The 72,089-nt window shown below is 39.2% G+C and overlaps 2 protein-coding genes and 1 pseudogene across 3 annotated transcripts; 1 reads left to right on the top strand and 2 right to left on the bottom strand.

The window, feature by feature from the left end:
* Window positions 1–11,446: 11,446 nt before the first annotated feature.
* Window positions 11,447–13,020, bottom strand: LOC122049574. The gene has a single exon (XM_042610947.1). It carries the CDS (start codon window positions 12,825–12,827, stop codon window positions 11,937–11,939), a length of 891 nt encoding a protein of 296 aa, XP_042466881.1. The 5' UTR covers window positions 12,828–13,020; the 3' UTR covers window positions 11,447–11,936.
* A 3,730-nt stretch (window positions 13,021–16,750) lies between these two features.
* LOC122048745 lies at window positions 16,751–40,595 on the bottom strand (annotated as a pseudogene).
* A 27,618-nt stretch (window positions 40,596–68,213) lies between these two features.
* On the top strand, window positions 68,214–69,547 carry LOC122047375 (CEN-like protein 2). 2 transcript variants are annotated; one of them, XM_042608620.1, is made up of 4 exons: window positions 68,214–68,529; window positions 68,631–68,692; window positions 68,853–68,926; window positions 68,995–69,547. In XM_042608620.1, exons 1-4 carry the CDS (start codon window positions 68,329–68,331, stop codon window positions 69,213–69,215), a joined length of 558 nt encoding a protein of 185 aa, XP_042464554.1. In that variant the 5' UTR covers window positions 68,214–68,328; the 3' UTR covers window positions 69,216–69,547. The 2 variants fall into 2 exon arrangements, with proteins under 2 accessions (XP_042464554.1, XP_042464555.1); XM_042608621.1 differs by having other exon boundaries at window positions 68,235–68,529; window positions 68,853–68,893.
* Window positions 69,548–72,089: the final 2,542 nt, after the last annotated feature.

Raw genomic sequence — 72,089 nt, 5'->3', positions numbered from 1 at the left:
GGCTGATCGGATGCTTAGGCACGAAGTACAGCTAGGTCGACGGGCTGACTGGATAGCTGGCACGAAGTCCAGACGGGTCGACGGGCTGACCGGACTTCTGGCAGGTAAGTGAGGTAAGTCACTGGAGGGGAGTGACTGCGAGGACGCGTTCCCGGGAAGGGAACATTAGGCGTCGATCCGGCTTAGATCCATTTCAGATATCTAAGTCGAGATCGTGACTAGATTCTAGTCTCAGAAAGACGGAATCTAAGTCATACTTTGTTTTGCTAATTCATACTCAATTTGCTTATCTATAAAACTGTGCTAACAATCTGTGTTGCAGGGTATATTTGCCTCGGACTAACCTTTTCTTGCAGGAGAAGGACTTTCTGGAGAAGAGGGGTCCGGGCGCTCGGAGGGGATCCGGGCGCCCGGAGGTGAATTTTATCCAAGCCGAGTCGTCGCCACGTGGAGTTCGCTGATTAGACTTGCCACGTCGCACCAGGGCGCCCGGAAGGGATCCAGGCGCCCGTAGCAGTATATAAAAGAAGCTCCAGGGGTGGAGCTTCAATATTAACTCAGAACTCTTAGACTGCTTGCTCTGCTGCTCAGCGCTCCAACGATGCTAACGAAGCTCCGACAATGCGCTCTTTTCCTTGTAGCTTTCCTTCTGTCGGTATAGCTTTGTTTTACTGTTTATTAGCATTTCTTGTACTGCCTTTGTAATTATCATTTCGAATTGCTAGTAAATTGCCCAACGAAAGTACTTACGGAGTACGGGCCTTCGAGTAGGAGTCGTCACAGGCTCCGAACGAAGTAAAAACACCGTGTTCATTTGTCTATTGTTTTTAATTCCGCTGCGCTTAACTCTTTACAACCCCCCTCTATCGACGTTTCACGATCCAACAGTTTATCTCTACGGTGAGGGGAACGCCGAGCGGAGGTGCATGGAGCTTGATTTAGTGGACGAGGCATGGGACAAGGCTGTCGTTTGGCTGATGGCATACCGACAGCATATAAAGCAGAGCTACAACTAGAGAGTGATCCCGAGATCCTTCCAAGTCAGTGATCTGGTCTGGAAGAGAATCAAGCCGGTCGGCGACGTCAACAAGCTCAAGGCACCTTTGGTGGGACCTTACAAGGTCTTACAGAAACTTCGCTCGGGGGCATATTACTTGGAGGACGAAGATAAAAGATAGCTTGAGTGGCTATGGAGCGTGAATCATCTCCAACCCTACAGGGTCGGATGAGAGGTGCACGAGTGAACATTGATGTAATTTATATGTGTGTCTTTGTGATGCAGGACAGATATTAATAAAAGCACAAGTATCCTAGACTCTTGAGCCAATCAGCCAAGTTAAAAGTCGAGCGACGACTATAAACTCGTCGACGCATTACAATCGTCGAGAGATGACGTTAAACCTTGGCCTTCGTCAACTGTCGAGCGACGACGTTAAACCCCTATCTTCGTCAACCGTCGAGCGACGATGTTAAACTCTGGTCTTCATCAACCGTTGAGCGGTGACATTAAACCCATGTCTACGCCATTCAGCAGTTGAGTGGCAACCTTAAACCCATGTCTACGCCATTCAGTGGTTGAACGACGACCTTAAACCTATGTCTATGTCATTCGACGGTCGAGCGGCGACCTTAAACCCAAGACTTTGACAAAAAATAGTATCGTCGTAAAAGGCCAACCCGAAAACGCTGCTCAAAAGCAATGGTTTTCACTATAAGCTAGCCGTTTAACAATCCTGTATTGATAGATCGACTATGAAAATAGATAGCTCGTTATCGATCGGAAGGTCATGAAGTCACACTTGTAAGCGTATTATGGTAAGCGGTTCACAAATTGAAAAATATGAAAAGGAAGAGTCAAATGACACAGAACGAAGGATTGACATTAAATAAAAAGGTTCGCTGACCGGGCAACATTTCATTAACAATTGCATAATTTTTACAAGTCTAAAAAGGTAGTACAAAAAGGAGACGGGATACGCGGGAGCAGGCTCATTCAAGATAATCCAAAACATCGTCGGGCAGCGATTCGATCATCTTGTCCCAGATGATGACCTTGTTTGTTAGAGCTGTGGGAATATAGCCGTCGTCCTTTAGTTGGTCAAGCGTACCGTCGATCGTGAAGTTAAAAAGGCAGAGCACCCGATCGGTGACATTGTCATTGAAGGTGTCCAAGCGGAGGTAGGCCCGTTTCACGAGCTCAAATCGCTCAGACTCCTTGCCCTGATAAGTCTCGAGGGCCGCTTGGGATGCCTGTAGCTCTGCCCTCAACTGGGCCAGCTCCTCATCTTTGGTATCATGCTGGGCCTTTGCTGTAGACTAATTGGCCGACTTGCCCTCTCGCTCGACGTTCAGCTCAACGTCCGCCTCCTTCAAGTTTTGAGCCAATATTCGAAACTTCTTATTTTTTTTATCTCCAAGTCTTCAATAGCCCGGAGCTTCCTGGTGTTGGCCAAGTAAATCTTGGACTCAAAAGAGTTGGCCTGTTTATTAAGCCGGGCTAGTTAGGTAGCTTGTCGGTACTTTTGCTCTTCTCCACGTCCAGCAGCTCGGAGCTCTTATTCAGATCAACCTTTAGCAGGGCCATCTCGGCACTCATCTGCTCCATATGCACTTGTAAGGCCGCCTCTTGACCGCTCGGGGAGTGCAGCTACTAGACTTCATGCTCTAAGTAAGCGAGCCTATGGCACATGGCCAGACTCTCTACCCAGTACTGCAATGACGAAAGAATTATATAAGCCGAACGGATGATCAAGAAGAAAAGAAAGGTGTGATATATATACCCCAGTGGACATCTAGGTGTGGCTGTTGGCAAGTTCTCCTAGAGCAATAATCACTGCACGAGCTCGGGCACGACCCAGATCTGTGCGAGCGGTCCTTGAATTCTAATCTAATGCTCGGGGGTGAGGGACACTGGGTCGTCCGAATTGCGGTACTCGCCCGTCGGCAAATGGATGATTGCCGTTATTTGCCTCTGGTTGCTCCGGCCAGAGGGTTCTAAAGTTGCTCGGTCGGAAGACTAGGATGTAGGAACTGGTCGGATGTGAGACACCTGCACCGCTAGAAAGGGGGCATGAATGTGATCGACAACGCGCAGATCGTCCCTTGAGGAAGCCCGGACAATGAGGGTGTCTGGTCGGATGAAATGGAAGTAGGAAGTTCTGTGTTTCCCTGCTTAGGAGGCGGAAGGGAGGTCTCACCTCGCTCGAAGGAGGGTTGGAAAACAACTATTGTTGGGGTCTGCAAGGCAGATGTTGAAAATCGGGAGGACCCCTCAGCTCGGTGCCTCTTGCGTTGTCAAAGGGGCTCATCGGAGGTGGCCGATTTTGAGGCGACCGCGATAGGGACCATCGATAGCTGAGAGGGCGGAAGTTCCGTTGTGGCAGCCGCTACGTCACTCGCGACTGTCTGACTTCTCCCAACTTCGCTACCCATCACATGTGTTCCCTCCTCTTTGCTGAGCGGATCCTCGTTGGAGCCGACCAGCTGCAAACCGCGGCTCTCCAGCTCAGCTACAGCCGCAATGTTGATGTCTGCATCTGCGAGCTTGCACTTGTCGGCCAACCGCACTCACAACATGATTCAAGTTGCACAAAAGGAAGAAAAATCAGTTAGATTCAAAGGTTGAGAGAAAGAAATAGCATACCTAGGCTGGATGGAAGCTTTGTGTGGATCGAGCTCAGGATGAACACATAGAGGACGCCCTCTAGCAGCAACTTGTAGATATGGTACTTCTGACTGGCCAAGCTTGAAGCTGCGTGGAGGTAGTTCTATCGGCTCTGGTATTTCTTGAGCTCCGGAGGGGTTAGTGTTGGTGCAATATCCCTAGGTCAAGGTTGACCTGGTTGATTAAGTTTGAGTTGACTCAAGCTTGAGTCTCGATGTTTAGGTTTCGATGTTTGACAATACGTAGAGATTGTAGGTGCAATCATCCGATTGGGGAGATTGCTGGTGCAATTCCCCTCTGGTCAGGGTTTGACCAGATTGATGTGAAGAAGAGTCAAGTAGGTCAAAGGATTGACCGGATACTTGATTGGGAAAATCCTAGTGAGTGAAGCTAGGTGAATGTAATACTTCGGTTCTGAGATTCTGGTTAAGTATGACTTAAAAGGTTAGATGGTACTATCCATATCACCAATGTGCACCTTCCTTTTCGGAAACCCAAACTTAAGAACTCCGAAGTTAAACGTGTTTGGCTTGGAGAAATATGAGGATGGGTGACCTCCTGGGAAGTTTTTCAGGGTACGTGCGAGTGAGGACAAAGCACGCTGAAAGGACCTCCGGTGGTCTGTGGAGTTAGTCGTCAACCTGATGGGCAATTTTTGGTGGCGTTCCCGGTTCGATCCGGGTGGGGCTCGCCCAGGCCGGGGCGTTACAGTGAAAGTCCTAGTGAGTGAAGCTAGGCAGATGGGAAGTCCTGGTGAGTGAAGCCAGGCAGGTAAAAGTCCCGGTGAGTGAAGTCAGGCAGTGGAAAGACCTGGTGAGTGAAGCCAGACATATGGAAATCCAGGTGGGTCAAGGTTGACCGGACACTTGGTGTGGGAAGTCCAAGTAGGTCAAAAGGTTGATTGGATACTTGAAACAAGGAAAACTAGATGGGTCAAGGATGACCGAACATCTGGTGGAAGGAAGTCCAAATGGGTCAAGGTTGGCCAGACATTTGACACGAGAAGAAAAGTCCAAGTGGGTCAAAGGGATTAACCGGACACTTGGTGAAGAAGTCCTAGCAAGTCAAGGTTGACCGGATGCTAGACAAAATGTTCCAACAGGTCACGGTTGACTAGATGTTGGAATTGGAGGCCTTGGACTTGAGTTTAGGCAAGTCAAAGGTGGGTCAATCAATCAACCGATCGATTGAACCGAAGTCCAATCGTCCAATCGTCCAATCGATCAGTTGATCGATTGGATGTGCGCCACGACAAGAGGATGACCCAATCGATCGATGGATCGATTGGGAGCTAAGAATCCCACGCATCGAACCTCTCCCAATTGATCAGCCGATCGATTGGGCACCTCCAATCGATCGGCCGATCGATTGGGGAAGGGATTTCTGCGCGATCGTGCGAGAAAGCCTGAATCGATTGGGCAATCGATTCAGCCATTTTCCAGAGAGCATAGAGGCGCTCTGAATTGATCGACCGATAGATTCAAAGTCTCCCCAATCGATTGAGAGTCATTCAATCGATTGGGATCCGACCGTTGCGCAAGTTATAATCGTTTGCGAGCGCTTTTCTCTACAGCTCTTCAGTTTTCTTCTCCAGCAATCACAGCTAAACACAGTGATTCTCTCCGAGCTCTCACCGCTAGTTCTTGAAGATTCTTGGAGGCAAGTGCTGGTGCACGTCTAAGTCAAGAGGCGATCTACAACAAAAAGAAGAAGTTAGGGTTAGAGTTTCCAGTGTAAATCTTGTAAGATTTTACTTGTATTTGCTTCCCTTTCTTTCTTCTTGTACTGAGAGTGTTGTAAGGCTTCTTTGCCTTCGGTAGTTACCGTAAAGGAGTGATTTCATTAGTGGAGAGTATGTCACGTGTGGATCCTTGGATTAGTCACCTCTTCTTGAGGTGGATACCAAGTAAATCCTTGTGTTAGTGTTGTAATTTTGTTTCTTGTTCATTCTGCTGCATATTATCACTAAGAAGCAAGCAATGACAAGCGCGATGAGCTATTCACCCCCCCCCCCCTCTAGTACATTTCGACCCTAACATTTGGTACCTCTAACTGCTAGCTGGTTGGAAAGTCCAATCGCTCGGGAAAGTGAACAGAGAAGAAGTAGTCCTTTCAATGCTTGTTAAAGGATGACATCTTATCAAAGAAGACTAGGCCCACTCGGGCTTGGAAGAGAAAAGTCCCTGGCTCGGATAATTTGGGATAATAGAAATAGTGGAAGAGCCGAGGAGTAAGAGGAATGTCGTGTAGGCGGAACAGGACGACGACCCCACACAGCAGCCGAAAGAAGTTTGACACTAATTGATGGAGAGAAATGTGAAAATATTTACAAATGACAGAAAAGAAAGGGTAGATTGGGAACCACAAACCGGTGGTAAATTGGTCCCTAAAGAAGCATAAAAAACCCGGTGGCGATTCGTTTGGACGGTCGAAAGCTGAAGGAAGACCTATTTGATAGTCAGATGGAATTTCATAAGCGGCTCTCAAACTCTCAACGTCGCCGCCGTCGAACCTGGACTCGATGGAAGTGTATCAGAGCCCAGGGACGATGATGAGGGGTAGTGAGGAGCTTGCCATCGAAAAACAAAGAGATTGAAGAAGTGTAACGAAAAGATCCGATTGAAAGGGGGAGGAAGCTTATTGGAAGATCGCCAGACAGATAGAAGAAACGAAACGTCGCCGGAGAACTCGAAGACGAAGGTGCGCGAAGTGAGGAAGAAGGCGACGCACGCAAGGTTTATAAACCTCACGACTGATCGACCTGAGCCGTTCGATCCAAGGTTACGAAAAACTAGGAGAAGATCCAGTGGTTGAATTTGAAACGGTGCATGTCACAACCCTAGCGGATATCCACTTGTCACGTCAAACGTGCGACAGCAGAAAGAAGGACACGTGGCACTCAGCCATCGGATGACATTAATGAGGCTTAATTAAAAAGTATGGTCACATGCTCAGACATAATGATCAGGGATTTGCACGGTCTTCTAGAAATCTAGATGACGTCATGGCGCTCGGTCGAAGAGTGCAAGAAAAAGATTTTTCCCCTAAGTGTTGCCACACATTGCTCGAGTGGCAGGGATAAACAAGCATCATAGCCGAACGACGAAAGCACAGAGTACTTCGAAGAGCTTAATCCGAGCGGCATTTATATACTAGTCTGACAAGCGCGGTCGAACGACAAAGGCATGAGAATCATCAAGGACTACACTAGTCTAGTCAGTTACAGTCTCCTTCGTCTAGACTCAAGGGGGAGGTTTGTGATGCAGCGACGGAAGGAGGTCTACCTGGCACGGGGTCAACTACCATGATGGAGGTCAAAATCAAGATGGTCAACACCCAAGCGTCAAAGAGCCGAACGGAGGATAAACGACCGGTCAGAACAGTCAAGGCTCGATCGGTGGAAGATAGATCCAAGCGGGCAACCCTTTCGACTCTGGAGAATATGATAAGCAGATGCTCAAGTTATATTATCAAGACATTGATGGAGACCAGATAGTTTGTCCGAACGGAAGAAGACAAGCTACTACACAACTACCACATGAAAGAGCAACCTAAGGTCGCCAGAATGGATGGGTCCCTGCCAAGCGGCTACCCTACTCGGCCAAGTAGTGGGACAAGACGACAGACAGAGTAGAGTCCGCTCAGCCCAACAATGAGACCACTGTAGTATATCTCGACATCTTTTTGAAAGATAGTGCCGCTGACACGAGGTATGGTCGACAGATGGATCATACGACAGAAGCTTCTACTATCGCGTCAGGGATATTCATGCCCTATTAAGGTATGATGTCAGGGGTACTTTCCTGATAAGGCCTTTTCATGGGACACCTAGGAGAGCGTGTCCAAGCCTCGAGAAATGTGCACACTACCCACCAGAGCTTTATATAAAGGGAGGTCCATCATCGACGGAGATATGTGTTATTATTGAGTTCTACTATTGATATTGTTGCTTCTCCTTTCTCCACATTCCAGTGACTGACTTGAGAGTCGGATGACCAATACCGTGACCCTTTCCCTGGCCCGGCATTGACGTTGTTTGTTTTGCAGAGCGAAGTGAAGTCCATATATGATCAGGGAAGCCATCACCTCCCAGCTTTCCAGCTTCACGATTTTGGATAGGATCATCCCCAAAGAAAGGGATCATGGTGGCTATGAGAGTAGCGATCGCCATGGCAAGCGAGCGGGAGATAATCCTTGGAATGTTAAGCCTCGGAACAACTTTCCGAGCAGAGTACTGACCCTTTGTTGGATCAGATATCATCATCTCCAGTAGCTCATTTGTTGGCTGCAAATAGACCTTCATGTAAACTCTCGATCAGTAATTGTAGTTCTTATCAATTTCATATGTTAACGTATCGAAATTCCCCTTTCCCTTACCACTGCTACTGTCGCTAGTTGGACGATAGCAAACACGTTGGTCATTGATTCCGTCCGGAAGCTGAGTCAGATGGAAGCTGGCTGGGTTGTCCTTGGTGTTGACAGAAAGTCACGAGGATGCCTGGTTGATTTGGCATCTACTAGAAGGGTTCCCACAGGCGGATGACGGGGGTAATGATTGGGATGATGAGGCGAGGGTTCTGCACACACTCAGACAAGTCGCCTTCACGTTAGAGACCAAAAACCAGGGAAAAAGTCCCTGGATCAGGCCCTTCGACGCTCAAGTTAGGTACTTTTCCCCCAGAAGCACAGTGAAAGGACGAAAAGTAAAAGCCGAGTGCGAAAAGATGAGTAAGTGTACCTGCGTAAGGGAAAACCTCTCTTTTATATGAAAGTGGGTACTTCTGGAATCTGACGAGTGTTAGGGAATGTCGGGTGTCAGGATTTATCTGGCGGTGAATGACATGTGACGTCCTCCCATAGGTCTAGGAGGGGATCAGCGGGCAATGAGCCCCATACCGTTGGCATATTCCCTGACAGGCGATGATTATTCTCTGACAGGTTGTTACGATTCCCTGGCTTGATTGTCGTATAGTGTATGCCTGCCCTGGTCTATTAACCTTGACCTGGGTCCTTGTACCTGCAACTCTTGACCTGTGGGCACAGACCTGCATTCTCTGGTGCATTTCCTGGCTTGTGTTTGTCACTCTGAAAATCCTGATCTGTACATCCAGTTTTACATTTGCCATTTGGTCAATCCTGGTAAATCCATACCTGCGCTTACCGTTCTGCCCAACGAGGCCTTCGCTTGTCGCTCCTTAAGTTTCGCCCGGTATGCAGAGCCCTGCACCATATTTTATTCTGTAAGCCTTAGTCTGTGTAACCTGACCTGTACGTCATGGTCCATGTATCCTGTTTTACAAGTCTTATCCCGTAAGTCCTGACCTGTAAGCCTTAGTCCGCGTAACCTGACCTGTAAGCCTTAATTTGTCTCCTGTTTTGCCGGCTCTATCATGTGAGTCCTGACCCGCAGTGTAATAAATGAAAGTCCAAGTAGGTATTTTTCATAAAGTCCTAGCACATCAAAAACTAGATGGTAGGTAAAGGAAGTCTCAAATGCATGAGAATTCTCTTAACATAATGAAGTCCTAGAGGCACGAGAAATCTCTTGGCATGATGAAATCCCAAAGCACACAGAGTAGGTTAGCAAGATGAAGTCTTGAAGACACAAGGAATATCTTGGGATGATGAAGTCCAAGAGGCGCAAGGGGTCTCTTGGCAAAATAAAGTCCCGAGGCAGTGAGTGTTGGTGCATGGAGTATTAGATAATCGAACCTGATTTTGATGATCGATAAAAGTTTAAAGTTAAAGTTAATTGTTATCTAACAAACTTGCCTAAGTGATCTTACACAAGGTGAAAGTTTTAGTTGAGACTAGGTAAATAAGTCCTAGTGAACACTAGGCAGATGAGAAGCCCTAGTTGTGACTAGGCAATGAAGTCTTGGTCTATGGGACTGGGCAAAGTCTTAGCAGGTTGAGAATGTCAAGTAAAATTCTAGGGTCGAGAACATTAAGTGAAAGTCTTGGGGGGTCGCAGACATCAGACAAAAAATCCTAAAGTCGAGAACACTAGGTGAAAGTCCTGAAGTCTCGGATTCTGAGTAAAAGTCCAAACGGTCTAGAGGACCAGTTTGACAAAAGGTAATATCTCTTAAAAGGAGTAGGTGAGGATGCGTTCCCCGTAGAAAGAACAATAAACGCCGATCAATAATTAAGTTAGAAATAATTAAATTATTTCTATCCGGAATAAAAAGAAAATATACGAACTTCAACTTAAACTTAGAAATAATTAAGTTAGTTGATCAATCAACTAATAGATAATATAAGTAGATTGATCAAACCTTGAACCCCCAAACCGCAAACATACTCAGGTATTTATTTGGAGTATTTTGAGTGTGAGGTATTCATTCCTCTAATAATCATAAGAAGTAGCTCAAACCACAAACAAAGTGAGATATTTTGTTTAGGATATTCAAAACATGGAATATGTAGTTTATTGTAAATCACTAGGCAATTTATTGATGTAAGGAAGTAGACTGTGACCGTTAACTCAAGTAAAAATTAGAACGAACAAGATGATTTTGTTTGTTCCATAAACAAGGAGAGTCGACTATTTGGAATAATCGCAATTCACTAATGCTAGAATCAGAATGAATATAATATTTCTATTCAATCTAGATTTGAGAATAGTATACTCAATTGGATTAGTTGATTACTAAAGTGTCTGATGTGCAATGAAAAATACGAAAAAGAGTCATCGATCTTTTTGCCCCAATTGGATAATCACTGCTACTGTGTAGCTGATTGACTAGATTCTATTGTATCCAACTCTTGTAATTTTCTTTTCTTCTCTCTTGTGTGGTTAACTTCCATCAATTATAAAAAAAAAAATCAGAGATTATAAAAATATTTCTTCACCTTTAATTATTGGACAAAAAATAAGAATAAAAGTGTTTTTGAGGAGTGATCCATTTTAAAGATCAAGACGCATAAAAGTCAAATATCGTGATTTTCTTTTTAATTTTGTTTTATAGTTATTTTTATTTCCGTTCGGTAGTCTTTCATTGTAGAATTAAAAATCTACAAACAAAGGTATTTAATCCCCTCTCTCCTTATCCTCTGCATTATCATCAACATCAAGTACACCTTAAATAAAGAGATAAAATAATATAATGTTGTTTCAGTGGATAAACATTAATAGTTTTGAGTAGAGATATGATTTTGAGGTGCAAAATTGGTTAATCCGTCTGTTTTTGAATGGTTTATCTAGGGGGTTGCATTTACTTATAGGGGTTGGACCATGGACAAAAGGATAGGGACATATGAGTAAGTACTCATCATGCATACACATTATATATGTAATTTAATACATAAATACTTATAAATTAGATAGGATAAGGGTGCATTAAACTCATACAATGTAACATGGACAATACTCAATAAAAAAATTTAAATTATCAATCAAATCTAACTTTCGATAATAAAAAATTTAAATTTACTGATAAAATTTAACTTTGGTCAATAAAATTTTAAAATTATCAGAATTATCAGCCAAACATAATTTTGACCTTAAAAAAATTAAAATTACTAGCCAAATATAACCTTAGCCATCTTAGCTAAAAAGTTAAAAAAGATATATTTTCTAATATCAACCCAAATATTTATAAAACTTTACTGACATAAAGTATTTATAAAAGTTTACTAATAAGCACATTACATAATTTTATTTTGAATTTTATTGAAATAGTAAGATATGGCAGACCATTTTAAAAAATTTAGATGCTTTTTTTTTTGTCAATGAGAACAAAACATATTCATTTCAAAGGAGGTATTGCTGTCAGCAAAAGAATAAGAATGTTCCCATTCATTTCAGACACACGCAATTCATGAAGCATCTCCTGGAGAATCTCTTTGTGTAGTTTTACAACTCACAGGACAACAAGATGCATCCAAAACCAGCACATGCAGCACACAAAAATGTGCCGACTACAAACACACCATTCCGCGGTGCGCATTAGCCCAACCAATGTCCTTCAATGTAAATCATGCTGCTCTTCAGCGCCAAAAAGATCATCGACACAGCAATACCTAAACTACGTAACTTGCTAAACACCAAAACTTAGATCATCGATCGATCCATGGCAGTGTCCAAAACAGAGAATTATATATGCAAAAACAGGGAGGAATTGGTTCAAGTTATTGACGAATGCCCCATTATTTGTTTCACCATTTACCAACGTTTAAGAAGGCGAAAGAGCATGGACAATGTAGAAGATTGCCAAGCAATCATGCACGTACCTGCTTAAAAGCTTACGACTTTGGACATTGATTCGTTTCATTGGTTTTTGAAGACATGGATCAAGAGGGAGAAAGCAGAGAACCCCTGCTCCAAGTCGCCGTCCAGCCACAGTCGGCTCTCCATCGCGCTCCGCCGCCGGAACGTGAACATGGCGCAGCGGGAGGAGTCGCAGAACCACCATCCGTGCACGTCCCACATCACGTCCACCGTCGAACCGTCGACGAAGATGGCCTGATTCCCCCTGAAATTCCACCTCAATCTCCGCACGCTGACCACCTCCTTCTTGTCGACCTCTACATACAGCTCCGACTCCTTGGCGTTGAGCTCATCCCCTTTGCACCGGATCATAATCTCGTGCTCCTTCCCGCCGTCGACTAGCGCCGCTTTGGTGGAGTAGAGAGTTTCGCCGGGCACCTGCTCCCGCCGGCTCACCTGCTCTCGCCGGCTCACCATCGAAAACGCCGCGATCGGGTGCGTGGCCCCGAAATGCTCGATGAATCGCCCGCACATGTCGCCCAGCAGCAGCGCGAACTCAGCGTCGGCGACCATGGCGAGGTAGAAGGCCTTGCTCGGCTCGGGCCCCGACTCGTAGGCGGCGGCAGAGGTATCCCAGTGGAGGCTGATGGCGGAGTCGCCAGCAGCGAAGGACCTCCTGCCCTTCTTTTTCCTCACCAAATAGGCGTGGGGTTTCGAGGGTGAAATTCCATACTGTACGGTGACGGAGAGGAAAGCGCCACCGACTTGGTTGGCGGACCAAACGACTTGGGTGAACAGCTCCTTGCCGGAGGAAAGGACGGTGCGGTAGAAGCAAGTGATGGCGTCCTGGACGGTGGGCTCCGCCATGGCCGACGCGCTCGTGTTCACCGAGCACGTGGCCTCTGCGACCATCGCCGCTTGGTTCGCGAGGCAGCCAACAAAATCCCTCATCGAGAGGAAGACCAAGAGCTCCACTCTGTTAAACTTGTTTCACTGGCAGCGCTCGAGATCGGTTTAAAGGCGCAGCAGCAAAAGTCCAAAAAAGGAGCACAATCCAATTTTGTTCGAAGAAGAAAAAAAAAGAAACTACGAATTTGTTTCCCTTTCTCTGCTCACATTCCAATCTCGAAGAGATCTCGATATACCAAACCGTACCATTTAGGGTGCGTTATTGCAGGAAAGATAATAAATTAGGATATTATGGCCTTAAAAAATTCCTCCCATCACTTATTAACTATTAGAATGGACGGTAAAGAATGTCATAATTTGAAAATGGACTGTGAAGAATGAATGAACATACCCTTTGCTCCAATAGGACAATATGGCCTTAAATTGCAGACTCGCTCATAACAATCTTGTGAGTTTCATGAATAATTACTGCGGAATTAAAAGGCCAAACATAATTTATCATAAACCGACCAAAATTTAATCAATACATGGTTGGCAGTAGCAGCGAGTTGAGATTCCTTGTTCATGTGACATGTTTTTCGGTTATAATATGGTCCTGTCTTTGACCTCGGTTATTATATCCAGTCCAGTTGCAGAATTCTCATACGAATTTCTTTAAGGGAAAAAAAAAATGGTGGTTGGTGCACAAAACGCCATGGCAATGGGACGCTGTCAGTTATTTTAAATATTGATGTAATCATCAGCTGTAGCATTCGAGAACAGGGATTTGGTTGGCTGACAAAACAATCTAACTGCTGCTACTGGGTGGAGACTGGAAAAGTTAATATCTCTAATAATCAAAGGTTGGGAGTTTCAAAGATGGGTGATGGGTGATGGGTTTTAAATTGTGAACATAATGAAGACACTAACTAGATCAGTTAGTTTTGGGATCAATCAATTCGAATCCACCTGTCGGATCTGATTCTGAAACAATGATAAGGAGACAGAAATCAGTTTTATTGGGGTTCCTGTCTGCGCTCGATTTAATAAACCATTGATGGTTTTGCAAATCAAAATAACAAAATTCAGAGTAAGCGAAACCTTCTTAGCTTTTTCCAGCAAGTGGTCGGGGTTGTTGTCATTGACTTATAATAAACAAGAGCCGAGTGGTTGAGGGAATAGCAGTCGCAGATTGTAGTTGGAATTCGTATGAGAATTCTTATGACAGCAGAGGCGAGTGGTTAGTGGTTCGTGGTGGAGCTACTCGATTTACCCAGTCAATGAATGTGTTTCAATTTGAAAACTACATACATCTTGACACCTTAGGCATGATTGTCTAAAAAAACAACACAATAATAAGCAAATAATGCATTTTTGTTTTAGAGCCATAGACACTTTTTTTTTAAAAAAAAATTTGACACTAAAAACACCTTTTATATTATTATTTGAAAGAATAACATAAAAGTGGACAAACAATGCATTCCCACAATCAATTCAAGTTTTAGTACTCGTAACCAGGGAAATCCCCTTCCCACACACGCACACACACCCATGCTAGTAAACCTAAGGCATAAGTTGATCTCCAAACTTTAATCTTGTTATTATTTTTGTGAGTACTTTACAACTTCAACACACTCGTAGAGGATGAATGTGCTTCAATTTTAGAACCATAGATAGGCACCTTTTAATTTTGACACCATAAACACCTTTTACATTATAATTTAAAATGATAACAAATAGTAAGTAGACAATGGCATTCACATAATCAGTTCAAATTTTAGTACTGATACCCGGGGAAATGACCCTCCTTGCCATGCCAACAAACCTAAGTTTGTATGGCCCTTAGCTACATCAGCAAGTAAGCAAGGTGCCCGACAACCCGAGCACCTTGAATAAGTGATTTTGGTATTCGGTGTCCCAAATACCTTGACTCGATAAGTTAGGCCCACGACGGCCTAAGCACTTCAATTCGAAAATTCAAGTGACTCAGTTGGAATTCCTACGTGTGATTCAACATTGAGAGGTTCCCACATGATGCTCAAGATGGTTCCTCCATATCTTGGCAATGGCTGGGTAATCTACATCATGATCGAATGATAATTACATCGGAGTGGATCGCTATAATGGACAGACAATTCTAGATTTTGAGGATCGTCATATGATCTTTTACAATTATCTCTTTGGTAAATATGGAGGTATAGGAACCTTTCCGATATCTTTAAACTCATTTCTTTATTATGCACTCTTCTTTCATCTCAATGCACTTTTGGTAGCATTGGAAGAGTCATGCTAGACAACTCCGGGTGTCCTTTGACATATGTTGATCTACACATGAGTAGTGTGGATTAGATTGTGTGTCTCTAATAAGGCAAAAGGCCTAAAGACAAGCATCTCTTTTCGGCACCATCATCTCCTAAGTTATTTGAAAGACCTTCCTTTTTTCTATATCTTCTTTTACAAGGATCAAGCCAATGACACTAAATACAAGGACACACCACTCAAGAATGCAAAACTTCTTTTATTTGCTATTTATCTCCCACAACATACATATGCATTCAAGAAATTATAAAATAATATATAACGGAATCTTCAACATCAATTCTAATCATGCAAGGATTTCTCATTGCTCATCCATATTATTAGGTTGACCCCTATCCTAATGAATTCGCCATACAAGCAAGAAGGATTCTCTCTCAATGTTGGAGATTTTAAATACCAAAACACAACTACTTTCCTAATTAAATAAAAATAAGGTTTTTAGAGAATTGTAATGATAGGTAGGTTAGAAATCTAAACAAAAAGCTCTCTCATCCATGCACTTACTGTTACACGGTTCGATTGAGGAAAGTCATCTCACACACAATTGAAGGTTCCCTTCTATTGTTGTTGTCCTATTTTGAGAGAGTAAAAGGGTTAGGATAATATGCAACAAGAAAGAGATAAGGAAGAATGTCGCAAGTCTTACCATAATATCTAGTTATCTACTAAGGTGAAGTTACTATTTAAATTGGTACCAAGCAAGGATGGTCAACTACCATCCAGAGGGGAGATTAAATGACAAAAAAAGAGAATGTCCATGGTTGTCAACGGAGACAACACTTAATTACATGGAGCGAGGATGATCAACATCGAGAGAAAAATAGAGTTTGGGGGATTGCACTTGAGAGGTTTAATTTATATTGACTCGAGGGAGAAATTGAATCACTGGTAGTTGTTTTGCACGATGATGAGGTCCATAAGTGATGCTTGATTGAGCTGGTGTCATGGGGATGAGGAAGAAGCCGCAATGACTAGGTTCTATTGTGACAAAAGACGAATACGCTCGTCCCCAGCGTCCCAATAACTAGTTCATATGCTCATAGAGATAGGAGTGGTCAAGTCTCATATACATGTGCTATTGCAAACAAAGTCAATTTTCCATGAATGATATAACCTTGGCTCTAGTTCAAATTCAAAGTAAACCCAACTCAATTCTCTTTGATTCCAATTTAACAACTCAAGCCATACTGCTCAAAAGACCTAAACAACATGAGTTATAATAATGATTATAATTATAATAAGATGATTAATTTAATTGCAAACAAGGGATAGGTATTTAAGAAGAAATATTAAAAAATTAGATCAAAACTGTCATAACTTCAGCACAAACAAAGATTGACTTAAAAATTCCACCACAAATAAAATATATTGACTTAAAAATACAAGTATCCTACAATTCCATGACTGATATAGCTTGAGTCACACTTAAAAGATAAAAGTATACTGACAATTAGATATTTATTGAAAACAGTCTACTAAAAACCAAAATTATAAAATCTCGGTGAAATATAACATAAGAGTAGTACTTATCAACAAAACTAAGAAGAGAGGATGCTTCAGCTGAAAAAACCCAGGCTTTCATTTGATACCAAGGAAAGCTGTGACTTCCCCGGTCACTCTTTATTCCCCTTCTTCTTTTATTGCAAGTATCAAGACGAAGAGTTTGCCTATCGCCTTTGGAAGTTGAGGAACTTAATAGAATATGCAAAGACAAAGACGAACATGATGACAAAACCCAAGTTAGTTAATGCCGCCCACTGAACAAAGCTATATTCATAACCCAAGTTATCTTTCAAGTATTCTGTTAGTGATCTGTCGTGTTCTCCAGGAATCTGAACAGTGCCCTCTTTTTTCCCCATCTGCGACGCGATGACACCATAAATTGTCCAAGATAGTTGATTTCCCCAGTAGTACCACCTCCACCATATGGGAATATCCTGCAAATTTTGCCATCAGGAGTCCAATACAAATATCAGCATTATAAATGAGCAGTTTCTCAAGGAACCAAGCATCCAAGATATGTAATTGCATACCGGTCGTGCAATCAGGAAGCCTGAGAACTAGCTCCAGAAGTTATAGAAGAAAGTAGAAACGATACCGGCAACTTGGTGGTTGGGAGTGAGTGCCACAGCCATTATGCCATACAGAGCAAAGTAAGTAAAGGACATTACAATGAAGTAGAAGAACCAGAAGAAGTTGTCACCACGCCAAGTAAAACCAATCATTGAGAAAAGGAGAATTGTGTAGACGAATCCCTGAACAAGTATGTATGACACTTCAATGCTCACCTGCAAAAGCAATAAAATGTAAGTATTTCTCAGTGTTTGGAGGAAATGCAATTGCTCAAGAATAATTAATAAAATTACTGAGATACAATTTCCTCAAGTTAAATATATACTCTAGAACAACATACGCTCTTTGAAGAAACAATTTAGCTACTATGACTACTGATCGATAATTTTTGCTGTTTTTGATAGTATAACTGCAAAAGCAATAAAAAAGGAACTAGTTGGCTTGCAATTTATACATACTTTATCACCAGATAGATGGTGTCTATGTTTGTTTTTTGTTCCCTTTCATTTTACGAAGCACATTCAGTCATATCCATGCTGAATCCATAGTTGGTACTTTAGCACCTTTCAGCAATGGCTCTACTTCTTAAATAATTATTAGAACTTAAAAGAATTGGAAACTTTAAGCAAACTAGGAATACGATGAGAAGTTTTAGTTTAAATATTATTTTATAATATCTGTCTGTCATCTCTGAAATCTGGTCATTTCTTTTCCCGATAATGAGTTTCACGACATACATGAATACTCGTAAAAATGAACATTGGTAATGAACTGTGATATATAAATACTAACTATTAATTATTTAAGTAGCTTAAATCATTGTATATATTTGACTCCAACAATTATTTGTTTACTGGCAAATCCTTCCATAAATAAATTTTCAAGATGCCCCATTTTATATTTTAAATTTTAATATTATACCACCATTCCTACTAGTTCCCTTCTTTTATACCTTTAAATGAAAACATCTTAGAATGAGCAAGCATAACCTTACTCTTTACTCTTTAGTGACAAGTAGATAAAACAAACCTGTTTAAATCTCTTTGGTAAAGGTGTGAAAGTTGACTTGCTTGAGCAAATGCATAGGCCATGGCTGAGTACATCCCTGCGGCTCTTTCGCGGTAGAAGACTGTTCTCTCAACGGCCACAACAGGCTGCACATTGATAGCATTGCTAGAACCAAGGAAAAAGACTGCAGCATAGAAAGCTCCAACTAGATTCAAAACATCTTGTTGTGTCGAACTGTTCATGCCCAATGATAGTGATAAGATGAGGAAATATAGATCATGATTGTGAAGATTAAAGAGAACTTAAGATGTAAACATTCTTTACAGGTTCATGGACAAAAATCCTTCCACATTAAAATCTACCAGTTAAATCATAGGGAAAAGGGAAAGAATCACAATAAAGACAACATTAATAAGTTTGTAAATGTTTCTCTGAAAACCTGAATATTGAAGCTAGGGAGCTTTGATATTTCACATACCATGAAAAGTAGAATAATATTGTCATTTTTGGTTGATCTATAAAAACAATTTCTTCTTATGGAATTGGTACCTTCTCTTGGGATAATACACTGTAGCTCGTACTTGTAGCTTGTACAGTGATATCAAGAAAGAGAAAAGCAAAAAAAACACATCTTACAAGTTATAAATCTAAAATCTTCCCACCCTTCTGCCAAAACATTGTGCCAAATATCATGCCTATGATGACTGCCAAGAAGAACCGAACAACATTGTATTGTGGACTTCTCCAGTATGACCAATATTGTTTCCAGAAACAAGCCTGACATTGAGTAGTAAAATTCTGGTAATACTTTGTAGGAAAATATAAATCCTTTGAATCTAGTGGTGGAATACTCAATTCCTTGATAAGTTGCTGATTTTTTCTAAACAACAAAGTGAACCCATTAGGAAGGCTGATTTTGATGTATGATATATTGTGGAAACATATATCTACTACTTACTGATAAAGAGTGGAATTCGCATAAATGTCAGCAGAATCTATATTCAAGTTAGCCTCATCTTGAGAAGTGCTTATTTCCAACATCCATATTGCAGGGTTAAAACCTTCTGCAATCTTTGGGACTCCTGGAATTGCCTACAAGATAATTTATTTAATGAATTAAAAGTGTATGTAGAATCTTGGGGTTAATTCATTCTATCGATACTTTCTATGTGATAATACATTATTGAGAATAATTTATTAGAGATTTTTATAAATTAAAAAACACAAAATTTTGAAGAAGTTTTAAGAATCTAGTTGATTAATTAAATTGACAAATTTAACCATGATTAAGTGATCCAAAACTCACTTCGAAATATTGAATAAGCTTGAGGGAGTGGCGACCAAGAGGACCTGTATATATAACTTGACCTCCCATTTTCATCAAAAGTAGCTGGAAATACAAAGCTACACCAACTCATTCAGGAAAAAATGTTGCATCAACACTAAAATTGCATAATATCAAATTATATAATTTAAAAAAATTAAAATCCATGAAGTGGAACCTCATCGAAAGCTTCAAAAATATCTATGCTTGGCTGGTGGATTGTACAAACAACAGTTCGTCCTGTATCCACTGTATTTCTAACTGTCCTCGTAACAATGGCTGCAGCTCTTGCATCAAGTCCTGACGTTGGCTCATCCATGAATATGATGGAAGGATTTGCAACAAGTTCAACAGCAATTGTTAGTCTTTTTCGCTGCTCAGTTGATAAACCATCAGCTCCCGAAAGTCCAACTAGAGCATCTCTCAAACTGTCAAGTTCAACCAATTCCATAACCTCCTCCACAAACATCTGCAGTTAAATAGCTGTAATTACAGGAGAACATCTAGAATGATGAATCTAGATATCTATAGAGCGTGAGTAACTCAAAGAAAAGAACAAGGCAGTATTCAAATGTGCAAATGGAAAGTGGAAAGGTTACAGGACATGAAGCAACAAAAGAACAAATTGCAACATACCATTCATGTTTGCTTGTCGATTTCAGGTGCTAAATGCAGCCATGCAGAGTAAACAACTGATTCATAAATGGTCATATATGGAAAGTGAATGTCATTTTGTTCACAGTAACCACTTATCCTAGCAAAAGTCTCTTGATTTTTAGGAAAAACCAGAAATGTTGATGCTCCCTTCAATATAACCACCCGATTTTCTTCCAGCTAGAGCGTCCATCAATGTCGTCTTTCCTGCTCCACTCACTCCAACCAATGTGGTTAGAACTCCTGGCCTAAATGCACTGCTAACATCACATAGTAACTGAAGACGATCTTCCTCAACTCCTTGGTTCTTCATTTCCTGATGAGAAACAGTAAGGTTTGTTATGATTTTTAGTTCTCTTTTTCTCTCCTATAAATCATAGAAATATCCTGCATAATAAAGTGCACTTGCTGAAAACAGAACAAATTTAGCGAGGATATCTTTCTATCTTAATAAAAAACGAGAGCTATCAAAGAATCTCATGCTAAAAAATTAATCATATTTGAATAAGAAAGGAATTTTGGAGATGTCGAATGAATATGGAGAATTTATAATTTGTCTCATATAGATCAGATGAAACATAAAATGTCGAAAACAAGATATATAGAAATGCAATCAAATTCTTTTTATTTTGTAAACACTAGGAGTTTAGGCAACTTTCATTCAAACGTAACCTGAAGCTATTGATCATCAAGTTTATTCCTATTTTCCAGGCCTCTATTATGATGTGAATGCAAGGGAAAATATTGTATTTATGAAAATTAGACAAAGAATAAGAAATGACAAGTTGTTAAAATAGGAGATGATGAATTGTCTGGATTGAGAGCTTTAAATATTTAAGATCATTTTTCTAAAATGATGGAAGAATTGAGAGAGATGATTTACATAGAATACAAATAGGATGGTTAAAATGAAGGAGAGTGTGAGGTGTTTTACGTGATCTTAAAGCACCTCTAAAACTTAAAGTAAGGTTCTACAAAATAATTGTTAGATCCGCTATATTATATAACACTGAATGCTGGATTATGACTGAAGTATATGAGTAAAAAATGAGACTTGCATAGATGAGGATATTAAGGTGGATATGTGGACATATGAGGATGGACAGAATAAGAAATAAAAGTATTTTTTTAAACATCTAGTGCTCGTATAACTGTTAGTGTGTGTACTTATATGCCAAAACACTCCTTATATATTTTATGGATAATTATTTAATAAAGACAAGAATTTATCGTTAATTATTTACTTTTCTGTAAGTATATGATTAATGATAAAGTCCCACAGATTAATGGGTATATTAATCTGAAAATCGTCCTTGATTGGATAGATATGTAGAGGGGACATGGATATCTAGATCAACGCTGAGTATGACTAGGTCGAGATAGACCGAGGGATGAATATCCAAGTTGTACTTGGGGGTGCCTTGAGTTTAGAGGTACACTGGATACGACCCGCTCAAGAGGAGATCACATATTAAGTATCATTGGTTATGCCTCTTATGAACGAGTGTAATTGATCTTTTGACTTGAGACCTTCATTTATTCTATGCATGGAGTAATATGCTTTGACGCCGTTAAAAGCAGTCTTTAATCGGATTGTGATTAATACGGTAGTTGGGTGTATGGTAAAACGTAGAGAGAATAGTGTTGAGTCAATAGATGATTCATCGCTCTCTTGGATTAGGAGTTAACATCCTGGCCACTTGATAGAGATATTAGTGACTCGAAATTCATGGCCATGGGAGAAATGATTTATCATTCAAGAGGAGTCTATTATATCTTGGAAATCAAGTAAAACAATTAATTTGGTAATGATGCATAATGTATTGAATTAATTGGGATGTAGGCTTAGATGAAGAGATTGATTACATAGTAATCGGTTCATAGTGGTTTATAGTTTATGACTGATATTAATTTTATCACGTTGGGTGGCTAAAAACTGTTGCTAGACGGTTACCATAGTTTATGTATGGATTTATATTGTCTTCGTGTATAAAACCTAGAGGGTCGCATGCATAGCACGTAGACATGAACAATGGTATCGGAAGCTAGTCGAGATCAAGATCAAATATTAATTTATTTGATACAAAGAAGAGAGAATTTGAATAGTCATAATCATGATGATTAATGGAGAATTTGAAGAGTCATGATAATGATAATTAATGGAGAAATTGAAGAGTCATCATAATGAAGCTCATAAATGAAGAATTTATGGAGGCTATAACTCTTCATCTTCCTAATTAATGAAGATCATAAATGATGAATTAATTGAGACCTTAACTCTTCGTATTCCTTGGAGGCTATAAGTAGCTATCCTCAAAAAGATGCTAGAGCAGAATTCATTCTCTTCGAGTTTCCCTCATCAACTTCTTCTTCGTTCGGAAGAGATCGTAGTGCTTCCTAGACTTTATCGATCCAAGAGGCTAGCACCTAACGGATCGTATCAAGTTCGTGATCTAGTGTGCGTAGATATCGCTAGAGGAGTCACATGTGGAGCTCTTATTAGTCGAGTGATATCATTCAAGTCTATCGAGGACTCAAGGCATGTTTTTATGTTATTATGTGTAAAACTATATGTATCACGAAAAGATCCATGATTCATTATATGTCTTCTGCTGCGCTCCGATCCCAGCAATAACATCTTTAGTTCATGAGAGCATTAGATAGTAAATCAGAGTAAGGAAAAACTCTAAGATACATGTTTACCAAGACTTCTTTCTCCAGAGGTACTGTGAAATTTGAGTTGTTCTATCAAAATGGAAAAACAACATATGTGAGATTTACTTATAGCAGGCATATCAACATAATAGTTCACATGGTTGAAAGCAAGAGAAAGAGGTTGGAAAGGCAAAACCATTCCTCTCTTTGTTGAACGGACTGAAACACTGAAACTTTTAAGCTGTTTCTCCTTGCTGCATCTGGATAAATAAAAATGGAAAAACACACTTTAAGATAATATAATAAAATTTACAGGAATTAAAAATATTTTGAGATATGACAAAGATTGAAAAAAATAGATGGTACAACTCGTATAATTGCCTAATTAGAGATAAACCAATGTGAGTGGTTATGTTAGATGATGATGATTGAAGCATTTGTTAGGAGATGATAACACCTAAAACCAAACTAGGAATTGCACCATGTAGGACAAGACCACTATTCTGGCCAAATACCGTGGACAATCAAGCTACTGATTAATGAATGGGTTGACGTGCATTCTCTCCAGAGATCATTAGTGAGGATGAAAGGACTTGAAAAGAACTCTAAAAGAGTGTTAGAATGGCACCAGGGAAGGGTCCTGACAGGCCACTCCGACGCTCAAGTTAGGGTTTGTTTAGGTATGAAACTAGGGAGGGACGGAAGAAGAAGCAAAAGAAGAAGAAGAAGAAGAAGAAGAAGAAGAAGAGAGTTAAGTGAAGCTGAAGAGAGTCTAAGAGTCCCTTTCGCTTACCTTCTCTAGTGTTTATATAACTATTAGAAGAGAATCTCTATGTCGGATGCTACATTCTCCTCCATTATCCTCATTTGAGCCAGTGAAGGAACCAAATCCGACAGCCTTTAGTTACCTCTCTATTTACCAAGCGTCATGTGTCTGAAGGAGGGCAACTAGGAGATCAAATCTAACAACCACTTAACCTCTTCTCCATTCATCCTATGCTATATGTTCCGGAATATTCACAGTGGTTGTCCTCATTGTTGGGACAATTTTCCTAGGTCAAGTTTAACCAGTTTGACTAAGCTTGAGTTGAGTCAAGCTTGAGTCGAGATTTGAGTTTTGATGTTTGACAATATATGGAGATTGCTAGGGCAATCGTCCGGTTGTGGAGATGGTCAAAGGGTTGACCAGGTTGAGAAGAAGACAAGTCAAGTAGGTCAGGGATGACAGGAGACTTGACTGGGTAAGTCCTAACTCGAGGTTAGGTGTCTGGAAGTCCTAACTGGAGGTTAGGCAGTGGAGAAGTCCTAACTGGAGATTAGGCAGTGGTGAAGTCCTAACTGGAGATTAGGCAATGGTGAAGTCCTAACTGGAGGTTAGGCAGTGGTGAAATCCTAACTGGAGGTTAGGCAGTGGTGAGGTCCTAACTGGAGGTTCGGCAGTGGAGAAGTCCTTGTTGGTGCAACCTTAGGTCAAGGTTGACCTGGTTGACCTGACTCGAGTTGTGTTTTGATGTTTGACGATGTTTGACGAGAAGAGAGTTGTATTCTTGATGTTTGACAAGAATAGGTGTTTGGGAGATTGTAGGTGCAACCTTAGGTCAAGATTGACCTGGTTGACCTGATTCGGGAAAAGTCCAAGCAGGTAGCTTGGCACGCGGAAAGTCCAAGTATGGAGACTTGGCATGGGGAAAGTCCAAACAAGGAGTTTGGCACAGGGAAAAGTCCTGGTGAGTGAAGCCAGGCAGTCGGGAAATCCTGGTGAGTGAAGCCAGGTGAAAATCCTAGTGAGTGAAGCTAGGTGAAGGTGAAAGTCCTGGTGAGTGAAGCCAGGCATTCGAGAAAGTCCTGGTGAGTGAAGTCAGGCAAGGGAAAGTCCTGGTGAGTGAAGCCAGGCAGTTTGGAAGTCCTGGTGAGTGAAGTCAGGCAGTTTGGAAGTCCTGGTGAGTGAAGCCAGGCAGATTGGAAATCCTGGTGAGTGAAGCCAGGTGAAAACCCTAGTGAGTGAAGCTAGGTGAAAGTCCTGGTGAGTTAAACCGGGCAAGGGAAAATCCAGATGGATCAAGGGTGATCGGACATCTGGTGTTGGGAAGTCCAAGTAGATCAAGGGAGTGATCGGATACTTGGAACGAAGAGGAAAGCCCAAGTGGGTCAAAGGGATTGACCGAACACTTGGTGGAGAATTCTAGCAGGTCAAGGGAGTGACCAGATGCTAGGAATGATGAACCAACAGGTCAAGGTTGACCAGATGTTGGTGTAGAAGCCTGAGGTTTAGGGCTGGGGAGTTTGGATCGGTCTGGGGACCGATCCAGTGATACACTGGATAGCCTGATCGGTCACCAGACCGATCAGTAACCATCCAGTAGCCTACTGTAGGTTATCTGATCGGTCTGGAGACCGATCAGACAACGATCAGGAGGCGCAAAGAAGTTCGGGAGAAGAGAAGCTTGATCGGTCTACGGACCGATCGGGAGGTTCCCTGATCGGTCTGTGGACCGATCAGAGACGGAACAGAAGCGAAGGCTAGGGAATGGATCGGTCTGTGGACCGATCCACATGGAGCCTGATCAGTCCACAGACCGATCCAGGCACTAGCCGTTGCGACGCAACGGCTAGATTTCTTCTGTGTTTCTTCATTTTCTTCGCAGGTTATAAAAGGAGGGCTGCTGCTGCGAGCCTCCGATTACTTCTTCTTCTTCTTCTTCTTCCTTGGATTGAAGCTTCTGCTTCTGTGCTCTGAGGTTCTGAGCTTTGTTGAGCTCGCTTCCGAAGCTTCGCGTGAGCTTCCAGTCGTCGATCAGCTGCTACAGTTGGGTTGTGAAATTGCTGCTTCATCGCCTCCTGTCGACAGAGAAGGCAAGTGAGTGTTGCATTCATATTGTTGTTTGTATTTGCTTCTTGCTTTCCTTGTACTCCTTTCTTGTTGTTACAAGTATTGTGGCGAGGTTTCTCCACCCACAAGGAGCATTTATTAGCCGGTTCTCCGGGGACTCATCCACCGACGGATTGATAGGCTTCGTTCACCTTACGGACACGCCGAGGAGTAGGAGTTTATCTCCGAACCTCGTTACATCGGTTTGTTTGAGGTTTGTCTTCTTTCCCTTTCGTTTCTGTGTTTATTTTCCGCTGCGCTAACACGTTTTGTAGAAAGAAACGAAGATTTGGGGTCGGCTATTCACACCCCCCTCTCTAGCCTCCGTACGAAGGATCCTAACAAGTGGTATCAGAGCGAGGTTGCTCTTCGTCGGATTAACACCAGGGGGAGCACAAGCTAGAGAATGGATCGACTCGGAGAAGACATCACGTTTCCACCCTTCTACGAGTGCTGCGACTTCGCGTATTGGAAGGTAAGAATGAGGTATTTTCTTATGACTAACCTTGAAAATTGGAGTTGTGTTCAATTAGGTTTCAAGCCTCCGATGGACAAGAAAGGAGAAACCCTAGAGAACAAGGAGTGGACCAAGGAGCAAATCCACCAATCAACCATCAATGATGAGGTAACAAAAATCATTGAATTTTCTTTACCTAATGATATTTTGTGTAAGATAGGAGGATACAATAATGCTAAGGAGTTGTGGAACAACTTGGCCAAACTCCATGAGGAGAGCCCCACTTCAAGCCATGAAGAGGAGCCTAGTGAGCCAAGTAGCTCACATCGTGGAGGTGAGGAATTAGAAGTTGAGGGCTACTCAACATCTAAAGAAGAAGAGGAGGTGAGTTCTTCTTCAAGATCGGAGCACGAAGAAGAAGCTTCTACCTCCGGGAGGGATGAAGAAGAGTGCGTCCATCCATCCTCAACCCTAGGTAACTCAAACACTTTAAGTTCAAGTAAATTGCATATAATGTGTTTTGAGTGTAGGGAATTTGGACATTACAAGAGTAAATGTCCAAAGAAGATTAAGAAGACTCCACCGACGCCAAAAATCAAGGAAGTCGGAGTCCCAAAACGCAAGGGCAAGGAGCACGTGGTGTGCTTCCAATGCAAGCAACGGGGACACTATAGGAGTCAATGTCCAAGGAGGAGGCAACCTCACAAGGACAAGGGATGCACATCGATAGGGGGAGCTAAGGCAAACCCTAAGGTACCTTTTAAGGCACACTATTGCAATTCTAATAAGACACATGCTAGTAGTTTTATTGCAATTGCTAATAATGATAAGCATGTTAATTATAGGAATCAATATATGTGCTTAGGTGCTAAACATGTTAGCTTGAATAAGGACAATTCTAGAAATGCTAACCCTAGAATTAACCCATCTAAGGCTAAGGAAAATCTAGATAGAAATCCCAAATCATCTAGACATATGCCTAGGAATACCTCAAAGAAAAATGATAAATTAAAGCTTGAGGTATTAGAGAAAGAAAATCAAGTCTTGAGGTCAAGACTTGACTCTCTAGAAAAGGCTCTTGAGGATTTGACTCTAGGGTCTAGGGGTAAAAAACCCAAGTCCAAGGACAAGAAAGGTTTGGGTCACAAACCTAAGTCCCAAGGGGTCAAGCCCACTTATCACAATGTTCCATTCGATTATGGAACAAAATCTAGGGCTAGGAAGACCATCACCAAGGTCACAAGGGGAGTCACCCCTAAAGTTGATCTTGATGAGTCCCAAATGACCAAGGTTTCAAAGCCTAGGAGGGTCATTAGGAGGGTTGCTAGGGAAGTCATACCTAGTGAATACTTAGTGAACCCAATGAGATCAAATAGGTATTGGGTTCCTAGGAGCGTGATTTCATCACGCTAGATGAGTTAGGGTGTGTCAACCTTACTTGAATAGGTAGTTAACCTAATCATGGCAAAAGGTGGCACTTTAGGATTTTTCAAGGTGTAATCAAGCCTTGAAAATGAAATTGAGAATTATTCCTAAGGTAATTAGGATGTGCCAATCACATTTGAGGAGTTCTCTTAGAGTCAATCTAATTGGCACATAGTGATCTAAAAATCTTTGGTATATGATTTTAGGTCTATTACACTTAGGAATATATAACCTATGGCAAAATGATCAAAATTATCAAAAATGGCAACTAAGGCTAAAATTAGGTATTTCCTATACCTTTATGTGCTATTTGCCATATGTTGGTTGTCATATGCCATGTCATGACATCATATTTATTTTATGATAATTTAAAATGTCATGATAATGCTTAGGTTATTTATATGTCATGCTTTATTTAAGTTTCATACTTTATACCATGACATCATGACATTGGCACATGTTATTATGTATGATATCATTTTATGCCATGTCATCATTTCTTGCATTTATAATCAATGAAATTGATTTAAGGTTAAAAACACAATTTGATAAGGAGATCAAATTGATGTTTAGAAAATGCATGAGACCCTAGTCTAAGATAACCTAAACTCATATCTCACATCAAAATTGACTTTAATGTGTTTGATACACCTTAGATGTGTGTGAGATATTAGGATTATGAGTTAGGATCAAGGTACATAGTTCTTATACCTAGATGAGCCTAATTCAAGAGATTGGGGATCATAGGGAAAGCTTTTGTACAAGTCATGTACATTTAGCCCTAAGATTATGGTCCTAAATTAAAAGGTTTAAAATCATTTTGAAATTGATTTGAAAAACCTTGATGAAGCCATTTTAGTGATAGCATTCATCATTGAGCAAATTGATACAAAGTTGACTTAACTTTGAACTATTTCAAAGTTTTTGAACTTTGTATCAAGATTTGAAAATGGAAGTTATTTTCATAGAAAACTATTTTTCCTTGATATTATATGGTATGAGGAATGTATCCTCAAAATTTCACAATTTTTCAAATTTTCTGGAATTTGTTGTGAGTTTCTGAATTTCGGGAGAGAAGAAATCAGAAACCGCTTGATCTGAACTTGGATCGGTCACTGGACCGATCCAGGGAAGGCTGGATCGGTCTGGGGACCGATCCAGAGGGGTCCTGATCGGTCCGGTGACCGATCAGGCGCGCTGAATTTGCTGAATTTCGAATGTGGTCTGAAATTTCAGCTGTGGGAGTTGAGTTTCGGGTTTCTAAAGGTTTGAAACTCTCCAAGACATTGTTGGTGCAATGGTCAAGGGGGAGTTGACCTTTAGGGGGAGTCTTAACTAATTGTCAAGGGGGAGTTGACTTTTAGGGGGAGTTTTTACTCCTTAAGACTTTTGAGGATTAGTGATATGGGATTGTCACTAAGTTGAGTGTTGAGTTTAGTATCAAGGGGGAAATTAAGGGTTTCAATGAAAGGTATGGGACTTTCATTAGGAAGAAACTCTTGACCTTGATTCCCTCTTTTTGATGTGTGTCAAAAAGGGGGAGAGATGTCCAAAGGGGGAGAGTGTAGGTTTTGGAAGAATGTTCAAGAAAGAACATTGGAAAACCTAAGTTAGGTTATCGGGTTAACCTAACTTGATTTTGGATTTTATCAAACATCAAAAAGGGGGAGATTGTTGGTGCAACCTTAGGTCAAGGTTGACCTGGTTGACCTGACTCGAGTTGTGTTTTGATGTTTGACGATGTTTGACGAGAAGAGAGTTGTATTCTTGATGTTTGACAAGAATAGGTGTTTGGGAGATTGTAGGTGCAACCTTAGGTCAAGATTGACCTGGTTGACCTGATTCGGGAAAAGTCCAAGCAGGTAGCTTGGCACGCGGAAAGTCCAAGTATGGAGACTTGGCACGGGGAAAGTCCAAATAGGGAGTTTGGCACGGGGAAAAGTCCTGGTGAGTGAAGCCAGGCAGTCGGAGAAGTCCTGGTGAGTGAAGCCAGGCAGTCGGGAAATCCTGGTGAGTGAAGCCAGGTGAAAATCCTAGTGAGTGAAGCTAGGTGAAGGTGAAAGTCCTGGTGAGTGAAGCCAGGCATTCGAGAAAGTCCTGGTGAGTGAAGCTAGGCAAGGGAAAGTCCTGGTGAGTGAAGCCAGGCAGTTTGGAAGTCCTGGTGAGTGAAGCCAGGCAGATTGGAAATCCTGGTGAGTGAAGCCAGGTGAAAACCCTAGTGAGTGAAGCTAGGTGAAAGTCCTGGTGAGTTAAGCCGGGCAAGGGAAAATCCAGATGGATCAAGGGTGATCGGACATCTGGTTTTGGGAAGTCCAAGTAGATCAAGGGAGTGATCGGATACTTGGCACGAAGAGGAAAGCCCAAGTGGGTCAAAGGGATTGACCGAACACTTGGTGGAGAATTCTAGCAGGTCAAGGGAGTGACCAGATGCTAGGAATGATGAACCAACAGGTCAAGGTTGACCGGATGTTCGTGTAGAAGCCTGAGGTTTAGGGCTGGGGAGTTTGGATCGGTCTGGGGACCGATCCAGTGATACACTGGATAGCCTGATCGGTCACCAGACCGATCAGTAACCATCCAGTAGCCTACTGTAGGTTATCTGATCGGTCTGGAGACCGATCAGACAACGATCAGGAGGCAGCAAGAGGCCTGATCGGTCCCCACGACCGATCAGGAGGTTCCCTGATCGGTCTCCTGGACCGATCAGAGACGGAACAGAAGCGAAGGCTAGGGAATGGATCGGTCTGTGGACCGATCCACATGGAGCATGATCGGTCCACAGACCGATCCAGGCACTAGCCGTTGCGATGCAACGGCTAGATTTCTTCTGTGTTTCTTCATTTTCTTCGCAGGTTATAAAAAGAGGGCTGCTACTGCGAGCCTCCGATTACTTCTTCTTCTTCTTCTTCCTTGGATTGAAGCTTCTGCTTCTGTGCTCTGAGGTTCTGAGCTTTGTTGAGCTCGCTTCCGAAGTTTCGCGTGAGCTTCCAGTCGTCGATCAGCTGCTACAGTTGGGTTGTGAAATTGCTGCTTCATCGCCTCCGGTCGACAGAGAAGGCAAGCGAGTGTTGCATTCATATTGTTGTTTGTATTTGCTTCTTGCTTTCCTTGTACTCCTTTCTTGTTGTTACAAGTATTGTGGCGAGGTTTCTCCACCCACAAGGAGCATTTATTAGCCGGTTCTCCGGGGACTCATCCACCGACGGATTGATAGGCTTCGTCCACCTTACGGACACGCCGAGGAGTAGGAGTTTATCTCCGAACCTCGTTACATCGGTTTGTTTGAGGTTTGTCTTCTTTCCCTTTCGTTTCTATGTTTATTTTCCGCTGCGCTAACACGTTTTGTAGAAAGAAACGAAGATTTGGGGTCGGCTATTCACACCCCCCTCTCTAGCCTCCGTACGAAGGATCCTAACAGTCCTAACTGGAGTTTAGGCAATGGGAAAGTCCTAACTGGAGTTTAGGCATCTGGGAAAGTCCTAACTGAAGGGTAGACAAGAGAGAAGTCATGTAGGTCAAGGTTAATAGGAGACTTGACTGGAAAATTCCTAATTGGAGATTAGGCAAAGATAAGTCCAACAGGAAGGTTGGGAAGAGTGAAAATCCAAGTAGGTCAGTGTTGACTAGACTTGGTCGTGAAAGTCCTGATAAGTGAGATCAGGCAATTGAAAAGTCCAAGTGTGATCTTGGCAAAGGGAGAAAGTCCTGGTGAGGAGCCAGGCAATTGGGAAAGTCTAAGTGTGATCTTGGCAAAGGTTGAAAGTTCAAGCATGTGGTCTTGGCAAGGTAAGTCCTAGTGTGACTTGGCACTGAGAACTCGATAACTAGGATGAGGCCGAAGAAAGCTCCTGAAGGCAAGGCGTGAAGGATAGGAGATATCTGAGGGACGCAAGGCTGATGGAGGAGGCTAGAAGGCTAGTTCGAGGTTGATCGAGTGTGGTGTATAATCTGACAACTAGGATGAGGCTGAAAGAAGCTCCTGAAGGCAAGGCGTGAAGGATGGGAGATATCCGAGGGACGTAAGGCTGATGGAGGAGGCTAGAAGGCTAGTTCGAGGTCAGTCGGGTGTTGGGCAAATGCTAGGCATGGATACCCAACAGGTCATGGTTGACTGGGAGTTAGGTTTGGGACCTTGAACTTGAGTTTGAGGTAAGTTCAGGGTGTTCAATTGATCGGTCGATCAATTGAACCAGTGTCCAATCGATCGGTCGATCGATTGAACCAGTGTCCAATCGATCGGTCGATCGATTGGAGTGTGTTGCGAGTGTGGGATGACTCTAATCGATCGGTCGATCGATTGAGAGCATTACTCGCAAGCACAGAAGCTTTCCCAATCGATCGGGCGATCGATTGGGATCTACCAATCGATCGGTCGATCGATTAGGGAGGAGAAGCTCTCGCGCGGACGCGAGAGCACATAATGGGTTTGAATCGATCGGCCGATCGATTCAGATGGTCCCAATCAATCGGTCGATCGATTGGAAAGTGATCGTTGAGCAGGAAACGAGAAATGGACGGCTGGGTTTGTGCAGATGTAATGTGGCAATCGATTGGGACTAATTTGGATCGATTGGGAGCACTGTATAAAGCCTGGGCGGAGCGTTTTCTTCGCCAGAACTTTGCGTTCTTTCCTGCGATTCTTTTGCGACTCTCACAGCGACTTCTCCATAACTCTCTCCGCCAGTCTTGAAGGTTCTTGGAGGCACGTCCAAGTCAAGAGGCGAGTTGTAACAAGAAGAAGAAGCTAGGGTTAGAGTTTATTGTACAAATCTTGTAAGATTTCCCTTGTATTTGCTTCTCTTTATATTCTTGTTGTATTGTGAGCTTGTAAGGCTTCTCTACCTTCGGTAGTTACCGCAAAGGAGTGGTTTCATAGTGTAGGTGTGTGCTCGATGTGTGGATCCTTCGATTAGTCACCTCTTCTTGAGGTGGATACCAAGTAAATCCTTGAGTTAGCGTTGGTTGTGTTTGTATTAGTATTCCGCTGCATATTATCAAGACAAAGCAACTGGCGAAGTGATGAAACGTTATTCACCCCGCCTCTAGCGTGCATATCGGTCCCAACAATTGGTATCAGAGCAAGGCCGCTCTTCTACGGACTAACCGCCAAGAGAGCAAGAAGCTAGAGGAAGAAGATGGACTTGGGAGGTCCACTTGGATGGGACATCCGGATTCCTCCTCCATACGATAAGGAAGACTTCGCCTTTTGGAGGAATCGGCTGGAGACATGGTTCCAAATGGATTGGAACCAATGGGTTATTTTGAGTGACCCATTTGAAGCTCCTACGGGCAAGAAGGGTAAACGCCTCCGACCTTGACATTGGACCGAGGAACAAAAGGAGCTAGCGGAGGCGGATAAGGAGGTAACGAAAATTTTGCATAATTTGCTACCTTCTAATATTTTGTTGAGTGTGGGTGAAACCACAAATGCAAGTGATCTTTGGAAAAGGATCATTGCCTATCATGAAGACCCTATACAAGTCCAAGGAGTGGAAGAGCCCAAGGAGAAGGGCTCATTGGTCCAAGAAGAGAAGGACCAATCCGATGTTGACACAATGTCAACATTCGAGGAGAAGAAGGAAGGGGAGGAGAAGGAAGAAGATGAGAGATCCTCTACATCTTCAAGAGAGAGGAAGAGGTGAAAGCATCCGCATCCTCAAGAGCTGAAGAGGTGGAAGCACCCACACCCTCTAGAGAAGAAGAAGAGGAAGATGATGCAACCTCCACAATGCAAGCAACATCAAATGGAGAATCAAGCATCATCCCTACAAGCAAAGGTATAGAAAATTCAATTGAAAATAACAAAAATCATATCATTTGCTTTGAGTGTAGGGAGCATGAGCATTACAAGAGTAAGTGTCCCAAATTGGCCAAGAAGAAGGGCCAAGTAGTACACAAGGGAGAGGAGAAGCCCAAGGAGATTGGTCCCACATAATGCAAGAGCAAGGAGCACATTGTGTGCTTCTCATGAATCAAAATGGGCATTACCGGAGTCAACGTCCTAAAGGGAAGAAGTCAATCAAAGTTAGAGGAGGAAGCACAAGTCTAGGGGGAGCTTTTAAGAGCAAACCCAAGGTAAACTTTAATAGTGCAATTCCTCTTAGTCATGATAAAATGCATATTAGAAATAATTCCTATCTTTTTTATGCTAATTATCATGAAAGTAGGAAGCATGATGACACTAAGGGAAAATACATTCCTCCTCATACTAGAACTATCACACCTAAGGTTAGGAAGGTAGACAACAATTTAAGTAATAACTCTAAGGATTATAGATATATGCCTAGATATAGAAATGCTTATAGGGGTCAAGAAAAATCCAAATCTATGGATTTAATGATCGAAAACCAAGTCTTGAGATCAAGACTTGATAACTTAGAAAGAACCATAGCAAGAATGAAAAATATTCTTAAGGGTCAAAATGAGTAAAACCTAAGAAAAGCTAGACAAGAGTCATCCAATGGCTATAGAGATTTGGGATACAAACCTAAAGCCAAGAAGGAGGTGACTACCTTTCAGAGGGTTCCATATAGCTATGAGACCAACCCTAGGTGTAGAGGTCAAGCTAAAGATACGAGGGAAGGAATTCCTAAAAGTACTTTTAGCAAGACCAATGTGACCAAGACTTCTAAGAAGTCTAACAAAGTCACAAAGAAGGTCACAAAGGAGGCTATCCCTAAAGTTGATCTAGTAAAGGTGATTAAGGCTCCAAAAAGGCCTAATAAAGTCACAAAGAATGTTACAAGGGAAGCAATCCCTAGAGTTGACCTAGTAGAAGTGACCAAGGCTTCTAAGAAGCCTAGAAAAGTCCTTAGAAAGGTATCTAGGGAAGTCATACCTAGTGAGTACCTAGAGCATCCAAGGAGCACCAATAGGTTTTGGGTTCTAATCTAAATTCTAATCTAAGGATGCTTAATTTAATCTTCAATTTAAACTAATCTAAGGATTGATCAATATTTGAGTTAAACTAAGAGTTAACAGTTAGTTAATTAAATATTTATTTCAATAATTGGCTTCCAAGCTGTGATGAGGCACTAGGCCTTCTTGGGTATTAGATCATCAACCACTTCTAGACAAAATATTTTAAAGAAATTGAATATTTAATTTCCTTTTTGAAAATTCTAGGTCTAACTAGTCAAGTGTGAATCAAGTCTAAGTCCTTATCTATCCTAATTTAAGCATGTATAATGGAAAAACAGTAAAATAGACATCAACCAAATTTATTTAATAACTATGGTTTTTCTATTGGCGCCCCCCTGGATCATAGCCTCGATAGGATCTATCAAGGTAATGAATTTAATCCTTGGGGATCCAATATTAACCAAGTCTAACTTTATTAATCAAGTTAGACTTGGGAACCTAAGCTTGGACTGTTCTTCTATTTGTTATATTGACAAGAGATAAGTATGATTTGAATTTGTATTTAGTCTTGTATCCAAGTCCAGATCAATTATATACGACCCTTTTTTTTCCAAGAATCAGATCAAAATTCTTGGAATCCAAAGTGAACTGTTCCAATGTTCCCTTTAGTTCTTTGACTTGATCTTTCAGATTAGAATTTTCTTTCTCAAGTTGTTGAACTTGAGTTGAAGTTCTATTTTGAATATGTCGGTCAAAGAGCTTAGGCTAGTTGGAATTTTCTTTCTCAACTTCAGATTCACTTTCAGTTTCAGAGTCGTCAAGTTGTTCTCGGGTCGGAAGTGCAAGCTTGAGATCCTCGTCGGAGTCTTCTTATGAGGATTTGTCCCATGTTGCTTGAAGCGCCTTCTTCTTCCATTGCTTCTTTGTTTCTTTCTGGTTTGGGCAGTTTGCTTTGATGTGTCCCTTCTTGTTGCAGCTATAGCAGGTTACTTCTGACTTGATTTTAGGGCTTGGATGTGTTGCTTTTGATTGGATCACCTTTTTTTTATCTCTTTTTTGGTGAATCCTTCTTTTTCTTGTATAGTCTCCGGACTAGATTTACGAGTTCAGCGGCAATCTCATTGTCATCTTTTGAGTCTGGTTCATCTTCGGACTCAGGTTCAGTATGGAACTTGAGCTTTGGTTCCCATGTTCTACTTGCACCTGCAATCAAAGTAATACCTTTCTCACCTGGTAATGCATTAGTCTGTTCATGAAGTTCAAATTCTGAAAAGAGTTCATCTAGTCTAATTGACAAAAGATCCTTAGATACTTTGTAGGCGTCTACCATTGATGCCCACAATGTATTCCTCGAAAAAGCGTTTAGTGCATACCTTATTACATCGCTGTTCTCCACTTTTTGTCTGATTGCGTGGAGTCCATTTAGAAGATCTTGTATGTGAGCATGAAGCTAGCTCGCTGACTCACCTTCTTGCATTTTTATAATATATAATTTATTTAATATTAAGTCTCTTTTACTTACCTTCATGTCGGAAGTGCCCTCGTACAGCTCGATTAATTTTTTCCACAACTCCTTTGCATTGTTGAAGGGACCAACCTAGTTCAGCTCTTCTTTGGTTAGGCCGCATTGAAGAATTTGTATTGCTTTTGCATTGACTTCAATCTTTTTGCAGGTTGATACATCCCATTTGTCGCAGGGGACAAGGATGTCATCTTTAGTGGGAAATGTGAATCTTGTTTGGATTATTATCCACATTTCCACCTGCGTCTTGAGGTGGTACTCCATTCGACCCTCCCAGTAGCCAAAATCTTCACCGGAGAAAAAAGCCAGGCAAGCTGTGTTGTAGGCTTCTTGGTGGGCCATTAAAAAAAAATCTCGCACAAAAAAAAATAATAACAAATGTTTCAAGACTTAGCCTTGGATTAGTAGTGCGGGAGAAAAATAAAAATAGTAATTCACTAATTTTGAAAAAATTAAAAAAATATTAATAAAAAAATATTATTATAAATTTTGGTAACTACGATATTTTACTAATACTAACCAATGGTGAAAAGAAGAAAAAGAATTTTTCAAAGATAATTTTGGAGGGAAAAAACGAAAGATGTAAAAATATTTTAAAAATAAAAATGATATATAATTTTCTTTTAAAAAGAACTCCCTCTGCTCGATTGGTGGTTTCATCAATTTAGAGTGGACTTAGCTCTGATACCAATTGTAGGATCGATGACGTGCTAGAGGGGGAGGGTGAATAACACTCATGGCTAATTTGTTCGTTTCGGAAAACTCAGAATAATGCAGCGGAATAAAGAAAAGAACAAACACAATCTCTAACAGATTTCTTTTACTTGGTTCAAAGCCTATGACGACTCCTACTCCAAGGCCCGCAATTGTTGATCGATTACGTTGGGCAATCACTATAAATCCAAAATTCTTAACAGATATATAAGTACAAGTACTAAAATTTAAAACATATTATACCAATAATAAATGATTAGGAATTAGTTCGTCGATTGTCGGAACAGCAGCTGAGCGTTGTTGATCCGTTTTGGCGTAGCGCGCAACTTAGAAGATCGCTATGAATGATGATGGTCTAAGTAGCTAGTTGAGACCCCATTTTATAGCCTCTCCAGACATGATCCAGATCTTCTGATCTTGGGATTAAGTTTTGACTCGACCTGGATCGGTCGACCGATTCCCAGGTTCGATCGGCCAAACCTGTTGAATCCTCCTAACCTTCCATCCAGATGCAACCTCTCCGGATAGCGCCTTCGTTCGGTCGACCGATCCAGCCGTTCGGTCGACCGATCAACTGATGATCTTCACCTCATCCGATCCGATCAAACCAGCTTGACCGAGTCTCTCTCTATCCACGGTTCGGTCGACTAATCCCGAGGTTAGGTCGACTAAACCTCCGGTCAACACTTCACCAAGAGCTGGAATTCTGATCCTTTTGTATTGAGGCTCGGTTGACCGATCCAGACATTCGGTCGACCGATCAAGGCTAAGCCCAACCCAGGAAAATTGTTAGTTTCTTATAAAATAGAGTTAGATAAAATAACAAATAATATATAAATCAATAACTTGACAGCTTTCGGACTATTCGATTTTGATTTCGGATTTCGTTCAGAAACCCTAGGTCGAACTGACACATACTATTCCCTCATCGGGGAACACGTCCTCACCTACTCCTCTCAGGAGAAGTTACCTGTTGGCAGACCGATCCTCCAAACTGACTAGACTTTTACTCAGTGTTTGAGACTTCAGGTCTTCATGTTAGACGTTCGCTCCACGACCCATTCAGACTTCCACCTAGTCCGCGACCACCAGAGTTTTCACCTAGAGTCCCCAACTCTAGGATTTTGCCTAAAGCACTGACCTGCCAAAACTTTCCGCGTAGGGTTACCACCTCCTAGGACCTAGTGTTATCACCCCCTAGGATTTTCCACCTGCCTAACCACAGCTAGCACTTCCCATCACCTAGGATTAGCGCCCCTTAGCTAGGACCTAGGGTTACCACCCCCTAGGGGTTTTCACCTGCTTAAAATCTACTAGGAATTTTGTCTAAAACAACTTAGGACTTTCTTGCAAGCTCAATCAACATTGTTAGATCACAAGACAACTTACCTTTGGAATCTTTGATATAATCAAAACTCAGGTTCGATCATCACCCAGATTTGATCATCTGATGTTTCCTGCACCAACAGAAATATGATAATTTGGAGTTACTTTGCCTAATATTTCATTAAAAATACATCATCATATTCGATTTGTTAAAGACGTAAAAGATCCAAATCAAAATTTACATTTATTTTCAAATAACTAAATACATCAACGGCAGAGGATATATCTCGATTAATATAATGTTGTATATAATTCATAAACATTTTATTATTATATATCTCAATTAATATTGTATATAATTTATAAATATTTTAATATTGTATATCTCCATTAATGATGCATGTAATATAAAAATTATTCTATTATCTTTTTCTATTTTTTTCAAAACAATTTAGACCTTGAGGATCATATCAAATGATATGATGAAACGTGGGAATAGATGGGATGCAAACGAACGCTCTTTTTCCAGTTGGCAATTGGCATAGTGGACAGTGTGTGAGCTGCACAAACTAATGGGGGACTCCATCAGTCCATGTACACCATTTGAAGTTGGAACTCCATACATGAACTTGTCTGAAGCAAATCTCCGCTGCAATCGATGTATATATGAACTTGTCTGAAGCAAATCTCCGCTGCAATCGATGTGTACTTGCTTCTCGCCCAACACGATAGCCATCATTCTGCTCTTCCACTTCATCCTTGTACTTCCAGTATACTTTCTTTTGTTTCTTGAATCCATCATTAGATAGCTTTAACCTTCAACAACGACAACAACAACAAAGTGCAACTTGGGCAACAGTTCTTGATGAAGGCGCTGAAGCGTTAGCTAGACATTAATGCATGTCTTTAGGGAATTGTCGCTCAGCTTCATGCCACTTGCTTGACAGTACTTGAAGAAGAATCATCCCTGTGCAACCCATAGCCAAGCTTTGCATAGCCACATTGAAAAATCAAGTGTGAGGATTTTTTAAATCCTAGCTTCCTGACCGATAAATAATACGTCCCTGGTGTTCAGCATATGCTATAGCAAAAGACGACAAAAGAACCAATTTTCACTTTGTTGGGTCCAAATAATGGAGAACAAGTTAGTGGATCATATATACTTATAATGTCTAGCCTTCATCAATAGCAAAGCAATAAGAATTCTCTTAATTAACTGCAATTTTCTCTCGACTAGGAATAAATATAAAAGTGTTGGAATTGGTGTGCCAACATTTAACCACCGACAGCGCCAGGATAATGATCACAAGTCGTTGAAAACCGTATCATGTTGATGGGGCAAGTCTCTGGTCCAACATATGTCTTTGCACATAGTCGAACACGCTGGCTCTACTTGATTCCAGCACATTCAGAAAGGTAATGGCGAGGAACCACAAATGCACAAAGAGAATCGATTTATGAACGAAGCCCCACCACTACATTCAAAAAGTGATATATGAAACATTATGAACACTCTGATTTACCAACTAGAAAATCACCATATATAGATCATACGAATGTAAAATATGTCCCTTGTTTATATATATATTACAATAAAAGGTGATCTAATCAATACTCAAGTTTCCAGCCGATTATTATTTGAATAGAACTTATATTTTCAGTTAAACCTCATATTCAATCGATTCTCTAGTTGGTTGAATTGCTCTACTCAATCAATATACACATCCAGTCAGTCAATTGAATTTTGTCACTAAACTCTCCTTCACTAAAGTTACACTCCTATAAACCTAAGCCACATCTTGAGATTGAGATGATTTACAAACTATGAGTCAAGACATATTATATATCCCTGAAGGCATTAATCAGCAACTAGGTTGTCAACCCCTAAATACTCAATTCCTATTGGATCTGTCAAATATATAGCCAATTTTATGTAAGACTGATGAAAATACACGGCACTTTATTTTTTTACTTGGTTTATAGCCTTTGGTTGATACTCGAAAGTCTACAATCCCTTAGATTGCTTACGAATGCCCAATCACTAACTTTCTCCTTTCTGACTGATTCTTCGGAGGTGAAGAAACCTCTTAAAATGTGTAAAGGTAAGGTAACAAGTTTATTGACCTTTGAAGAATGAAAGTGCTAAAATTAAAAAGAAATTAATTAAATCTTTACCGACAACATGAGAGTTATTGAAATGGAACTTCATTGTCGGAGTAGCATAGCGTGGACAACTTGATTTGAGCACGAGAGAGGGCTTAGAGGCTTGTAAGTTGATGACCAGAGCTTTCTGGTGAAGCTTCTTTTATACACTCGTTTGGTCGACTAATAAGTCATCTGATCCGGGGGTCGACTTAATTCAAATCTATTTATTAGTCGCCCGATGTCTAGGTTCGATCGATCGAACCCTCTATCCTGTCAATTGCCTTCCTCCACATCGCCATTTGGATGTCGATTCTCGGCCACATCAGTCTCATCGAGCTTATCTTTGACTGTGAATCTTGCCACCTTAGTGAGATGAAGGTTATCTTGATCAATTAGCCTCTTGACATGTCAGCAAGTTGAACTCTATCCAATGCCATGTCAGTCATTCAAGTCTTATCCTTGTCTACCTCGAAAGCCATGTCAATATATCAGACACTTCGACTACCATATCAAAGTCCTATACCACCTCAGCTTCCAGTCGATTGAACCTTATTATTCAATCTTCAGAACCGTTGGGTCAACCGGTGACTCCGATTCAATCATTTGAACTCTGTAAAACCAAGTTAGCACAAAAGACTGATATATAAAATGTAAATTCTAATTAGGACAATTAATCAACTATCCGATATTGATTTTGAAATCTGAATAAGACCCTTAGTCAGATGGTTGCCTAAGTTTGTCCACATAATGAGGATTCATCCTTGTCCTTTTCAAAAGGAGCTCACTACTCCAGGAACTTACATTTACTCATCTTCTACCAAACATCAGATCTAGCTGACCTATTTGGTTTTCTTTTGCTTGACGTCAAATCACTCAACCCACCAGGACTTCCCTTGACTTGATGTTTGGTCCTTGTTAACCCAATGAGTCCGTCCTGCCAATTGCCTTCCTCCACATCGCCATTTGGATGTCGATTCTCGGCCACATCAGTCTCATCGAGCTTATCTTTGACTGTGAATCTTGCCACCTTAGTGAGATGAAGGTTATCTTGATCAATTAGCCTCTTGACATGTCAGCAAGTTGAACTCTATCCAATGCCATGTCAGTCATTCAAGTCTTATCCTTGTCTACCTCGAAAGCCATGTCAATATATCAGACACTTCGACTACCATATCAAAGTCCTATACCACCTCAGCTTCCAGTCGATTGAACCTTATTATTCAATCTTCAAAACCGTTGGGTCAACCGGTGACTCCGATTCAATCATTTGAACTCTGTAAAACCAAGTTAGCACAAAAGACTGATATATAAAATGTAAATTCTAATTAGGACAATTAATCAACTATCCGATATTGATTTTGAAATCTGAATAAGACCCTTAGTCAGATGGTTGCCTAAGTTTGTCCACATAATGAGGATTCATCCTTGTCCTTTTCAAAAGGAGCTCACTACTCCAGGAACTTACATTTACTCATCTTCTACCAAACATCAGATCTAGCTGACCTATTTGGTTTTCTTTTGCTTGACGTCAAATCACTCAACCCACCAGGACTTCCCTTGACTTGATGTTTGGTCCTTGTTAACCCAATGAGTCCGTCCTGCCATATGTCAAGTCCAGTTGACCACCCATCTAGGCTTTTTGTTAAGTCTTGCATGCTTAACACAACTTATCAGATAGCGTAACTTTAATTTTTTTTATCAACATAAAAACTCAGGTTCGATTATGGTGCGCTCTACACTGATAATCTCTTTCTTTTGTATGTGTGACAATTTAGTTTAAAGTTAAAAAAATAGGATGCAATGTAAAGGGACACTTCAAGGCAGAATGTGTAACACCCGTAAATTTCCTTTCCTCCAAAAAGAACATAAAGAAATAGAAGAAGAGAAAAGAAATAAAAATATATTCATGAATGGCCCGGGCTAGGATTTGAACCCAAGACCTCTTAGTTAAGATTAGTTTAAGTAGCCATTAGGTGGTGGTAAAACATCACATGAGCAATATGAAACAATTCATTATATGTAGATTATATGTGAAGAGATGCTTCAACTTCCACTTAGTATAAAAGGGGATGGATTAGATCAAAACTTAATTTTCATTTCCTCTTCTCCTCTAGCCGAAATTTCTCCTTCCTCCTTTCAAGTTTCGACCAAGAACCCTAGGGCTCCAAGTCTTAAGGCTTTTCAAGGAGAGAATCTAAGGAGAGGGTCTCTCCCAAGGAGGTAGTTCGCGCGATGAAGGGTGTCTTGGAGATTAAACCATGCAAGAGAGAATTGTCTTCCCTACACCTTATAATAGTAAGATCTAGCGAAAGATGTAAGTACTACTCACATGTAGTATAAGTTGTTTCGATAATGCATGTTGGGTTATCATATTTTGATGCATGTAAAGAAGATATGATATTTTTATGCATGTAAGGAAGATGTTATGTTTTATGCATGTTAAAGGCGATGCATGATATGATATGTAAGATGTCCTCTAAAATTTTGGGACTAAGAGCATGTTTAGAGTATCTTGAACTGCTTCCCATTTAGTTTGGGGCTAAGAAACGCATTCAAGTACTTTAAAGTGCTTCCCTATAGGGGGTGAGTGGATTAAGCACAAATAAAGTGTTTGTTTAAATGACAAACAAGTGCAAGTACAAGAAAACTATATTTAAAAGAAAGTATTTTACTTTAAAATGGCATGTACTGGACACAAGGTTCATGGGTGGACTCCTAGATTGCCCCTAGGCCCCTAGATCGCCTAGTAGTACCTAATATGTTCAGGATTAACTACCTCGGATCTTATTAAGGATGCGCGCAAAGTGGTACAATGCCGGGCACAAACAAGTTATTATTATTTTCACTAGTTATGTAATATAAAGATTTCAAAATTCATTGGTTGTCTTAGTAGAAGCCTTCCTAAGTTTGAGAACTTGAGTTATAAAATGCAGCATTGATAAAATCTATAATATGCCAAGATTCCTGTTTTTATTATATTACTAGCATGGTTTGAGTTGATATTTTGCATGATCAACCTATTTAAAAATGCATGCCATGTATATAACTCTGATTTATGCGTTTTGGCATGAATTACGGTCAAGCGTAAGTTTTGTACTTTCCGCAAGTAGTTTTAAAAGCATGTTCTCTTTAAATGCATCGTTTTGTGAGTAGATGGTACTTACTAAGCATTCGCTTATATATTTACATTTCCTTGTACTGCAAATAAAGGTAAAGGACAGCTCGAGTAGGAGGAGGCAACAGGAGCGGTGCATTGTGTGTGTGTGATGGAACAATGGAAGAAGATTTAGGAACTTGTAAACATCTGAATATGTTAGAACTGATGATAAAGTATCTTTCTCCTTTCCGCTTTACATGAAATGCTGTCATTAGTTGCTTAGGATAAATTTATCGGTTTGGTAATAATTGGAGTGACAATGATAAGTACAAGGGGGAGGACAAACTTTTTTTTTAGAGTGGGGTGTGATCTCCGCACGACCCGTGTCACGGCTGTGCGGATTCACACGACCCCCTACCTCTTCCTCTCGACCAAGGTGACACAGCCATGTGGATTCACACGGTCGTGCACCTCTTCCTCTCGGCTAAGGGGACACGGTCGCGCGGATTCACACGACCCTACGCCCCTTCCTCTCTGCCAAGGTGACACGGCCGTGTGGATTCACACGGCCGTGCACTTCTTCCCCTCGGCCAGGGGGACACGGTCGTGTGGATTCACACGACCGTGTACTTCTTCCCCTAGGCCAAGGGGGCACGACCGTGTGGATTCACATGGCCGTGCAACTTCACTTGGCTCCAAGTTATGCCCTATCAGTCGAACAAGTTAGAGTAGACCTATGGGCTGAGCAGTACATAATGTGTAAGAATGACAAAATTTAAGATGTACAGCTAAGGGTAACGTCTATACCATATGAGGTAAGGATAGAAGGTCGGGCGTTATAGAATGCCCAAACCTGAAGAAAGACAAGAAGCAACGAAGAAAGAAAGCGTTGAAAGCTATGTGGGGCGAGTCGTTACCAACGCAAGAATTGTTGGAGTGTATACTAAAAGCTTAGCTTTTATAAACATTTATTTTTGAAATAAAAGAATCACATTGGTCAATATCTACATTTATTTGTTAAATATAATTGTTCAATTAATTTATATAGTAGACAACATGGTGTGTGGTGTCACACAGAAGATCATGTTGACGGTTCTTTATAAATTATAAACAGTTGCTCACGACTAAGATGGAAAGGAACAAACCATCGGAATAGTCATAGTGTAATTAAGTATTAGTTTATCTTGATTAATAAATTACACTGGTACACTCTAAGTGTATTGAGTAGGACCATTTAGGTAAGTTCTTTTTGTACTGACTTAATAAAAGAACTAGACCTTAGTTATTATGGAAGTGTGTGCTCTTAATCCTAATATAATAACAAGCACATATATTTAATATTTATTTCTTTGACTTATCAAAGGGTGAGGTTTAGCTCGATATATCAATATGGCCGATAAGTTGGGAAATGATATTACTTATAGTGTGTGTTGTTGATTATAGAAGGAATCTATGTCCTAGTTATCTAGGTTGAGAATGCCCCCAAGAGGAGCTCATAAGGATTGTCATGTTAAACTCTACAGGTGGACTTAGTCCGACATGACAATGAAGTTGAGTGGTACTACTCTTGGAGCTAGATATTAATTAAGTGAGTTGTCAGTAACTTAATTAGTGGACATTCATTATCTTAAACACAGGGAGACTAACACACTCATGATAAGAAGGAGCCCATAATGTAATTTGGGATTGGTGCAGTAGTACGATAATAACTCTCTAGTGGAATGAATTATTATCGATGAACTTGAGTTGTGTGTTCGGGGCGAGCACGGGATACTTAAGCTCATCGGAAGGCCAAAACGAATTTCTCCTCTAGGTCCCTGTCATAGCCTCATTATAGCTTCAAGTCCATCCAAATATAAGCTCATCTTGGTGTCCAAGAAGGGGGCCGGTCCAATGCTTGGTGACCAAGCAAGGGCCGGCCACATCCTCTTCCAAGGGGCCGACCCTATTGCTTGGTGATCAAGCTAGTAGGGGTCGGACATAATAATTCAAACAAGGAGGGTTGTTTTGAATTTTTAAAATCTTCTCTCTATAAAAAACTATAAGTTTTAAAAGAGAGATTTTAATTTTTAAAACTTTCCTTATTTGAATTAGGCCACATGTTTTAATAGAGAGTTTTAAAACTTTTCTTTTTTAACCATCCTCATAGTTTAAGAAAAAAGGAAGATAAGTTTTAAAATTTAAATTTTCTGTCATCATGTTAAAAAATGAAATTTTATAAGAGAAGTTTTAAATTTTAAAACATGGTTTTAATTTTTAGAACTTTCCTTTTTTAACTCCTACTTTAGAAAATAGAGCTTGTAAAATTTTATAAGAGTTTTTCTTCTTGTAAAATTTTATAAAAATAAATAAATATTTCTTTCCTCTTATGGGGGCCAACCACCCTTGCTTGGTGCCCAAGCAAGGTGGCCGACAATGTTTAAAAAAATAAAATCATCAAATTTATTTTTGATGATTGATTCAATCAAGAGGAAAGAAAAGGAAAAATTAAAATGGAAAAGAAAAAAACTCTTGGAAGATTTTAACTTTTGTAAAAATTCTTCTCTTATTTGCCTTGGGCAAGTATTATAAAAGAAGGGGTGAGGAGGCTTCATGAGATACAACAATTCTTATTCTCTTGATTGGAGATCTTGGTGTGGCCGACCCCTTCTCCTTCTCCTTTCCCTTTGCTCTCTTCTCCTTGGTGGTGGTGGTGGCCGGATTTTAGAGGAAGAGGAAGGAAGATTTTGGGTGATGTTCATCTTGGAGGATCGTTGCCCACACGACGTCCAAGGAGAGACGAGGAATACGACAAAAGATCTCGAGGTCTTTAGCATACAAAGAGAAGGTATAATTAGTAATTATTTTCCGCATCATGCTAGTTATTTTTTCTTCGTAAGAATTCCAAACACAAGAGGCATTAGATCTAGTTTTTCAAATTAGTTTTTCAAGTTTGTGTTTTCTTCTTTTTCGAATTTGTGATTCGATTGTTCTTTTTGGTTAACCTAGAGTTATTTAAGGAAATTAAATATTAGCTTTCCTTAAAAGGCTTTGTCTAGGCGGTGGTGGTTGCTCTCATATCCAAGAAGGCCATGTGCCTCGCCATGCAGTCTTGGAAGTCAATTTTGGAAATTAATATTTAATGAAATTAATAACATAGGTGGATTTGAATCAATAGTGTTAAGTTCCGCTTGCGATTCAAATCTAAACCATTAAGAACAGATAAGTTAAATTTGGAATCAATGATGTTAAGTTCCGTCTGTGATTCCTAATTTAACTTCTAAAGAACACAATAAGTTATTTAAGGAAAAGTTCGACACTTGTACAAAAATTTTTGTACAGTGGAAACGGTACGTTTTCCTAGGACTAACCAATAAGAACAAGTAGACGAGACCAAGTCCGAGCCCGAGTTCGGATTCGAATCCGAAGCTGAGTCTGAGAGAAACCACAGATCCATATCTATTTCAGACGTACCCAATAATGAGGCAGACTCTCCCCTAGTCAATAAATTGTATTCTATGATTGACGATCTGACTCGAGAACTAGCCAAATCTAATATCTATGTCAAGTCACTCCAAAAGAAAGTTAAAGATCTCAAGGAGAAAACTAACCTATGTATTTAAACTGAACAAGTTCAAATTGGAACTTCAATTCAAATCCAACAACTTGAGAAAGAAAATTCTAATTTGAAAGCTCAAGTTGAAAACATTAAAGGATCAGTGGAACGATTCACTTCGGGTTCTAAGTATTTTGATATGATACTTGGAACTCAAAGGGATGTATATAATTGATCCGGACTCTGATACAAGGCTAAGGCTCGATTCAAGTCGTATATTTCATTAGTGAATCAAATGATGGAACGAGTTCAAGTATGAGTCCCTAAATCAAGCTTGGTTAATTAAGTTAGACCAAATCAATATTGGATCCTTAAGAATCAAATTCACTACTTAGATAGACCATATCGATATTATAATTCAAGAAGAGTCGATAGGAAATTAATTTTTTCTTGTTAATTGCATGTTTGCTTGATTTTATTGCTTTTTCTACATGTTTTATTTATTTCCTACTTAACTTAGAATGGTTAGCTAAGGACATATCCTTGATTGACACTTGCCTAATCTAGTACCAAAGTGAGGCAAGATGATAATACATTAGGGAAGCTTAGTTTAGATAGTTAAGTAATTATATAAGACATATTTTACTTGGTCTGCTTAGCTAAGTAGAATTAACTGAAGCTACCTCGTCACATTCTAAACTAGTTAGTATAAGATTTTTCAGTAGGTTAGCTAAGTGTTCAATTTCATGAATCAGTTTTGTCTTAAAAAGTAGTGGTTGCTCCAATACTCAAGAAGGTCTCTGTGCCTCAACACAACCTGCAAGATGAAACTGGAAATATACACTTAGTAAATCAAGGTTAAACTTGAATTTAATACAAGGTCAAACTTTCCTAAGAATTCAAACTAAATTAATAAAGATAAAACTAACAACCATTTCATAAAATTTATAAGACTCCCTTGTTTAAAAATCTAGAAATGGGTGAGATATATCTAAGATGCAATCTAGTCTATTTAAATCTAATCCAAAACCAACTCAATTAATTAAACCATAACTAAGTACTTTAATTAATTAATTAATTAATCTGAAATGTATTTAATCAATACAATTTAATTAATTAAAACTTAACCAATTAATCTTAATTAATCCAAAAATAATTAATTTACTTAATTAAACAATTAAATCGAAAATTAAAATCTTAAACAACTCTATTAAATTATAAATAATTAAACTTAATTAAAAACTCTAAAATAATTAATTCAACCTTATCTTAAATAAATTTAACTAACTCTTAAATTTTAATTAATCCAAACTAAATCAATTTAATCGAAATTAAATTAATAAATATAATTATTTAACTTAAATAAATTTAATCTTAAAGGAAATTATTAATTTAACTTTAATCAAATAGACTCAAACTTACAACTTAACTTTAATTTAACTCAACTTTAATTTAACCATGTTAAACTGAATTGATAATTAATCCAAACTTAATTCAAACTCAAACTAAATTAATACAAAACAAATTTAATTAATCTAATTCACTTAATTAATCAATTTAACCTTTACTAATTAATATAACTTAAATAATTGATTCAAAACTAATTATTCTAATTAATCCTAAACTAATTAACTCCATCTTAATCATTAATTTAACTAAAAAAAATCATCTCATAAAGTACCCATAGGACTAATTGATTGACAATCTAAAATAGATGATATGGAAGATAAGGAGTAAAAGTCAGTCAACCCATTTTAAATTCTAATTATAAGTTGGATACAAATCAAATATCTTATGTGTAGGAACATAAAGATTTAGATTAATGGATGTTAGACATTAAGTACTGTAGACACATGATCGTAGACAAACTAAAATTTATCAAATTGAAACTCAAGAATCTAGGATCAGTCGCATTTAGAAATAACAAAAAACTTAAGGTAATCAGAATATGTAATATTGAATTAATTTCTAATTCATTATTTGTAAAGTCCTACTAATTGATAAATTTGAGTTCAACCTGCTTAGCATTAGTCAATTGTGTAACTTTGGTTATTTAATAAGCTTTTTAAATTTTGAATGTTTAATTAAAAATATTGAAAATCTTGAAATAACATTTACGGGAATTAAGAGAAATAATATCTACACAATTAATCTAACAAGCTCCTCACTTAAGTATCTAATAACACAACAAGAGAAAACTAAGCTATGACACAGGAGACTATGTCATACTCACCTAAGACTCATTTAAAAAATAAGTCTAATATGTGAACTTAATTTCTTTTTAAGCTTATAAATAAAACAAATCAAAGAAGATAACTATGTTTTTCAAAATAAATATACTAAGGAATTAATTAAAAAAATTGAAATGAAAAATTCTAAAGAAATTAATACATTAATGATAACAACTATAAGAATTGATAATGATCTAGAAAGAAAATCAGTTGACTTGAAGTATTATAGGAATACAATAGGTAGCCTATTACACTTAACTGTGAGTCAACCTAATATTTTATTTGCAATTGGAATGTGTGCTAGGTATTAATCATGTGCAAAAGAATCAGACTTAACACTAGTAAAAAGAATACATATGTATATTAAAGGTACAATAAATATAGGAATTTGATACCCAAAAATAAATATTTTTGACTTGGTGGGATACTCTGACTCATACTATGTTGGGTGTAAATTAGATAAAACAAAAAAAAAGCATAGTGGTAGTTGCCAACTTTAGGTTAATGTCTAGTTAGTTGATATAGTTGAAAATAATATTATGTTGCCTTATCCACTACTAAAGTAGAGTACATAGCAATAAGAGAATGTGTAGTTCAACTATAATGGATAATGCATGCACTAAAAGAATTAAATTACCCAAACACTAAAGTACTAATTGATAACATATGTTCAATCCATTTAACAGAAAATACGTACTCTATTTTAGAACTAAAAACATAGAAGTAAAACATCACTTTGTTAGAGACCATGTAGCTAGGAGTGATTGTACTTAACTATGTTAAATCCAAGTCAAACCTAGCAGATATCTTTACTAAATCCTTATCTGACGTTGAGTTTAGCACCCTTAGAAGGCAACTAGGAATGTGTTCAGTAGAATAATTTTTTTAAAAAAAATATATTTTCTTCCTTTTCTTCTTATCTAAAAAATTTATATTTTTCAAAACTTTATATATTTTTTAAAACTTTATGTTTTTCAAACCAATATTTTTTCAAATCATATGCCTTTACAAAACCGTCATACTAGAAGAGTAGCTGAAAACTACACTTAACTTGATTAACTTAGTCAAATTTATTATTTTATGATAGTCAGCTAGCACAAAAGTTAGACATTTTAATAAGAATAATTTAATAGATGATCTATTTTTAAATATTATATTTTCCAAAGTTAATCATTTTTAAGTTCCAAATCATGTTGGCTTGGACTCTAGGACCTTTTGATTACTGATTAAATGCATATTAATTCAATTACAAGAATTAAAGTTCTTAATTGTCAATATTTTTTTAAAAATTTATTTACCCTTTTGGGTTTTGTCAATAAAAAACTTTATTTTAATCCTTCTAAAATCTCTTCTTCAAAAACTCCTTGTAAATTTTACTATTTTGTTTAAAAATTTCCTTTTAAATTCTTCACTCTTTTTCAAGATCTTTGTCAAAATTTCCTTTTTCAAACTTTCTAACGAAATTTTTTATAAAATTTTTTTCTCTATTTTAAAATTGTTCTTTTCAAAAATTTCCATTCAAAAATTTCTCTTTAAATTTTTTTTTTATTTCTATAAAATCTCTTTTGAAGTTTTTCTGTCTAGAATTTTTTCTTTTCTTAAAAATTCCATTTCAAAAATTCCTTTTAACCTTAAATAATCGTTTTCAAAATTTTATTTTTTATTAAACTTAGTTTTTTATGTTTGTCAAAGGGGAGAGCATAGTAGTCAAAAGTTAAGTGCTTTTCTAAAAATTCTAAAAATGCCTTAAACATTAATTATAGGGGAAGAGATTAAGTTAGGGGGATTGTTTTTGCAAACTTACTTTTGAAAAGTTATTAAAATGCTTTTTAAATGTTTTCCTTATGATTTATTTTACTTAACTTTGAATTAGGTTATTATAATAATAATAAAAAAAAAGAGATCGTTGATGTAGGAAAGATTAGATAATCGAACCTAGTTTTGATAATGATAAAGGTTCAAAGTTAAGAAGTGTTGCGATCTAACAAGGTTAACTAAGTGTGCATCTAGTTCAACTAAGAAATTCTTAGTAGGTCAAGTTGACTGGACACTAGACAAGTGGAAGCCCTAGTAGGTCGGTTAAACCAGATACTAGGCAAAAGTCTTGGTAGATCGAGGACACTAGGCGGGAAGTCTAGACGGATCAATGGACTGGATTTCTAGCAGGTCGATGGGTTAGCTAGGACTAAACATCAAAAGGAAGCCCTAGGGGGTCAGAGGATCAGATGCTGAACATGAAATCTAAACAAGTATATAGAACCATATGTTTGGTAAGTCAGGTAAACTCTTCTAAGAGCAATGGATAAGAATGCATTCACATAAAGGGAATAGTAGACATCAATCTGACCAAGGATATCACCAGAAATTCAAAAGTCAAGACTGGACAATTGTACGACTATCACACTAGTAGAATTTTAATGATAGACTTTGCCACTAGTTACTTCGACGATTACTAATTATGAAGTAATATATGGTAATCAACTTCAATTAAAAAAATGATGAAGTAAAATACCATTTTAGACTTCATCAATTTTAAAAAGATGGGATTCACTTTTAATTTTAAGTGACATTTGACTTCATAATATTTATTCGATGAAGTAATAAGTTACAAAAAAAAAAAATTAACCCATCTAAATTGAGTTTCTAACTAATTCCATTTGGACTTATTTGTCAAGCTTTCAGCTTCCAACTGACTCCACTTGGACTTTCCTGTCAATCCTTCAGCTCTTAGTTGACTCCACTTGGATTTGTTTGTCAAGCCTTCAGCTCCCAGCTGACTCCACTTAGACTTGATACTCCTTATTCCCAACTAAAAATTTCTTACATAGTTCCCAACTAAGACTTAACTCCCTCTTAATTCACAATTAGGACTTTAGTTACCTAGATCTACTAGGACTTATTCATTGTATAGTTTTCAACCAGGACTATGTCATTGCCAAGTAACATATTGCTACACACTTGACACTAACTTGTTAGATGTCAAAAAATCATATTTAACCTTAATCATACATCAAAATTTTGGGTTCAATGTTGTGCTGCCAGCACCAACACCATATTTAACTCATTTTCTAGCATGCCAATTAACTAAGGACATACATGATCTATATATTTGTGTAGTTAGCACCAATAATCGAAATTATATTTTGATGTCTAAAGAAGGGTTTAAAGTTAGACATTATGTGTTTCATATGTTAGTTAAGTGTGCATATCAATTAACATTGAAAGTTCTAATGAATCAGGAGGACTGTGTAGGATCGAAAAGAATTTAGATATCTCCACAATGGTATGATATTGTCCACTTTGGGCCTAAGCCCTCATGATTTTGCTCTTAGGCTCTCCCCAAAAGGCCTCATACCAATGGAGATATCTTTCTCTTATAAACCCATGATCTTTCCCATGTGTTTTCAATGTGGGACTCTGTTTGCAACCGTGCAACCCCAACAGACTGGACATTGGGCATCAAAAAGGCCTAGTGGATTAGGATGATGAGACACTAGGAAAGGGAATCTTAGTGGATCAAAAGGATCAGACACTAGGTAGAAGACTAGATGAGTTAATCTGGTAGAGAACTTAATGGGTCAGTTGGACCAACCATCAAGTAAGGAAAGTCTCAGTGGGTTGATCGGACACTAAGCTAAAGAAAAAGTACAAACAGGTCAGTTAAACCAAATGTTTGATGGGTAAGTAAGGTAAGTCCTAAAGAGGCCTTTCATTCTCAAAGGTAGTGAGGACATGTCCCAGTTAAGACAACCTTAGATGTTGATCTGACTAAAAAAACCAACAGATGTTTCTAAGTCGAGATCAAATAGTCTTAACTATCAAGATTAACTCATACATAATCATATTATTTCTAACTATATTTTATAGGATTACTATTATTATTCTTGTTCTGTTAACTTCGTTTTGTATAACATAAATAACTGAGTTGATCGAAAGGTTTGATCAACCAAATAGAGTGGTTCAATCGACTAATTTGGGTGGATAAGCACAAACAGATTTGTATCTATACAAAGAAATAAATAGAGGTCCAATCGACTAATCAGGATGATAGTCGATCATACAAGTTTGGAAAGAATAGAATGGATATAATTGGATAGAAATAGTAAAGGAAATTCTAGATCAGTCAATCGAAAGTGGATTTCATAGGATCGATGAGATTGAATCCAAGCAAGCATGGAAAGAAGCGGGAACAATCGCTTGATAAGAGGTTGAATTGACTAGAAGGTTTTAGTTGACTAATTGGTTTCCAATTGACCAAATGAAGCCTATAAAAGAAACCTTGGGATATGAAGCTCAACATTTCAATCCAATTCTCAAAACACTCTCCATTTCTCTGTCATGATGTTTATGCAAGTACTACTACTACTACAACACCAAGAGGCTCTCTCCAATCTATGATGAAGCTCCATATTTAAGTCGTCAATTTATTTTTAGTTATGTACTTGCATTTACTTTAAAAGGAATAGTAGTTTAGTACTATCTCCTTCATCTTTTGTATGTTTTTCTCTTTCTCCAAAAGTTTTTTAGAGAAGAGAATATTAGCGATTTGCTTGAAGAACTGTGAACCAATAAACCGCCCGAATCTTCTTTGTTTTAGTTTTTCCACTACTTATTTTTGTTTACTTTTCAAAAGAAAGATTTCCCCTCTTGCTAAATCTGGTCCTACAATTGGTATTAGAGCAAAATTGTTTTGAATAAGTGTAACTACTTTTTTAAGTTGTTGAAAAACTTTCTTTTTGTCATAAAATGAATTTTAAAAATCTTCTTCTGTAATACCCCGGTTCTTTGATTCTGGTTAAGCATGACTTAAAAGGTTAGATAGTACTATCAATATCACCAAGGTGCACCTTCCTTTTCGGAAGCCCAAACTTAAGAACTCCAAAGTTAAGTGTGCTTGGCTTGGAGAAATCTGAGGATGGGTGACCTCCTGGGAAGTTTTCCCAGGTGCGTGCGAGTGAGGACAAAGCACGCTAAAAGGACCTCCGGTGGTCTGTGGAACTAGTTGTCAACTCGATGGGAAATTCTGGTGGCGCTCCGGGTTCAGTCCGGGTGGGGCCTGCCCGGGTCGGGACGTTACAGATGATATCAGAGCGACCTTGCAACCGTGAGTGCGCCTGTGGCAGGAGCACCAAGGGTACCACATAGCGAGGGAGATTATGGGATTTGTCTGTGGTGTGATTCGTGATTACACAATGAGGGTGTTGTGTCTTTAAGTGGGGGTGATTGTGTAATACCCCGGTTCTTTGATTCTGGTTAAGCATGGCTTAAAAGGTTAGATGGTACTATCAATATCACCAAGGTGCACCTTCCTTTTCGGAAGCTCAAACTTAAGAACTCCAAAGTTAAGCGTGCTTGGTTTGGAGAAATCTGAGGATGAGTGACCTTCTGGGAAAGTTTTCCCAGGTACATGCGAGTGAGGACAAAGCACGCTGAAAGGACCTCCTGTGGTCTGTGGAACTAGTCGTCAACTCGATGGGCAATTCTGATGGCGTTCCCGGTTCAATCCGGGAGGGGCCTGCCCGGGTCGGGGTGTTACATCTTCTCTTCTTTAAACAAATTTTTGAAATCATTTTTATCTTACTTATTGGAATATATTTTTTTTAATTCTATTGTACAACTTACCCAAGACCATAAAAAGTCTTGGAATTATTTTAAGTTTTTCTTTGCAAAAATAAAAAATGTATGAATAAGAAGGATTCAGTACCTCTCGTCCACCACTCTTTAATGGTAAAAGTTTCCACTCTTGGAAGAGGTATTGGTCAATTTATTGCCAAACAATATTTTGAGCCAAATTCGGGAATATTAAGATGTCAAGGAGCTTTGGAGCAAATTGGCAAAGATCCATAAAAAATCCTCCACTACACCAAATCAAGAAGAATCCAAAGAGGGCAACTCATTGGATCAAGAAGAAAAGGGCTCCGAAGTTAAGAGGTGAAGAAGAAGAAGAAGAAGAAGAAGAAGAAGAAGAAGGTCCATCCTCAAGAGAGCACAAAGATAAAGGAAAAGGAGTGTACTCCTTATTTCATGTGCATAAGGATTTGGACGTTAAGAGATGCTCAATGTCTGAGGATAAAGAGGAAGAGACATCCACCTCAAGGATTGAGGGGGAGCGTGGATCATCATTGTCGGATTAAGAAGAAGCTTCTACATCTAGATCAAAAGAAGAAAATGTCATCCCTAAATTGGAAGGTATAAATAATTCAATTTGTAAAAATAAAGAGAATATTATTTGTTTTGAGTGTAGGGAGAAAGTGCACTATAAGAGAAAGTGTCCATAATTGACCAGGAAGAAGGGTCAAATGAAACCCAAGGTTAAAGAGAAGCCTAAGGAGGTCAGGCCCATGGTATGAAAAGGCAAGGAACACATTGTGTGTTTCTCTTGCAATCAAAATAGATATTATTGGATCCAATGTCCAAAGGGGAAGGATCTGACCAAAGTCAAAGGATGAAACTCAAGTCGGTGAGGGGGCAAACCATGAGAGTCATGGTGGTACTTCGTTTGAGGGGAAGATCAATGGGATTCAATCAAAGTCCCACATCGGAAAGATTTGGAAAAGATCATAGATTTAAAAGGATGTAAGATATCTTCATTAGCTTAAGATGTAAAATACGGCAACAAAAACTAATTAAATAATAAGGTTAAATAGAGGAATAACCTTAACGGAATTTTTTGAAATTTTTAAAAAATTTCTGAAAATTTTTCTGAGCTCATATGACGAGTTCAAGGGGATCAATTATTGGACCACGGGAAAACCTGTTTAGTCTACCCATTTAAACGAGTAAATGTTTGATTTTTCTTAATTTTTCTTTTTCTTTTTCTTTTTCTATTTCTTTTTCTTTCTTTTCTCTCTCGAGCCCAAACCCTTTTCTCCTCCTTGACGACACTGTTTCTCCTCCCCCCCCCCCCCCGCCACCAAATGCCTTTTATCTCCTCACGATCCACAACCATCGTCGATTCCTCTTCTTCCCCAACCAAAGCCGAACCTCTCCTCTTCCGTCTCTGCCCAGGCACCGTCGACCTCGATGTCGAGGTCCACGATCGGCCAACCTCTTCTCTTCACCTTCTCCCTCTCGCGCCGAAAACCCTCCTCCCGATCCCTTCCCTCTGCCCTAGAGCTGACCTAGTTCGTCGGCTACCACTCGATCCACTGTTTCCTGCTGACAATCGGCGCTGCCATCTGTTCTTCGCAGCGGCGTCGTCCCACTGCCACATCCGCCTTATCCACTCGCGCTATCTACGGCTCAGAGCAAGGGATCACTGAGGCCGGGCTCTAGACTCGGATCATAGCTCGAATCGTGGATTTCCTCTTCGAATCATCGGAGTCTGACTCTCGCGTCGTCTCCGAGCCGTGCCCTACTCACTGTTTGTTGATCACTAGGTTCTGCCGAGCCACCTACAAGCCCTATTCTCATCTGTGCGCCTTCTCTTGTTTCCGACAGATCTGGGTAATAATCAAGACTTAATTTTAGTTTAGGTCTGGTACTGATTTTGGGTATTTGGTTCAGATAACAATAGATCTTCCTAGTGTTGCTCACCCTTTTAGGCAACAAGGTCTTCGATTGTGGGATAACAGGGAGCAACCATATTAAGGTAAGCCAGAGTATGCAGTTTGTGATGGTTTTGAATGGAATCATTAACTGGTTATGATTATCATGAGGAAATTGGAATTTAAATGTAATGTGTTGAGTTAGGGAACATTTGATGTGGAGGGCAGCACCCTTTTACCTTGCTTCGGTCGGCACTGTGCGTGGACAATCCATAGCTCCAACCACAGATTTTCTAGCAGCAAGATCTCTGGTAAATTAAGGTAAGTTGACCTTGGATATCAGATTTACATAGCATGGGTTTCATGTCTACGTTGGATGAATTAGGTGGATCCAATTTGGAATTTCTTAATTGGATTAGGATTTAGTTTAGCTAATTGATGCATAATAGAGTTTGCTAAAGTGGACATTTTGATACAGGTTTTTGGTTGAGACGAACAACTTGACATGGGATTTGTTTCGATACGAACTATTGATTAAGGCGGGTACCTTGACTTATCTCTTTTGATATGTCATGTTGATATGCATAGTAGGTTATAGTCTTTAGTAATAATTATGTTTATCTTTGCTTTGCTATGTCACTACATAATACCTATTGCATGCTTTTATCTGTTCTGTATTTATGTTTTATACCATCTTGTTTATTGCCATGACTATTTATGCTCATAGTGGTAGTGACATACCATGCCTTACGATACACCGAACTAGACATTTACCATATCTGACCCGTGTACATATTTATGGAGGTAGATATGGTCAGGATTTGCATGCTTAGTGTCATGCACCATCTTGCATGATTGCATGATGTGCGATTGGTAGTCCCATTATTGTTGAGCTCATCACTAGTTACATGGATCTGCACACACAATCACTCATGGGTTAGTGGTATATCAGGCAGGGTGTGTGGCAGTTTGCTCTATCAGTGCTCCGTTAGTCCATTCATTAGTAGCGTGACACAGCGTGGTAGCACGTCAGGGATCCCTCCTCTGGACTGGCTCAGGGAGATGAGAGCATTGAGCTCCCCCACTTATGATTTGGGATAGAAGGATAGGTGTACTCCAACAGTATCCTGTCCACTCGGTCACTTATCAGGAGCAGTGATGGAAGAGTGCATAGTTATCATAACACTACCCACTCGATCTCATCATCGTGTGTGAGATGGCTGACTGGCGTCAGGGGTGACCAAAACATGTCATTGGCATCATATGCATGATTGCATTTATTGCTTGTGTTTGCTGCATTTTATTTGTTGCATATTGGATGGATGCATATATTTGACATGCATACAGGGACATGTTACCTTTGGTCTGACGACCTTATTATTCTGGTAGGAGGTCCTGGTGAGTACAGTTTCTCCTTTTCTTATAGTTTTATATTTCCACTACTTCAGGAGACTGTACACATATTTATTACTACTAGTTATTTCTTATTATGTATGCCAACTTGGTATCCGCTGAGGATTTGACTCACCCCATTGATATTACCATTTCAGGTTGACGCTGTCAGGGGGGTTCTAGTCGCTAGTCCCCCACCACTTTGCTTCGCAATGGTTTTCTACTCTTTGGATTTTTGGTTCCTTGTTATGTATTTATATACACTTATGATGTAGGATTGTACTCGAGGATCTTTTATCGAATTTTAGTCTACTACTTATTTTTCTGTTGCGAAGGTTTCTCTATTGTGTTTTATGTTTTCCATCGTAGTAGTGGAGTAGGTTGTTTTCAAATAAACTGCGTGGTTGTGTCAGCCAGAAACTGAGATTATATAAACTGCGTGGGTGTTTTTATATTTCATTGTATATGTTTTGACCATGTTGGCTGAGGTATGTGTGACCCTGAGGGCTTGTAGTCAAGTTTCATATTGTCACCCGTACATGGGAGATGTTGCCGAAATTTCTTCTGGCAGGGACTCTCCCGAGGCGTGACATAAGACTTTTTAGTTAGAGCCCAAGAGCAAAGCCATGAGGACTTAGGCTCAAAGTGGATAATATCATGTCATTGTGAAAATATGTGAATATCTTTTGGACACAACAAATGTCATCAGAGTTATGGTCCAAACAAAATGACATGTGAGGCGACCTTGAACAAAGTTGAGGGTAGGCCAATAGTAGGTTAGGTTGATCGGATGTTCGTGGGATGGCCTGGAGCAAGTCAGTGTGACCGGATGTTCACGTGGGATGTTCCGGAGCAAGTCAGGGTTGTTGGATGTTCGGGAGAAGGCCTTTTGGGTAGGGCCCAAAAATAAAACCATGAGGACTTATGACCAAAGTGGTTAATATCATGTCATTATGGAGATACCTAAATCTCTTTTGGTCATAACAAAAGACTAAAAGCATTTGAATTGATTCAAGATAAACTACTGATGCATAAGTCTTATCATAATCCAAACCTTATACTTGGATGAAATGACATACCTCAAGTCTAGCCTTATTTTGTATAATGGTTCTCTTATCATCCATTTTGTTCCTAATTAACCATCTAATATCGATAATTGATTATTCGTGGGATCTAGGAACCAAAGTCCAAACTTGATTCTTATAAAATTGGATCAATTCTTCTTGCATGGTTAATATCCAATCCGAGTCTAACAATGTATGATTTATGGTGTTAGGATCAATTTGAGATATTGAAGCAAATTGATTTCCTAAATTTTTAAAGTAGGATCTAGTCTCACCCCTTGAGATATATATTCAATGACTTGTTAATAGAGTGACTAGGGTTAAACCTAAATGTTCTTGGTAATTGAGATGTGTCATCCACATTCTCAACATTACTACTTCCCTTCTTCCATCATCTGAATCCTCTATAGTTCCCCATTGAAAATTGTCATCTAAAGTCAATTTCTCAAGTCCAAAGGAAATTTCCTTGTTTAAGTCTCTATCAATATATATTTTTATCAATCGATTGCTTGGGGGTTTCATCAAATACAATATTGAAAAATTCTCCAACATTGAGGTTCTTTTTGTTATATACTCTATAGACTCTATTAGATATAGAGTATCGAACTAGGGTTCTTTCATCTGTATAACAACAACTGTCACACCTTGGGGGAGTCTCTACAGAGGAAATTTCAGCAGCATCTCTCATGTACAGGTGACAATATGGAACATTAGTACAAAGTCCTCAGGGTCACACAAACCTCGACCAACACGGTCGGAACAATAACAATAAAAATAACTAACAATCCACGCAATTTATATTAATTCAACCTCTGGCTAACACAACCACACAATTTATTTAAATAAAATCTACTCCACTAATACGACGAAAAACATAAACCCATAACAAAATCCAACGCAGCGGAAAATAAAGGCAGTAGACCAAAACTCGATAAAAATCCATGAGTACAGTTATACATCACAAATATATAAAAATATAACAAGGAAAACACAAGTCCAAAGGTAGAAAACTGTGACTCAGGGTGGGGACTAGCGACTGGAACCTCCTGACAGATTCAACCTGAAATGATAATAATCAATGGAGTGAGTCCAACACTCAGCGGATACCAAGCTGACATGCATAGTAAGAAATAACCAATAGTAAAAATTATGCGTACAGTCTCCTGAAATAATAATGGAAAATGCAAACTAAAAGGAATGGGAGAAGCTATACTCACCAGGACCTCCTATAAGGATAATAAGGTTGTCAGACTGAAAATATCATATCTCTTGTATGTATGTCAATCATATGCACCCACCAAATATGCAGCAAACAAAGTGCAGTAAAAACAAATAATAAATGCAATCATGCATATGATGCAAATGACATGTCCTAGTCACCCTTGACGTCAGTCAGCCATCTCACACACGATGGTGAGACCGAGTGGGTATGGCTGTGACAACTGTACACTCTGTCATCACTGCTCCTGATGAGTGACCGAGTGGGCAGGATGTTGTCAGAGTACACATATCCTCCTACTCCAAATCATAAGTGGGGAGCTCAAGGCTCTCATCTCCCTGACACAATCCTGAGGAGGGATCCCTGTCCTGCTACCACGCTGCGTCACGCTACCCATGAGTAGACCAGTGGAGCACTAACAGAGCAACCTGCAGCAACACACCCTCCCTGAATAAAAACCACTAACCCATGAGTGGTTGTGTGTGCAGATCCATATAACTAGCGATGTGCTCAACAATAATGGAGCCGACAATCGCTCATCATGCAATCACGCGAGATGGTGCATGACACTAAGCATGAAAATCCTGACCATATCTACCTCCATAGAACATGTACCAAAATAAATGGCTCAAATAAGAAGATCTAGGTACACATATCAGATATAGTAAATGTCTAGTCCGGTATATCACAAGGCATGGTATGTCACTACCTCTATGAGCATAAATAATCAAGAGGGTAATGAATGCAAAACTAGTAATACATAAGCATGCTAAAAGAATCAAGCAATGACATACCGATGCAGATATAACATAATTATTACTACTCATTAAAACTCACTATGCATATCAAATGACAATATCTAAAAGACAAGTCAAGGTACCCTCCTATAAAATAGAGATCGTATCCGAAATAGATCCCACGACAATACTCCCATCTCGAATAAAAGCCCTGCAACATCGAACATATAATTTTAGCTAATTTCATGTAACTAGCTAAACTAAATAATAATTTCATTAGGAACCTCAATTTGGATTGTCCTAAACAATCTAACCAAATTAGCTAACCCAAATTGGATCCAACCTAAACCCTAGTTAAAATCGACATCTAACCTCAATATCTAGCAAAGAACCAATCCTTTACTCACAATTAACACTTCAATTTTTCAGAACTGGAATCGATCTCATACAACAACCAAAACAATGGATCTAACTTTAGTATTAATCCACTTCTATACGATTCTTACCTCAATTCAGAACTGCAGCTGCTCAGTGAAGAAACCAAATGCTAACATAAGGTTGCTGCTGAAACAAAGCTGGAGCTGCTGCTGGAAACCAGAAACAGTTAGCACATACACTCTTATCTAAAATTGAATCAAAATCTCCACCATCAAAAACTAACATATCTTACCCTAAGCTTGTGCCGACAGCTTTTCCTCTGTCGGAGACCCAATAGAAAGCGGTTGTTGATATATGTGAAGAACAAACTAGCGATAGATGGCACAACGAGGAATAGCACTGCATGGAGGTGATGCGATCGGAAGAGGGTAGTGGATCCAAGCTAGGGCATGGCGTCGACAGGGGCGGCGACGCACAGGGATCAGATCTAGGGCAGAGATGTGAGGGAGCTTCATGGCTCTCGGGACAGCCTGCGCCCACTGAGTTGCTGGCTAGCCTTCGAGACATGCTCCGATCGTCGATGCTGAAGCAACCTGTGTAGCCGATCAGGTGGCGACAAGATATAAGCTTCGATGATCGAGGGAGATGGGGTGGCTTCGTGCGCGAGAGGAAGGGAACAAGACTTCCTTGGCCGACGGCTTAATCAGCGAGAGAGAAGAGGAAACACTGTCGGTTTGGGAAGATGAGGAGGCTCGGGAAGAAGAAAAGGTTGGCGTTGCGCGAGGAGGCGTCAGGTGCTTAGGGGAAGAAGAGAAGAAGAAATTGGCAATGGGAATTTAGGCACGGTAAGGAAAAGAAAAGAAAAAGGAAAAATAAAAATAAAACTTTTCCTCGTTTAAATGGGTAGTTTAAACAGGCTTTCCCATGGCCCAATACTTGATCCCCTTAAACTCGTCATACGAGCTCCGAAAAATTCTCAAAAAATTTCTAAAAATTCCTGAAAATTTCCTTAAGGTTATATTTAGGCATCATATTTTACAACAACAATCAAGCCTTAGCCCACTAGGTAGGGTCGACTATATGGATCCTTTTACGTGATTGAGTTATGTCTTCTACTATATCATCATCTATATTTAAATAAATATTATCTTATTTTATTATTACTAATCAAGTCTTTTTTGGTCTTCCTCTTTCTCATTTGATATATGTGTTTGTCATAGTTTTACATTGTCTAACTGGAGTATTTATAGGTCATATAAGTACATACATGTACTATTTTAAACGTGTCTCTCAGACTTTTTCCTCAATAGATGCAATTATAACTTTCTCTCTAATGCTCTCATTTCTTATTTTGTACATCCTCGTATGTCCACACATCCACCTTAACATCCTTATCTCTATAATTCTCATCTTCTACTCATCTTCTTGAGACATAGCCCAACATTCAACTACATATAACATAGCAGGTCTAACTGCGATTTTATAGAACTTTCCTTTAAGTTTTAGAGGTACTTTATGATCACAGAAAATACTTGACGCTCTCCTCCATTTTAGTCATGCTACTTGTATTATATGTAAGACATCTCTCTCAATCCCTCCATCATTTTACAAAAATGATCTTAATATTTAAAGCTCTAGGTTCTGAGCAACTCATCATCTCCTATCTTAACAATTGTCTCATTACGTCAAATATTGCTAAACTTAAATTCCATATATTCTATCTTTATTCTACTAAATCTAAAACATTTCCCTTCTAGTGTTTCAACCAAGATTCCAGTTTAGCGTTTATTCCTTAAAGTGTTTCATCTACCAAAATAATATCATATATAAACAACATACACCATGGTACTACGTCTTGAATATGTGTCGGGTTCGTTCATAATTAGTGTAAAAAGATAAGGACCTAGAGATGATCCTTGATATAACCCTATCTTTATTAAAAATGTTTCAGTTACTCCGCCTGAAATTTTTACTCTGTCATTAAATTCTCGAGCATATCCTTAATTAGTTTAATATATATTACGCTAATACCTCTTTTTTCTAGAATTCTCTATATAATTTCTCTTGGGACTCTATCATAAACTTTTTCTAAATCAATGAATACCATGTGTAGATCTTATTTTTATTCCCGATATTTTTTAATTAGTTATCTAAGAATATGTATAGATTTTATTGTCGACCATCCAGGCATGAACATAAATTGATTTTTGGTCACCATGGTCTCTTTTCTTAATCTTTTTTCTATTATATTTTCTCAAAGTTTCATAGTATGACTCATTAGTTTAATATTTCTATGGTTTGCACAATTTTGTATGCCTCCCTTATTCTTATATAAGGGAACTAGAGTACTTATCCTCCATTGATCAAATATTTTTTTTATTTTCAATATCATATTAAATAATTTTATAAGTCATTCAATACTTTATTTCCCTAGGCACTTTCATACCTCTATCGGAATATTATCTGGTCCAACAATTTTTCCATTAGGCATTCCATTTAAAGTTTATTATACTTCTGAAGTTTAAATTCTACGATAAAAATTTAAATTTCTATACACATTTAATGTACTTAAATTACCTAAGTTAAGTTGATCACCTAAACCTTTATTAAAAAATTATTAAAATACATCTTTCACCGCTCTTTTATTTCTCTATCATTTACTAGTACCCTATTATATTTATCTTTAATATATTTTATTTGGATAAGATCTCTTGTCTTTCTTTCTCTCACTTTAGCTATTCTATAAATATTTTTTCCCTTTCTTTTGATCTAATTTTTAATATAATCATTCAAAAATTTCATTCTTTGTTTCATTCACTATTTTCTTAGTCTCTTTCTTGGCTATTGTATATTTTTTTAAGTTTTCCTTATTCTTACAAATATATAATTTTTTATAAACTGTTCATTTTTCCTTCACTTTCTCTTGTACTTTTTCATTCCAACACCAAAATTCCTTATTTAGTGGTGCATGCCCCTTTGACTCATCGAGTATACTTTTAGTTAATATTTTCAACTTTGATACTATATTATCTCATATCGTATTAGAGTCACCATATGTTTCATCTAATACTTATACTTCTATCTTCTCCTTAAATATATTTTGTTTCCTATCCTTTAACTTTGACTATTTAATTCTAGGAGTCGTATATATTTTCTTTCTATTGATATTATACTTGAGGCATATATCCAACACTACTAACCTATGTTGGGTACTTAATCTTTCTCTAGGGATGACCTTGTAATCTTTACAAATCTTTCTATCATTCTTCCTAACCATAAGAAACTAAATTTGTGATTTATTATTCTCACTTTTTGAATGTGATTAAGTGTTCTTCTTTTTTCTTAAAAAAATATTAGCTAATATAAGGTCATATGATATCGCAAAGTCTAATATAGTTGTTCCTTCTTCATTTCTCATTCGAAACCATAACCCCCATGTACCCTCTCATATTCCTCATTTTTCACTTTGACATGCTCATTTAGATTACCTTCTATTAAAATCATTTCATTTAGTAGAATATTTTGTAATACTTCATATAAGTCGTCCCAAAATCTTGATTTGATAGCTTCATCTAATCCTACTTGTGGTACATATACGCTAATTATGTTCATAGTTTCTTTCGCTACTATTATCTTAAGGACTATAATTCTATCATCTATTCTAACTACTCTTATAATTCATCCTTTAACAAACTATCTACAATAATATTCACTTCATTTCTTGCTTTACTCGTTCTTGTGTACCATAACTTAAAATCTGAGTTCTCTATCATCTTTGCCTTCTCGTCAACCCATTTTCTCTCTTGTATATAACACACTAATTCTTCTCCTAATCATACAATCTACTACCTCCATTGATTTACTAGTAATGGTTCCTATGTTCCATGTTCTAAATTTTAGACTATTAGTTTCCTATCATATTTATTGTTTTCCAATCTATTGCGTGAGAACTCTTACCTATTTAACACTACATCTAAATTCTCATGGAGATGTAACAGTCCATGATGATACATTATAATCATACCTTACAATGCTAACTCATACATATTTAGCACTACACCCGAGTTTTAAAGATATAGTGGTCTTTACTGAGATGTTATAATAGGACCCTACAATGCATTCCTTCCGGGGAACAACATAAAATTAGCACAATAATTTAATAGATCCATTCATTGAACATTTATCATAGTTTTAAAGTTAGTTGACAACCTAAAGTAATCTTCCTTCTTTATATGGGCTTGGGACCGGTCATGACTGGTTCGTCTTCTTTCATCTATCTTAGTTCAAAAATGTTCTAAGTGATTTTTGGTGCTTAAAATTTATATCTTACAACCAAATACACTAAAAAAATTTACATTGTAATGGAAATGAAGAATAAGCAACATATCCCTAGTCCCTCTAAAACTTGATCGACATGCATAGGTGCTAATCTTAGACCTAAAGATAAATCAACATCAAAATACTATAATATCACAATAGGCACCTATCAAATAAGTTGCAGCAAGGGGTAAAAAATAATTAGTTTTCCATGTTCACTAGCTAGCATTCACAAGATTTCGATCAAAGAATTGCATCTTACACTCACTAAAAAAGGTTTGGACCTCCAACTCAAAGAACACAATTATTGAATGATCTTTGTAATTGTTGTCCAAATCAAGGAGGGTTGTTATGCAAAATAATCATAAGAAAATTCTGCATATTGCCCAAATAAAAAAAAAGGTTGTCGTTGATCGATAAAAGGAGTAAAGCATAACTTATTTTTAACCGAGGAGGGCGGGATGATGTAAACAACATTGTGCTACTGATGATGGAAAAGGCAACGAAAAGAGAGTTTCCAACCTTCTACTGAATAAGAGAAAAAGGACCTTCCTTCTTCTTGATGCTAAGATAACACATAAGGAGAAATGGTTTGTTGTTGGTGACAAAATGGGTCCTGTTTTCTTTGCTATTCCTTTTGTGTCAACTAAGGGGAAATGAGCAACTTAGCCTTTGCTTGTCTACTAAATTCACAAACGATGTCAGACATGAGAGTGGAAATAGGGAGAAAAAGTAGGTCGTGACTCCCTTACCTTCTGTTTGGATGGGGTAAGGAGAGATTCATTAATGAAAAGGGAAGGGAAGAAAAGGAAGGGGAAGGGAGGATAACTTCCTTATATCTTGATTTGGGGTGTAAGGAAATAGTTCATTTGAGGGATAAAGGAGACTAAAAGTTTTCCCTCGCTCCCTCCCCTCACCTTCTTCCCAAACAAGGGTAAATATTACCTTTCCTTTACTTACTCTTCCCTCACCTCCTCCAAAACAAACCGTTAGGAATGAATGAAGATAATGAAAAATGAAATACAAAGGAAAAGAAATGATAGGTAGGGCATTCCTAGCTAAACTAACAAAACCTTAAATTGGATTCCTGTTTAAAGTGAAACATTTTGACCATTGTTTAATCTTAGGTCAATCTATCTCTCTCAATCTAACATAAATTTGAGCTCAACTCAAATTCAACCCAATATTTAGCTAAATCCTACATTTCTACACTAAGAAAAAAAATTCTAAAAAATAGCTAAGCCCAATAATTCCAAAAAAACATGTTCCAACTCACTAAGATATCATAATTAAACCCTCTTTGCAAAATATACTAGAGAGAACTACAAGCAATATGACATGAATTAATTAGCAATCAAATCCGGTAGATAGTTGGTCGCCCAAGCAAACAAAACAAAAAAAGTCAACTTCGGAGATGGAATTAAGAAAAAAGTGAGTAGGAGAATAATCTTAGTGACCACATTGTCATATCACACCACCACTGCATTTGCTTCCATAGTTTGAAATAAATGTAACTATACAACACCTTCAAACCAATCTCATTCCTGCGCAGCCTTATTTATTAGGTGTACTTCCACAAAGATGAGCTTATTCTATGTTCGCAGTTAGTTGTGGAAACTTTATGCCTTCTTTTACTTGTTCAAGAACCATGGGATCTCTTTAACTGAGATGACACTAAGCCACTACTACTACTTTGCTGCAAAGACTGCATTCTTTCTCCGCCCTTCTTTATTCCTTGCAGTTCATCCGGAGAATATAACCAGATATGGCAAGTTCCTCCCATGGATGAAATTCGAGCTTGTTAATTCAGGCCCCCATCCCCACCAATCTCACTCTTCTCTCCACCTCTTTGCTTTAAATGATAAAGGACGTCAAGAACTCACGATTTCATTCTCCCCTGCACATTTTAAAAGAAAAAAACAAATGAACTGGATTGTTAACTGAACGACCACTTACTCCTTTTTGGCAAGGTCAGGACAAAACCAATCATAAAATAAAGTTCGATAAGATGCTCTTCTATCTTAACCTTTTTTAAAAATAAAATAAAATAAAATGGTGAAAAGAACATATCATAATACATGTTAGTGGCATCTTAATTATATGTTTATCATTTCCACTATGTATACGAAATGTTCTCTTTAACTTTGTTAAGGACGTTGAAAATTTCAAAAGATAGGAAATTTTGTGTTAAAGAAGCATAATGTTGGATGCCATGCACATTTCCTTGTGACACTTGGATACCTTACATTAATTCTAGAAGCCACCTGCATTCTCTCTACTTTCTAGTTTACACTATTTGTTCACTTCATAATATGAGAACACGAACCACACACTGTTGCCTTAATCACTCTTCCTAAGTTAAGTTTTCTTCAGAATCTGAGGTCAAGTTCTCGTGTATGGTAGAGAGAAGAAGAGAGTTTTACCTTCCTTGCAGCAGTTGATAATTTTTCCTCAGGTATAGAATTAAGTTTGAAGAGAGAAAATTAAATTAGATTATATATATATATATCATCAACTTGTTTACCATCCTTGTTGCCTACAGAGCTGCCAATTGGGCTCAGAATATGAAATTTGAGCAGTCGTCACCCGAAATTAACCCCCCGAGGAGGATGAGAGCTGTGTCCCTACCAACTGTGAATTATGTACTCCCCTCCCTTGAGACCTATAAATAGAGGCTCGAGCTGCACCTCTCCCTTGCCCAACACAAACTACTTAGTAGCACCTCTGCCTTTCACCTTTTTCAGAGCAGAAAGTAATGGCAAGGCTATCAGACCCGCTGGTGGTAGGTCGGGTGATCGGGGAAGTGATCGACACATTCAACCCGATTATGAAGATGATTGTGACCTACAACTGCAACAAGCTGGTTTGCAATGGCCATGAGTTGTACCCCTCTGCAGTGGTGAGCAAGCCCAGGGTGGAGGTCCAAGGAGGTGACATGAGATCCTTCTTCACGCTGGTATTGACCCTCATCTGACCAGTCGCTCCCATCTCAATCCATCCATCTCTTTTTCGTCGCAAACGATTGGCTAATTAATGGCCGTGGCATTTATATGACAGGTTATGACAGACCCAGATGTGCCGGGGCCGAGTGATCCGTACCTGAGGGAGCATGTCCACTGGTAATTAATGAGTGTGATTTATAATTGATCAGCGCATTAGTGATTGGATGCAAGTGAATCTCGGAAAGATATGAACACAATCTTGGAGACAGTGATGTGGCTTTTATAGTGACTGACCATTTGCCTTTGTTTCATGAATTCTGGACGGAATGTAATGCAGGATCGTGACTGACATTCCTGGCACGACCGATGCTTCTTTTGGTGGGACAATGCCCGCTCCACTCTGCGTCACTCGTATTTTTCGATAGAGATTATTTTCGATGATGATGTCTCTGTTGTCGTTTAACGAATTAATGTGGCAGGGAAGGAGGTGCTGAGCTACGAGAGCCCTCGTCCGAGCATCGGAATCCACCGATTCATCTTCGTGCTCTTCCAGCAGAAGCGGCGGCAGTCGGTGGCGGCGGCGCCGGCGACGAGAGACCGTTTCAGCACGCGGCGGTTCGCGGAGGACAACGACCTGGGGCTCCCGGTGGCGGCCGTCTACTTCAACGGGCAGCGGGAGACGGCAGCGAGGCGGCGCTGACGGGGTGCGCGCGCGCACGCGAGCGGCAGCGCAGTGTAGTGTGGGAGCTGTGCGTCCGTGTCATTGGGCATTAGATTTACTAGCAAAGTCAGGTGTCTTTGTCTGCCAAATAAGTGAAGCTATTGCTTTATAGATGTGGTGTTGGAATTGGAGTGAGATCGAGCAGCATGTAATGTGTCGAGTGTTTGCGTGTGGGTCTATTGGAGGGTTCGCCTGGTCGCCTTACGTGTCGACAAGGGCAGGCAAAGCGTAGACGCCCACTTGGGATGTCTCGATCGCTTTGCCAACGTTTTTCTTTCCCTTTAAATTTGATTGGAGCATGTTCACGGTCATGGTCATGGAACTACTGAATGGTTAGTTTGCGGCAATATTTGCATGCGCCGCCTTGGCTGTCGTGCATGTCAACTCACCGGTCCATCTTTCTTTGGCTGCCAAATTTTGGCCACATCCAGCCACTCCACCACTCACAGGTGGACTGTACATGTTGGACCATGTGTCGTACGTGCTGTGGTGGATCAAACCTTGGGCCGCTGGGCGGCGGGACCCGCCTTTTGCAACATGTGGTGGATCAAACCTTGACTAGTAGTTCTTAAGTTTATTCAATTCAATGTCCAAAGTTAATAGTACTCATATGAGATTTATCTATTGACCTAAAAATTATTCACGAAGATATATATACTAGGGACGAATGAATGAACTTTTGCTATCATGTGTGGTGCCGAGTAGGAGTTGGCCTAGCATTTCGCCCGCATCTTAGTCGATCCCCTAGATCACCCAATATCCCAATCAATAATGGAAGGCATTACCATCAAGAAACCGGCCGCACGAAGATGGTCTGCTCGATCGCCTACAATTATTAATTTAATTTCCCAGCATATTTTGGCCAACGTACTGCTCGTGTAGCAATTGACTTATTTCATATAAGTCGAAACTATCCACGACTTAATTAGACATAACACCAGAGGTGATAATTATATTAATTAATGATTAATTCTAGCTAAACCATGCATGCAGAACAAAAACCATCCCTCAAGAAAGGGATCGCGTCCTCGCAAGAAGTCCATGCAACAAAAAAGATTTAATTTGTACTTGAAGCTTTAACATTAGAAACTGTCACACCATCACTTGGACCACCTATTGGCGGGAATCCAGCCAAGCATATGGGAGTGCTCCGATATCAGAAATGGTTACCTACGTCCAAGGTGCGAGCCAAATGCCATACTACAATTATAATGTAGTCTCGTAAAAAAGTTTTGTCAGCTGAGCCATCGATATATCTATATATTTTATTACTTGTCAGGATCCTCATGTTCCATTGTCTCGTCGACAAGCCCCGCGATGCTGAGCAAGAGATTGGGAAGGACAAGAGGTTAGGCCCATCGGTTTATTCGTTTACCTTTGGGCCAGTGGATCACCTGTAAACTGAACCTCTATGATCTTTGTTTGAGAATAATGAACTGGAATTATGTTGCATGCCTTGATGCTTATAGTTGGCGCTGATACCATCCTTCTTAGCCCAAGAAATAATGGCTTCCTCGTGGTGCTTGGAATTGCTTCGCCGATCGATGCCATCCTTATCTATGCATCACCATTTTCATTTGTCAGAGCAAAGCCATCCAAGGTTCGAGTTGATATATGGATAAATTATATATCGATGATTTTCACCTTAGATTTTCGACCAGGCCAGTTACGGTCTCTGCCATTGATCCACCATATAAAAGTGTTTCGCAGATCCATTGATGATATTTTATCCAGAGGGTGGCATGCATCACCTTTGTTGAAAGATGCTTTTCCGGTTTTCTAAATCTGAGAGGATCCTGTAAAGGCATCGCCCAGCTGGCAGTGGTAGTCTGGCTTCCAGTACCCTTCCACAAACTGGAAAGTGGAAATATGTTGAGCAAATTAATATTAATTGTTATATATGCAGTTAAATTGCAGAAATGAATATTTTGCAACTGAGAAAATATGAGCCACTTAAAGTACGTCAATACTAATTATGTGACAAAGATGATTCCTTCCCCTTAATATTTTTATTAATTTAATAATCATAAATGATTATTAATATAAATGGTTAAGACAGAGAAAGACACACTCAGGCGCACTGAGTTTCGACCTTAAACTTCATATAATAACACTCTAAACTTCAATGATCCCACTACTCCAAAAGTACACGTCAATGCTAATGAAGGACTTCAGTTAGATAGTGGATGCAGGCACTATTAAATCATCATCTGTGCTTGCACTTGCCTTGGCTTGATACTTTTTCTAGTCGTTTCTATCTACATATGCAACCTTAATTTCAGATGTGCATGAGCTTATTGTCTCTATCTCAGATAGACGGAGTCTGTCAATAAATCCAGCATAAATAGTTAGTCAGGTAGATTCACATCTTCTTCAATTAAACTCGAGAAGATGTTAATGCGAAGATAAGAGTCCATGTGGCAGACCCTTAACACAATCAATGGGACGTGGTATGGCATGACCCACCAGAACGTGGCAATGGGACATCCCCATACCCATATGCATGTAGCATCCCATCGATCAGGACACGGAGCACGTGGACACCATTTCTCACCCAGAGGGAATGTATAAAAACAAGCTCACTCTTGTTGGCAGAGGTATGCGTATCAAATCCTTCTCCAAGCACTTCCCTTTCAACTAACTACTGTTCATCTCCTCTTCACCCCATCAAAGATCTTACTTGAGCATCGAAATAACTAAATCGGTACAATCTCTGACCTCCCATTCTAATCCTCTTCTCTTCTCTTCTCTTTTCATTCCTTCTTTCTCTCAGGTGGCGTCGACTCCTATTAGTGGCGGGTCCTCCTTTCGATGTATGAAGACTTCATCAACTAAGAAAATAGCTCCATTCGT

Source organism: Zingiber officinale, chromosome 2B (genome assembly GCF_018446385.1).
Source record: "Zingiber officinale cultivar Zhangliang chromosome 2B, Zo_v1.1, whole genome shotgun sequence".
Classification (NCBI taxonomy): Eukaryota; Viridiplantae; Streptophyta; class Magnoliopsida; order Zingiberales; family Zingiberaceae; genus Zingiber; species Zingiber officinale.
This window is presented reverse-complemented; position numbering and strand designations above follow the sequence as displayed.

What these genes read in the sequence shown, in the direction of transcription:
- LOC122049574 (XM_042610947.1), bottom strand. Translation starts at nt 12,827, where the DNA reads ATGAGGGATTTTGTTGGCTGCCTCGCGAACCAAGCGGCGATGGTCGCA.
- LOC122047375 (XM_042608620.1), top strand. Translation starts at nt 68,329, where the DNA reads ATGGCAAGGCTATCAGACCCGCTGGTGGTAGGTCGGGTGATCGGGGAA. An exon ending in CTGAGGGAGCATGTCCACTG is followed by an intron (nt 68,693 to 68,852) that starts GTAATTAATGAG and finishes AATGTAATGCAG; the next exon opens with GATCGTGACTGACATTCCTG. An exon ending in CGCTCCACTCTGCGTCACTC is followed by an intron (nt 68,927 to 68,994) that starts GTATTTTTCGAT and finishes TTAATGTGGCAG; the next exon opens with GGAAGGAGGTGCTGAGCTAC.